Below are 54,689 nucleotides of genomic sequence, written 5' to 3'. Positions count from 1 at the left end.
AGAACGGCAGACAGGCTCAGGGTCAGCACAGGCAGAGGTCAGTAATCCAGCGTTATATAACAAGGTACAGAACGACAGGCAGGCTCAGGGTCAAGGCAGGCAGAATGGTCAAAAACCAGGAAAGATGGAAAACAGGAACTAGAGACAGACAGGAGCAAGGGTAAAACCGCCGGTAGGCTTGACGAAACAAAACGAACTGGAAACAGACAATACAAATATAAGTACACTGGGGATAACGGGGGAGATGGGCGACACATGGAGGGGGGTAGAGACAAGCCCAAAGACAGGTGAAACAGATCAGGATGTGACAGTACCCCCCCCCACCCCCCTCTCTAGGGGCGTCACCTGGCGTCCTACCTAGGCACATACCTGGTTGACCGGGGTGCCAGCATTGGAATTCAGCGATGAGGCCTGGGTCTAGGATGTCCCTGGCGGGGACCCAGCACCTCTCCTCTGGGCTATAACCCTCCCAGTCAACCAGGTACTGGAATCCCCTGCCCGGAGGTTGAACCTTCAGGAGGCACCTCACTGTGTATGCCCGTTGGCCGTCGATGAGATGGGGAAGAGGGTTGGGCCTAGAAACAGGAGACAATGGGCTGTGAGACATAGGTTTAATCCTAGACACATGAAAAGTGGGATGTATACGGAGGGTACAGGGCAACAGAAGATAAACAGCAGAGGGGCTAATAATATTGGAGATAGGGAAAGGGCCGATAAAGCAGGGGGAAAGTTTGCAGGATTCCAACCGGAGGGGCAGGTCTCGAGGGACGATGCCAGTCCGGTGGCGGTCTGCTTGTCGACGATACCTGGTGGTGGTCTTGAGAAGAGCCGACTGGGCTCTCTTCCAGGTACGGCGACAGTGGCGGACAAACATCTGGGGGTATGAGGGTATGTCGACCTCTTCCTCTTGTTTCGGGAAGATCTGGGGCTGATAACCCAGGGAACACTCAAAAGGTGAGAGCCCGGTGGCAGAGCAGGGGAGGGTATTGCGGGTGTATTCAACCCACACGAGTTGCTGGCTCATGGTGGTGGGGTTGGCGGAGATAAGGCAGCAAAGAGTCGCCTCCAGGTCTTGGTTGGCTTGCTCCGACTGGCCGTTGGACTCCAGGTGGAACCCGGATGACAGGCTGGCCAAAGACCTAATGAGTGTGCAGAACGCCTTCCAGAACCAGGACGAGAACTGAGGACTGAGATATGAAACCCAACATTCATTTACATTGTGATGCAGTCACAACCACAAGTCTCACAAAACTCAGTTTTGGACGAGTGACTTTATGACCAAAATTATCCTATTTACACTTTGTAGTCAATTTTGACACTAGAATAAATGTTTCTGACTTATATCGATGCCACATAGGCTTCTTTCTAGATGACACGTTTTCTAGGGGCAGATGCTCTTTAAAGTTACTGTATACGTACTTGACCAGGGCAACTCAACTGTAAAGAAAAATTCAAGTGTTCACATAACAGTGCAACACAACTCCAAACAGGACAGATACGACTATGTAGCTTCTTATCTGTCCTGTTTGGAATGTGTTAGAGACATGAGAGAAAAAAATACCTGTAGAATGGAGTTATAAGACTGCTATGATTAATTTCACAACATGAGTTCTACCAGCTGATGTCTATTAGCTAATTCGGTGTTGTTTTGGTAGTGGTATCATGGAAGATTCCCATTCTTTTGACCCGGGTTCGATTCCCGGGCGGCGCACTCCTTTTGGGCTCCTGAGTGGCGCAGCAGTATAGGGCAATGCGTCTCAATGCCAAAGGTATCACTACAAACCCCGGTTCGATTCCAGGCTGTATCACAACCAGCCGTGATTGGGTGTCCCATAGGGCGGCACACAATTGGCCCAGCTTCGTCCGGGTTAGGCTTTGGCCTGGGTAGGCTGTCAAACCCATCATTGTAAATAAAAAATATGATTATGTTTCTGGCTTCACTCACCCAAGTTTATTATATTCACATGATATACATGGCGTACACAGTGCAATGAAATGCTAACATGCAGGTTAACCACTCGAGAATGCAACAATACAAAGTAAGTAGCCAAGTGAATAAAAAGTAATACAAATAAAAGCACAATTAAATATGTTCAGTTTTTACAAATACTTACAAAGCCTATATGGAAAAAACAAGCATGTTTACCAGTAGAATCAAATAAAATCGAATTGTATTTGTCACATGCACCGAATACAACAGGTGTAGACCCTACAGTGAAATGCTTACTTACAAACCCCTAACCAACAATGCCGTTTAAAAAAAAGTATTAAGTAAAAAATGTATTAGTAAAAAATGTAAAAAACGGAATATTAAAGAGCAGAAGTAAAATAACAGTAGCGAGGCTATATACAGGGTGTACCGGTACAGAGTCAATGTGCGGGGGCACAGATTAGTTGAGGTATTTGAGGTAATATGTACATGTAGGTAGAGTTAAAGTGACTATACATAGATAATAACAGAGAGTAGCAGCAGCGTAAAAAGAGGAGGGACAATGCAAATAGTCTGGGTAGCCATTTGATTAGCTATTCAGGACTCTTATGGCTTGGGGGTAGAAGCCTTTTGTACCTAGATTTGGCGCTCTGGTACCGCTTTCCGTGCGGTACGGAATAGGTTAAGACCTCTATGATTCATTTAATTTGGTCAGTTCTATCACATCCACATTGCTAATTTTAAAAAGGGTTAAATATAATGTTGTAGTAAAGTTCAGCTTCAATCCACAGGGGGGCACTGCGTTACTGTCAGAAGATATGTGCTCCAGTCAGAAAAACGTTCTATCATCTCTTCGGTTTCAGCTACCTAGCCAGCCAGTAGCTACCGAAGTGGCTAGCCAGCCAAGCTAGCTACAGAAACGAAATCCATCAAATACACTCGCTGGAAATAAACACTTTTCCTAATATCATGACTTATATAAACATCCTTAGCTTTCCCATTCACTAAATATACTGTTAAATAACTCTGACTGACACAATAGCTGCTTAAGGATGCTGAGCGCTAACGCTAGTTTATTAGCATTAGCCAACCCTTATAGTGGGGGAGACTCACCAAACCCTGCACAAACCAATCATTTATATTTACACACTAGATGACAATTTGGGGTCGCAGTGTTGAAGCCACCATGTCTCCATCTTGGCACGCCACCACCGTAAAAAACATTTTGGAAGCTATAGAAATGCATTTATTAAATGTCTAACCGCCTTAATGCATACTTTGAAATTATATTATGTGAGCTAAACATACAAATATATATTTTTTTACAATATAAAAACTTCCCTTAAAGTATAATTTGTTGAGTTTACAAATTTTACTGTCCCCACTACAACAAATAAATACATGTAATTTGTCCTTAAAACATTTAATTGAAATACTGCAGAATTCCATTCAGCCGCTACTGGGGAGTGCCAATGTGGCCGACCGGTGGCTTCAAAGCCTTTCAATGGCCAATACATAGCATCAACAATCCAGAGCTTATATACACTGAACAAAACTATAAATGCAGCATGCAACAATTTCTAAGATTTTACTGAGTTACACATAAGGAATTCAGTCTATTGAAAAATTAATTGGGACCTAATATATGGATTTCGCATGACTGGGAATTTAGATATGCATCTGATCTATATGCATAGATTTGATCAGCCTGTTGATTGTGACATGTGGAATGTTGTCCTTCTCCGAACTGGGACAAGCTGTCGTACACGTCAATCCAGAACATCCCAAATATGCAATGAGTGACATGTCTGGTGAGTATGCAGGCCATGGAAGAACTGGGAAATTTTCAGCTTCCAGGAATTGTGTACAGATCCCTGCGACATGACGCCGTGCATTATCGCACTGAAAGTGCTGAAACATCCGGTGATGGCAGCAGATGAATGGCACCACAAAGGGCCTCAAGATCTCATTAAAATTGTTGTCCGTAGCTTATGCCTGCCCATCCATAACCCCACCGCCACCATGGGGCACTCTATACACAACGTTGACATCAGCAAACCGCTCGCCCACATGCTGTCTGACATCTGCCCGGTACAGTTGAAACTGCGATTCATCCGTGAAGAGCACACTTTTCCCGAGTTCCAATGGCCATGGAAGGTGAGCATTGTAACCCACTGAAGTCAGTTACAACGCCAAACTGAAGTCAGGTCAAGACCCTGGTGAGGACGACGAGCATGCAGATGAGCTTCCCTGAGACGGTTACTGACAGTTTGTACAGAGATTCTTCGGTTCTGCAAACCCACAGTTTCATCAGCTGTCCATGTGGCTGGTCTCAGATGATCCCGCAGGTGAAGAAGCTGGAGGTAGAGGTCCTGGGCTGGCGTGGTTACACATGGTCTGCGGTTGTAAGGCCGGTTGGACGTTCTGTGGCATTGTGTTGCGTGACAAAACTGCACATTTTAGAATGGCCTTTTATTGTCCCCCAGCACAAGGTGCACCTGTGTAATGATCACACTGTTTAATCAGTTTCTTGATATGCCACATCTGTCAGGTGGATGGATTCTCTTGGCAAAGAAGACATGCTCACAAACAGGGATGTAAACAAATTCATGCACAAAATTAGTGTGAAATAAGCTTTTTGTGCATCTGGAAATTTTCTGGGATCTTTTATTTCAGCTCATAATCGGGCCAGCTCACGATTGCAACATGAAGCCGTGCATTATCATGCTGAAACATGCGGTGGTGGCGGCGGATGAATGGCCCAACAATGGGTCTCAGGATCTCATTAAAATTCCCATCGATAAAATGCATGGGACCAACACTTTACATGCTGAGTTTATTATTTTTGTTCAGTATACATCATTGGGACAAACCTGTGGCTTACTCTGCTGCTGCTGCACTTTGACTTTCTGGCTGTTCTGTCCTCTCCACCTCATTCAATGGCTCTTTTTTTGCCACTCTTCGGAAGAAGTTCCAAATATCCATACTGACTCACAGGCGTTTTGCTGAGTGATGACATTGACGTCTAACCAGTGTTGTAGGGGTGGGGGAGTGGTCAATGGATGTGATCAGTCCACTGCATTGTGAAATCTCAACCAATCCCAGCATCCCTCCAGGGGCTTCTTGCAGTGCCTGCTATTCATTAACAAATGTCAGTAAAACATAAATAAATACTGCATAGCGCAAGTGATGTGCAGTGGCAATTTTAGCATGTAAATCTTGGTGGGGCAAAACATTTTTAAAGTGGGATGCATGCCAGCAAAGCCACTACATAACACAACACTAAACAATACATTCATTTCACTATAATGGTAACAAACAGTGCCCACAAACTGTTAGGGCTTACATAAAGCTGTCCCACCAGCAGTCCCAACATCTTACCACTGCTAAACCTGGCTATCAGCGGAGCCTTGTCTGGCAGCGAAACAGTTAATTCAGCCTCATTTACTGCCTTTAAAAAAACATAGTTGATATGGCTGACTTGCTTAAACATTTGTGGTTTCTAATGAATATTGAGATGTACAAACTATGGCATTAGGGGACTACAAGCGGATAAAAGGCAATCCGTAATTTCGATTAAGACATTAATGAGCGAGCTAGGACGGATGTAGTCAATATAACTATTTGTTTAGCACTTTTGAAATGTACAGCCACAGAATTCAGAACATGGGCCGTTCTTACAGTGTTCTCCTTATTTATCCTACTGTGTCAGCACGGTAGGATAAATAAGGGGGGCATATAAGCAGACAATGAAAGCTCTTACAATATTCAATGATTACATTTCTCTAAAACAGGCTATAGGCTACATGTGGACCACCAAGTTAAAACAGCAGGTGAAATGAAGAGGGGTAAATAGACCATCTTATTCCGGTGATGCACATGAGCTACTAACAACACTAGTATTACCTTCTTAGCTACAGTATACATCTCTCCCTGGCATATTACATAATTTATGTAGCAGCATACAATACATTTTTGGACTCACATTGTTGTGCTGTGCTCACTTGAACAGGAAGGTGGCGTGGCGGTTTTTTGTGGGCAATTTTTTTTTATCAAAGTCTGGCATTCTCTGGATTTATGGTGCTTTAAAAACAACTGGGAACTCAGAAAAAAACAAGGTTGAATCATGATGACATCATTGATCTTCATGTCGTAGCCCTAGAAAGAGGCCGGATTTACAATTCCGAGTTGGATGACCGTTCAAAGGATTTCCCAGTGGGAGCTCATTTATTCCAGACTTCCCCGTTTTCTTGAATTTACTGAAGTCAAGTTTTCGCAGTTCTGAGTTAACAGTTGTTTTGAGCGCAGCACATTGACAGCATGGCCATGGTGAATGATTATCATTTTAAACTTGGAAAAACTCATTGTGGAATTTGCGATTTCCTACTTGTTGTGTAATGAGCACCGATGCGTTTTATCTATAATTTCTCTTCATTATTTCTCTTCATGTGACAAGGATTAAAAGGGATTTGACAGTAGATTGTCGACTTGATTCATGATGATGACTGCTAGCTAAGATTTTGAAAGTATGATGTTGACATGATCAGTCAACTAAAAGCTACTGTACATATAACGTGATTTGACGTCATTTTGTCTGCGGCCAATGACCTTGAGCCCTCTTGGATGTGCACTTCTAATGTAACTCTATGGCAGCACCCAAGGGGCTAAACATTTTTAGGGTCTTCCCTTAGACTTGGCAGTGATGTAATGTCCCCATGAGTGACAGAACACTGAGCCAATCACGGCGCAATGCTCCGTATTTTCTGCTGGCTTGCCCCACCACCACAGAAAGCACTGAGCTAGGTTGAAACACCTGGATTTTGGAGCTGCCTTACTCAAGAAAACAAAAAAGAGACCATGTATGTATGTGGCTTTATTAACTCAATGATATATATATATATGTTTTACATTGTTTGCAAATTGATATGTGACAGTATGAATGCCAAAATAACATGCAAAACAGGCAAGCCCCCCAATATATATATATATATATATATATATATGTACAATATATATATATGTGCTAAAAATGTGGGGCTCAAAACAGGTGGCTCTGCCCCACCTGCCCTGAATGACGGGTCGCCACTGGTGATGTGTGGTTATGGAACATCAAAAGGTTCCTGCTCGATCAAAAAACATCTGGGGCTGAAGCTCTCGAAGCCCAGCCCTAGTGATGCCAGTGGACAATGGCCCATCACGTCATTGGGAGCTGCTCCGTCATTTTGTCAACAAGGCAGCATGGTGATCATTCAGAAACACATCTCTCTTCCATAAAATACATTTTTGCATTTTCAAACTTGTTTTCATTGGGAAGGCAGATAAAGCGTTTATCAAAAGCAATCACCTTTGCATGGAAAACACAGAATCCTACTGATTAATACACGTGCGTAAATTAGGCTACATCACTTTTGTTTTGAGCCGACAAAGCCTTTGAATACCAGGTTCACGCCTGGGAGGCAGTGCGGTTCCAAATTTAATGCAGTCAACTTTCGTCTACACGGGCGCCGAGTTTCATCGAAACCCTTCTTCCTCTTGGAATGTTCTGGTTCTGAGACAGAGGCGGAGTTGAGGACAAAGGTTTTATGGGAAAAACGGAGGACATCAACAACTTTTCAACGGGAATATAAACTATTAAAGCACTAGGTCTACATTAAGGTAAATAACCACCTTCAACAAATAAAGTATTTATCATGTCACACTGCAATAGGATTTGGTGTTGCTCAGATGGTCTTCTATTAGTGAACTGGCTATTTCTTCGGTGGATATGAACATATTTTAGGGGGCTACTCTAAAGTAAATAGTTCAAGGTTGACACGAATTATAAACGATGTATTATGCCAGTTAATTCAGTTGATTTGCACATAGTGTAAAGTGCAGAGCGGGCGTTGTTTTTTAAACCAGCAGGAAATCACGAGTTGTCCTCAAGATGCCTGGGTTTGAGCTGTAGATCAGACGTGCCCCGCAAGTGTCGCTCAGTATTCCGAAACATTGTTGCCAACACATTATATGGTTCTACAATAGTGAGTGGCAATTCCAGTCCACGGTGGACTGAGTGGTGTCATTTCTCGTGTGGCCTCAAATTGATAGCCTGGTCCCAGATCTGTTTGTGTTATGTCAAAGCCTTGTCACTCCGGAGTGGTATACTACGAAGTAAGCTAGATCTACTCAGTATTTTATAATACTAGCCAGGTTCACTTAGCTTAACATTCCAGGTCAGTCTTCATCCATACGACGACGGTAGATATTGCTTTTCTGCCGATTCAAGGCCTGTTTACCCCACCCCGCTACCAACTTGAAGGCGGAGACAGTACAGGTGCGTCAAAGCTGGGACTTGGAGACAGACAAACAGCTTCTTATTTTTGGATTGTGTGTATTGCTAGGTATTACTGCACTGTTGGACCTCCACTGAACACAAATATTACCGTAAAATGTGGGTCCCATGTTTCATGAGTTGAAAAAAAGAGCCCATCCAGACATTTTCCATACGCACAAAAAACGTGTTTCTCTTAAACTTTGTGCACACATTTGTTTATATCCCTGTTGGAGCATTTCTCTTTGCCAATTTAATCCATCCACCTGACAGGTGTGGTATATCAAGAAGCTGATTAAACAGCATGATTATTACAAAGGTCAAATAAATGAAATTGTAATTGTCGCATACACATATTTAGTAGATGTTATTACTGGTGTAGCGAAATCCTTGTGTACCTGCACCTTGTGCTGGGGACAATAAAAGGCCACATTAAAATGTGCAGTTTTGTCACACAATGCAGCAGATGTATCAAGTTTTTGAGGGAGCATGCAATTGGCATGCGGCCTGCAGGAATTTGCACCAGAGCTGTTGCCAGAGAATTCAATGTTCATTTATCTACCATAAGATCTTGCTTTTAGAGAATTAGGCAGTACGTCCAACCGGCCTCACAACCACAAGCCGCGTGTATGGCGTGTGGGTTAGCGGTTTGCTGATGTCAATGTTGTGAACAGAGTGCCCCATGGTGGGGTTATGGTATGGGCAGGCAAAAGCTACGGACAACAATTGCATTTTATTGATGGCAATTTGAATTCACAAAGATGCCATGATGAGATCCTGAGGCCCATTGTCGTGCCATTAATCCGCTGCCATCACCTCGTGTTTCAGCATGATAATGCACTGCCCCATGTTGTAAGGACCTGTACACAATTCCTGGAAGCTGAAAATGTCCCATTTCTTCCATAGTCTGCATACCAGACGTCACCCATTAAGCATGTTTGGTGTGCTCTGGATCGACGTGTGTTCCAGTTCCCAACAATATCCCGCAACTTCGCACAGCCATTGAAGAGGAGTGGGACAACATTCCACACAATCAACAGCCTGATCAACTCTATGCGAAGGAGATGTATCGCGCTGCACACCAGATACGGACTGGTTTTCTGATCCACACCCCTACCTTTTTTTTTAAAGTATCTGCGACCAACAGATTCATATCTGTATTCCCAGTCATGTGAAATTGAAAGATTAGGGCCTAAATCGAATGATTTCCTGATGAACTTTTACTCTGTACATTTTTTGAAATTGTTGCATGTTGCGTTTTTATATTTTTTATTCAGTATAGAAACACAAACATTTCGCTGCACCTGGGTTATCTGCATACCTCAGTATGCGACCAATAAACTTTGATTTGAACCTGCTACGTTTATTCTCCTAACCTGCTATGTTTGTTTCTAACCTTCCACCTTAATGATCCTACTCTGCCTAACTGGCTTAGCTAAAATACTGTCAGGTTTCGACACACACCCACTGGTTTTGATGATCCCACTTGTTTCGCAATGTTCACCTTCAGACACACCCCAAGTAGGCCTACGCAGGTCCCCATACTTGCGTCCGCCTACCACAAGCAGGCTTTTTACTCTGCGTGCATGTTGCAAATGGCTAACAGCATTTCCCAAACTCTGTGCACATTTTGCCTTTTGCCCTAACACTACACAGCTGATTCAAATTATCAAAGCTTGATGATTAGTTGGTTATTTGAATCAGTTGTGTGGTGCTAGGGCAAAAACCAAACATACACCCCTTGTGGTCCCGAGGACCGAGTTTGGGAAACCCTGGAGCTAGTGGAATGCCGGAACATCAATCCATGGGACAAGTCAGTGCCACATTTTAATTTGTGTCAAAATGAAATAAAAGTTATCTTGCAAATTCATCAGGAAGTAGGCTTTATTTTAATACTTATTGTTAATGCCATCTTGTTGTGTGATTATCAATGCACAAGCACCCTTTTCCCACTGCTATCGCTCCTTCTTCTATCTGTGGAACAGCTTGTTGCATTGTGGCCATAGACATATAATCCATAGAAGGGTTTTGGAATCTCAATTTGACTTTAAGACGAATACGCTAGCAGTCTTAACTTGAATGGAAACTGCCATCAATGGATTATAGAGTATGTCTATGGTTGGTTGCAGCTGTGTTTGCCTTTCGCAAATTTCAAAATACAATCTCGTGAAAAACGTACAGTTTAGAAAGCAAATGCTGTCATTACTAAATGTGTAATGTGATAGGTATTAACAATTTGTGACCCACCACCTGGATTCGGTCCTATGTAGCAAAATTAGACATTTTGTTTTTTACATTGGATAAAAGTAGACTCTGAGCCAGAAAATGGTATATCATACACTGCGGTTGAGGAACAATTACAAAGGAAACTTGTAACCCTACTGTTGAGAAAATGGCCTGTGAATATTTTGGTACACCTACTGGAGAGCTCTTCTTTGTCTACACCCATTCAGTATCGTTCACACCCTCTTAAGCATTAGCCCCACACATCTCTTTAAGGGTTCAAAGTGTAGTAAACAACCGAATATTTCAAGACTAAAAGTGGAGAAATTAGTTGCAAAAGGTAGTAGTAAAAATCTACTTGATCTGGGCCTGTCGAGTGGCACAGTGGTTTAAGGCACTGCATCGCAGTTGCTAGCTGTGCCACTAGAGATCCTGGTTCGAGTACAGGCTCTGTCGCAGCAGACCGCGACCGGGAGACCCATGGGACGGCGCACAATTTGCCCAGTGTCGTCCGGGTTAGGGGAGGGTTTGGCTGGCAGGGATGTCCTTGTCCCATCGCGCTCTAGCGACTCCTGCGGCGGGCCGGGCGCAAGCATGCTGACACAGTCGCCAGGTGTACAGTGTTTCCTCCGACACATTGGTGTGGCTGGCTTCCAGGTTAAGCGGGCATTGTGTCAAGAAGCAGCGCTGCTTGGTTGGGTCGTGTTTCAGAGGACGGATGGCTCTCGACCTTCGCCTCTCCCGAGTCCGTACGGGAGTGGCAGAGATGAGACAAGACTAACTACCAATTTGATACCACGAAATTGGGGAGAAAAAGGGGTAAAAGTTACAAATAAAATTAAACTTGATCTAGTCCTTGGCCTATATCCTAATTTGACTATGGTGCAGGTCATGTGGTTCTTCACATTACCGTCTCTGGAAAACACACACTATCAAATCTAAGTTTATTTGTCACATGCACAGGATACAGAAGGTGTAAAAGGAACAGTGAAATGGTTACTTTCATAGTGGCGTCTTATTTTGACATGTAGCTAACTAGCTAGCTAAACAATGAACAATAATCCCAACTCTAGTGCCCAGCTCAAAACAACTGAGAAAAATCAATTTGAACAGTCATCCAACTCGGGAAATCTGGCCACTTTCTAGAGCTCCTACCCAGATCATACACGTAACGTTAGCTAGCGAGGCAGCCAGCTAATGTTAGCTAACTAGATAACAGTACGCTTTAACTTGCAATGAAAACCTAGCTAGACTCTTACCCATATATATGGATGACCGCTTCTCCCTCTATCATGGATGACATGGTTGACCTTAGTTTGAAGATGTAATCCACAGACAGTTGTTTTATACAACAGCTTTCTTTCTGTGTTCTCTTTTTGGACTCTTTCCGCATTTGTGTTATGTAACCAAATATAACATCATACTGATTTGAGTGTCCCGAAAAAAACAAATAAAGCAGTACATCACACCACCCCACCGCTACATATCCACAGCACAAAATGTACAATACCACCATAAAACAATATTAATATTTACGTGTGTAGAGTGCCTGTATGTGTCTGTCTGTCTGTCTCTTCACAGTCCACGTTGTTCCGTAAGATGTAGTTTTCCTCTGTTTAAAAAAAAAAATGGTTTTACTGCTTGCATGAGTTACTTGATGTTGAATGGAGTTCCATGTAGTCATGGCGCTGTATAGTACTGTGTTTCCCGGAGTCTGTTCTGGACTTGGGGGCTGTGAAGAAACCCCTTGTGGGGTACATCACTGGGGCCGAGCTCGCTGCCATCCAGGACCTCTATATCAGGCAGTGTCAGTGGAAGGCTTGAAAAAGACTCCAGCCACCCAAGCCATAGACTGTTCACTCTGCTACTGTCCGGCAAACAGTACCGGGGCATCGGCTTTCGGGACTAACAGGCTCCAAGACAGCTTCTACCCCTAAGCCATTAGACTGCTAAATAGTCAGGGTAACCATTAATTAACTATCTGCACTGACCCTATCTTGCAATGACCCTACGCACACTCACTAAACTATACACTGTGTACAAGAACACTTCCTAAGAAAATACAAAATAAAACCTGAACCAGCACTTGCACTCCCAACTACGCTGAACAAAAATATGAACGCAACATGTAAAGTGTTGGTCCCATGTTTCTTGAGCTGAAATAAAATATCCCAGAAATGTTCCATATGCTCAAAACAACTTATCTCTAAAATGTTGTGCACAAATTTGTTTACATCCTTGTTAGTGAGAATTTATCCTTTGCCAAGATAATCCATCCACCTGACAGGTGTGGCATATCAAGAAGCTGATTAAACAGCATGATCATTACACAGGCCTGGCTCCCCAGTGGGTGGGCCTATGCCCTCCCAGGTCCAACCATGGCTGTGCCCCTGCCCAATCATGTGAAATCCATAGATTAGGGCCTAATGAATTTATTTGTTGCATGTTGCATTTATATCTTTGTTCAGTATAGCTCTGACTCTACTGAAGTGTATTTCTATGCCTATGATATGTGGTTGTCCCACCTAGCTATCGTAAGATGGTTGCACTAACTGTAAGTCGCTCTGCTAAATGGCAAAATTGTAAATTGAGTTGCACACCCCTCAGAACAGCCTCAATTCATCAGGGCAAGGACTCTACAAGGTGTCTAAAGCGTTCCACATGGATGCTGACCCATGTTGACTCCAATGACACCCACGGTTGTGTCAAGTTGGTTGGTGGACCATTCTTGATACACATGGGAAACTGAGCGTAAAAAACCCAGCAGCATTGCAGTTCTTGACACAAACCGGTGCGCATCGCCCCTACTACCATAAGCCGTTCAAAAGCACGTCAATCTTTTGTCTTGCCCATTCACCCTCTGAATGGCACACATACACAATCCATGTCTCAATTTTCTCAAGGCTTAAAAGTCTTTTAACCTGTCTCTTGCCCTTCATCTACATTGATTTGAAGTGACATCAGTGAGGGATCAAAGCTTTCACCTGGTCAGTCTGTCAAGGAAAGACCAGGTGTACTTAATGTTTTGTACACTTGGTGTGTATACACACACACACACTCACACACACTACATTGACACTTTCACACAAACCCCACACACATTCAAATATACTATACACGCATACCGACACAACACAAAAATTTTACACAAATTTGCTGCTGCTACTCTGTTTATTTTACTCATCTATCACGATGCCTAGTCACTTTACCCTGCCTTCATGTACAGTCGTGGCCAAAAGTTTTGAGAATGACACAAATATTAATTTTCACAAAGTTTGCTGCTTCAGTGTCTTTAGATATTTTTGTCAAATGTTACTATGGAATACTGAAGTATAATTACAAGCATTTCATAAGTGTCAAAGGCTTTTATTGACAATTACATGAAGTTGATGCAGAGTCAATATTTGCAGTATTGACCCTTCTTTTTCAAGACCTCTGCAATCCGCCCTGGCACGTGTTGATAAAACGTTTACTGGAGACAGGAGAACAAGAGGAGTCATAGGACGAGGTGGATAATTGTATAATAAGGCAGATTTATTCAAGTGTAAAAATATTAGGCAAAGCGTGCGGCACGGCTCTTTCTGTCTGATTCGTATGGAATCGTCCGGAAAAGAGGCAGTTTAAACAGTTGTACAGTTTTATATGGGCAACAAGCAAAGTAGGTTGATCTGGTAGTCTGGCCTTCCGATTGGTCGATCTGGGTCTTGGGTAGTCCTGATCAGGCCTGGTGTCAACGTTCCATTGGTTCCTGAGATAGTTCTTTGTTTTGTGCTCCAACCTTGAGTTGTGTGTGTCTGTGGTTGTCATGGGGGAGGGGAGTTGTATGTGTCTGTGGTTGTCATCTTAATAAGTCCAGCATATGTCCAAGAGAAATGAGGAGTATGTGTATTTTGTATAAAAGATGGCTTATGTTGAAATGTTGTTATTACTAGTTTCCAGTCTCTATTACAATTTCTTACACATGCTGTCAATTAACTTCTGGGCCACATCCTGACTGATGGCAGCCCATTCTTGCATAATCAATGCTTGGAGTTTGTCAGAATTTGTGGGCTTTTGTTTGTCCACCTGCCTCTTGAGGATTGACCACAAGTTCTCAATGGGATTAAGGTCTGGGGAGTTTCCTGGCCATGGACCCAAAATATCGATGTTTTGTTCCCCGAGCCACTTAGTTATCACTTTTGCCTTATGGCAAGGTGCTCCATCATGCTGGAAAAGTCATTGTTCGTCACCAAACTGTTCCTGGATGGTTGGGAGAAGTTGCTCTCGGAGGATGTGTTGGTACCATACTTTATTCATGACTGTGTTCTTAGCGAAAATTGTGAGTGAGCCCACTCCCTTGGCTGAGAAGCAACCCCACACATGAATGGTCTCAGGTTGCTTTACTGTTGGCATGACACAGGATTGATGGTAGTGCTCAACTTGTCTTCTCCGGACAAGCTTTTTTCTGTATGCCCCAAATAATCGGAAAGGGGATTCATCAGAGAAAATTACTTTACCCCAGTCCTCAGCAGTGCAATACCTGTACCTTTTGCAGAATATCAGTCTGTCCCTGATGTTTTTCCTGGAGAGAAGTGGCTTCTTTGCTGCCCTTCTTGACACCAGGCCATCCTCCAAAAGTCTTCGCCTCACTGTGCGTGCAGATCCACTCACACCTGCCTGCTGTCATTCCTGAGCAAGCTCTGTACTGGTGGTACCCCGATCACGCAGCTGAATCAACTTTAGGAGACGGTCCTGGCGCTTGCTGGACTTTCTTGGGTGCCCTGAAGCCTTCTTCACAACAATTGAACCGCTCTCCTTGAAGTTCTTGATGATCCGATAAATGGTTTATTTAGGTGCGATCTTACTGGCAGCAATATCCTTGCCTGTGAAGTGCTTTTTGTGGAAAACAATGATGAAGGCACATGTTTCCTTGCAGGTACCATGATTGACAGAGGAAGGACAATGATTCCAAGCACCACCCTCCTTTTGAAGCTTCCAGTCTGTTATTCGAACTCAATCAGCATGACAGAGTGATCTCCAGCCTTGTCCTCGTCAACACTCACACCTGTGTTAATGAGAGAATCACTGACATGACGTCAGCTGGTCCTTTTGTGGCAGGGCTGAAATTCAGTGGAAATGTTTTTTGGGATTCAGTTCATTTGCATGGCAAAGAGGGACTTTGCAATTCATCTGATCACTCTTCATAACATTCTGGAGTATATGCAAATTGCCATCATACAAACTGAGGCAGCAGACTTTGTGAAAATGTATATTTGTGTCATTCTCAACTTTTGGCCTCGACTGTACATATCTACCTGCCTTCATATACATATCTACCTAAAATAACTCGTACCTCTGCACCTTGACCTGGTACTGGTACTCCCTGTATATAGCTCCATTCTTGTGTATTTTATTCCTCTTGTGTTACAATTTGTTGTTATTTTTAAACTGCATCGTTGGGAAAGGCTCGTAAGCAAGCATTTCACGGTAAAGTCTACACCAGTTGTATTCAGCGCATATGACAAATAAAATTTGATTTGATTCGTAGTATAGGGCTCTGGCATGACAAGGAGTTGACATGACACAAACAGATCTTGGAAAAATAAAGGAGAGCCACACACTCTTGTAGCTCAGATGCAAAAATGTTTATGTCCAACAGACAAGCTGTCTTCATCAGGGTACAATGACAAACACTGCGGGGTGACTCATTTATATAGTGTCAAAAGACACACACAGGTGTCTGTAATAATGGCCGGGTGTGGCCTGATATCATTGGTTAATTCTCAGATTTTAAAATTGCATACAAAAAACATAAATGAATAGCGTACGATCATAGATACAATTTGGCTACATAAGTCTACAAACATTTACAATAGCAAACTCACAATAATCACAAGAATGGCTTCAGATCAAAGTCTACGTTGAGACCGAAGGGAGCAAGGGTCTTTAAATTAAAGATCCAGTTAGCCTCTTGTTTTAACAATAAATTGTCGAGGTCACCCCCTCCTAGATCTTGGACCAGGCTATAGAATTGTTGACATAAAACAATTATTTATTGTAATGATAAAATCTATTGGTCTAGATTTTCTTAGGAAACTCAACATAGGTTGGCCACACAGTTCACTTGCATCTTGAGTCAAAGGGTTTGGTTTGTTGACATCTTGCATGCTTTTGCAATGTTTAAAAGGAGAAGTATACTCATATTGTACAGTACAATGAATTACTGTTTGAGCAGTCTAAGTTGCAATAGGCGACATGTCTATTCTTTGTGTATATGAAAATACGAGGGTTACAATATGTATTCCAACGCCTAATCAACATGCTGGGGATGATATGAACTTTGTTAAGGCTAGTAAATTGGTTAAACTAACAATGTCAATGTTAGGAAATGAAAACCTTAGATAAACACTAGGGCTATTGAGTTATTGTACTTCAGACAAACTTGTGACATTTGATCATGTTAAATGCCAAAGCTAACTTCTAACCAGGAAAACCACAGTCTCTTTGTGGTGGGCCACCCCACCCCCCTGCAGCACCATGTCCAAGTACCTGAGGCATTTCACCACGGTGGGTGATGACCACACAGCCCATTGGCACAACGAGGGGCTGCATGAGGCTAGAGAGGAGCCGGGACCAGCCACAGGACAGCTGCCCCACGGGGAACTCACCTTCAGAGGCTCTCTGAAGAGACTCTACAGCTCAGACAGATTCCAGGTATGGAATATGAGTGGAGTAGGCAATGCTCATACTATCTATCCAACACAGTTAGTCAATGTTACCTTTGCTCAAATCAAATGTCAACTGTCAACTGTGGATGTGTGTTTCTCAGTCTAGGCCGCAAATGTGACAGTAAATTCACTCCCATTCTCTTGTTGTACATTGTTGTCCGAAGGTTGGTCTTTACTGATGTTGGGTGTTTCACTGTGGTTTGGATCGCTATGGTGTTGGTCTTTGATGTTGAGTGTTTTCCTTTGTTTTAGATAGCTGTGGTATGCCTGGTGATCCTGGATGCATTCTTTGTGCTGGGCGAGCTACTGATCGACCTGTCAATCATCAAGTTGGAGCATGGGCACGTTGCCCCTCGGGTGAGATATGTCCACCGAGTGGTGTAGCGATCTAAGGCAATGCATCTCGGGGGGTAGAGGCGTCCCTACATACCCTGGTTCGATTCCGGGCTGTATGACAACTGGCCGTGATTGGGAGTCCCATAGGGCGGCGCACAATCGGCCCAGCATCGTCCGGGTTAGGGGAGAGTTTGCCCGGGGTAGGCTGTCGTAAAATAAGAATGTGTTCTTAACTGACTTGCCTAGTTAAATATAGGGAATAGGTTGCCATTTGGCACACGGATCAAGAAATGTGTGACCCAAACCTTCTTACAACTCCTCCTCTGTCCTTTCCCTCTTCACCAGGTCTTCCACTACCTGAGTTTGGCTCTTCTCACCTTCTTCATGATGGAGCTAGCTGGAAAGCTCTTTGCCTACCGGCTGGAGTTCTTCCATCACAAGTTTGAGGTGTTTGACGGGCTGGTGGTGATTGTGTCCTTCATCCTGGACATTGTGTATATCACCAGGAAAGATGCCTTTGACGGCATGGGCCTCTTGATCCTCCTCAGGCTCTGGAGGGTGGCCAGGATAGTCAACGGTGAGAGATCCCACACTGGTCGTGTTCATTAGGCACTCCCTGGACATGTCCAATAACAAGCACAAATGTTAAGGTTTCCATTGTGAAACATGTTAAAGCTTGCCCTAAAGAACACAACCTTTTATGTCACATACAGTAGCTAGCTAGGTCACCAATGTCACAAAATGTGTTTGTGTCCAACATGACGTGTTTTCTTCCACCACCCAGGAATCCTGGTGTCTGTGAAGTCACGGGCCGATCGCGAAGTTCAAAAGCTGAAGGAGAGCAATGATCACCTGGTCCAGCAAGTTAACGACCTACAAGAGCACAATGGCAAGATGGTGAGTTGGGCAGCCCCTGGGAACCCAAAACTCCACCTGCCGAGACCTGTTAAGGCATTTAGATTCTACATCTTATGAAGAGCATCAGTCAACAAACCCGGTTTTAACCCACCCTTCAATCTCTTCCCCCCTTTTTAGGAACAAGAGAACAGTAAACTACGAGCTATCCTCCGACAGCATGCCATTGAGTTCTGATGCAGGAAGAGGAACATGATGCCGTTTTCATTATCCACTTATAGTGTCATTGGAATTGTTCAATAAACAAGGCTATATTCTAAATAGTGTTCACCATCCATACACCATTTCAGTAAGTAATTCCGCAACGACAGGAGCTTACACTGAGTTACGAGCCTGGTCCTAGAGCCGTTTGTACTCTTGCCAACTCAATTGTTGTCATTGTCAAGCCAAACCTTTGGCATGACAATGAGTGAAAATAAGTTGGTATGAAAACATACTGGCACTCAGGCTAGATACAGTTGAAGTCGAAAGTTTACATACCTTAGCCAAATACATTTAAACTCAGTTTTTCACAATTCCTGACATTTAATCCTCATAAATATTCTCTGTCTTATGTCAGTTAGGATCACCACTTTATTTTAAGAATGTGAAATGTCAGAATAATAGTAGAGAATGATTTATTTAAGCTTTTATTTCTTTCATCACATTCCCAGTGGGTCAGAAGTTTACATGCATTCAATTAGTATTTGGTAGCATTGCCTTTAAATTGTTTAACTTGGGTCAAACGTTTCAGGTAGCCTTCCACAAGCTTCCCACAATAAGTTGGGTGAATTTTGGCCCATTCCTCTTCCTCTTCCTTTCAGTTCTGCCCACCAATTTTCAATAGGATTGAGGTCAGGGCTTTGTGATGGCCACTCCAATACCTTGACTTTGTTGTCCTTAAGCCATTTTGACACAACTTTGGAAGTATGCTTGGGGTAATTGTCCATTTGGAAGACCCATTTGCAACCAAGCTTTAACTTCCTGACTGATGTCTTGAGATGTTGCTTCAATATATCCACATCATTTTTCCTGCCTCATGATGCCATCTATTTTGTGAAGTGCACCAGTCCCTCCTGCAGCAAAGCACACAGACAACATGATCCTGCCACCCCCGTGCTTCACGGTTGGGATGGTGTTCTTTGACTTGCAAGCCTCCCCCTTTTTCCTCCAAACATAACTATGGTCATTATGGCCAAACAGTTCTAATTTTGTTTCATCAGACCATCAGACATTTCTCCAAAAAGTACGACCTTTGTCCCCATGTGCAGTTGCAAACCGTAGTCTGGCTTTTTTATGGTGGTTTTGGAGAAGTGGCTGCTTCCTTGCTGAGCAGCCTTTAAGGTTATGTTGATTATAGGATTCGTTTTACTGTAGATATAGATACTTTTGTACCTGTTTCCTCTAGCATCTTCACAGGGTCCTTGACTGTTGTTCTGGGATTGATTTGCACTTTTCGCAGCAAAGTACGTTCATCTCTAGGAGACAGAACGCGTCTCCTTCCTGAGCGTTATGACGGCTGCGTGGTCCCATGGTGTTTATACTTGCGTACTATTGTTTGTACAGATGAACGTGGTACCTACAGGCATTTGGAAATTGCTCCCAAGACTTGTGGAGGTAAAAAAATAAATTAAATATGAGGTCTTGGCTGATTTCTTTAGATTTTCCCATGATGTCAAGCAAAGAGGCACTGAGTTTGAAGGTAGGCCTTGAAATACATCCACAAGTACACTTCCAATTGACTCAAATGATGTCAATTAGCCTATCAGAAGCTTCTAAAGCCATGACATCATTTTCTGGAATTTTCCAAGCTGTTTAAAGGCACAGTCAACTTAGTGTATGTAAACTTCTGACCCACTGGAATTGTGATACAGTGAAATAATCTGTAAACAATTGTTGGAAAAATGACTTGTGTCATGCACAAAGTAGATGTCCTAACTGACTTGCCAAAACTATAGTTTGTTAAAAATAAATGTGTGGACTGGTTGAAAAACAAGTTGAATGACTCCAACCAAAGTGTATGCAAACTTCCGACTTAAACTGTAGATTCCACATCATGAGCCAATGTTAGGTCAACCTTCCAGCCATTATCTGCATATTCAAGCTGATTTTAAAAGCTGATTACATTTAATTGATTAGTAGGATTCATATCATATGCCAGTATCCTGCTTTGCAATACAAAGTTACATTTTATATTTGTATCGAAATGTATGGATTTGTATGTGCTATGCCTGTATTCAAATAAGCAATGAATTGTCATCTAATTTGTTGTAAATAAGACCATGTAATGAATGTTGCATCTGGCTGTTTTTCTGAATACCACTGTTGCCTGCTATGTAAAGACAATATGAGTATGATTCACTGAAAATATGACATTTTATTAGAAAAACATTTAATTATGTACAAATGAATAAAAATGAAGGTATTTGCTAACAATATTTGAGTACAACGAGAGAACCAACCGTCTGTGCAATATCAGTTTTGTTTTGACATTCAATTTGATCAGTACACTGAGTGACTGTATAGATATCCACACTAGCATACCACTCAGAATGAAGCAATGTATTGGCTATGCATTTTAAGTGGTATGCTGGTGAGGATATTAGAGCATACAGTGCATTCAGAATTTTTCCCCACATTTTGTTACATTACAACCTTATTCTTAAATGGATCAAATACAATTCTCAATCTACACACAATAACCCATAATGACAAAGCAAAAACAAGACATTTTTGCAAAATAATAAAAAGATCTGATCACATTTACATAAGTATTCATACCCTTTACTCAGTACTTTGTTGAAGCACCTCTGGCAGGGATTACCACCTTGAGTCTTATTGGGTATGACGCTGCAAGCTTGGCACACCTGTATTTGGGGAGTTTCTCCCATTCCTCTCTGCAGATCCTCTCAAGCTCTGTCAGGTTGGATGGGGAGCGTCGCTGCACAGTTATTTTTAGGTCTTGAGATGTTCGTTCGGATTAAAGTTTGGGCTCTGGCTGGGCCACTCAAGGACATTCAGAGACTTGTCCAGAAGCCACTCCTGCGTTGTCTTGGGCTGTGTGCTTAGGGTCCTTGTCCTGTCGGAAGGTGAACCGTTGCCCCAGTCTGAGGTCCTGAGTGCTTTGGAGCAGGTTTTCATCAAGGATCTCTCTGTACTTTGCTCCTTTCATCTTTCCCTCGATCCGGACTAGTCTCCCAGGCCCTGCCACTAAAAAACATCCTCACAGCATGATGCTGCCACCACCATGCTTCATCATAGGGATGGTGCCAGGCTTCCTCTAGACGTGATGCTTGGTATTCAGGCCAAAGAGTTCAATCTTGGTTTATCAGACCAGAGAATCTTGTTTCTCATGGTCTGAGAGTCCTTTAAGTGCCTTTTAGCAAACTCCAAGCGGGCTGTCATGTGCCTTTTACTGAGAAGTGGCTTCCATCTGGCCACTCTACCATAAAGGCATGATTGGTGAAGTGCTGCAGAGATGGCTGACCTGGAAGATTCTCCCATCTCCACAGAGGAACTCGGGAACTATTGAGTTCTTGGTCACCTCCCTGACCAAGGCCTTTCTCCATCAATTGCTCAGTTTGGCTGGGCGGTCAGCTCTAGGAAGGGTCTTGGTGCTTCCAAACTTCTTCCATTTAAGAATGATGGAGGTCACTGTTCTTGGGGACCTTCAATGCTGCAGACATTTTTTGGTACTCTTCCCCAGATCTGTGCCTCAACACAATCCTGTCTTGGAGCTCTACGGACAATTCCTTTGACCTCATGGCTTGATTTTCGCTTTCACATCCACTGTCAACTGTGGTACCTTTTATATAGACAGGTGAGTGCCTTTCCAAATAATTTCCAATCAATTGAATTTACCACAGGTGGACTCCAATCAAGTTGTATAAACATCAAGGATAATCAATAGAAACAGGATGCACCTGAGCTAAATTTCGAGTCTCATAGCAAAGAGTCTAAATAATTATGTAAATCAGGTATTTCTGTTTTTTATTTTTAAACGTTTTTATAAACCTGTTTTCACTTAATCATTATTGGGTATTGTGTGTAGATTGAGGATTAAAAAAACTAACATTTCGAATAAGCCTGTAACCTGGGAAAGGGTCTGAATACTTTCCGAAAACACCGTACCTGCCCTCTCTTCCGTCTATTGGTCGTTTACACAAAAGGGAAGAAGTCGTAAAGCAGCTTGGCGTTGATAGTGGGCCAGGCCTTGTAGCCCTGCCGGGCGGCTGCAGACAGGTAAAGAGGTCATGGAGCTGACTGACATGACATGGCTGCCTCCAGAGAGTGACGCCTGAGGAAAAGGAAAACTGTCAATAAGACATACGTAGGGTGTTACATAAAGGTGTCATGACACTGACCAGAGGTCTGGAAGATGGACTCTATTGTGCCATCACTTGGCAATATGTTTAAGACAATGCAGTTACTGTTGATTGGAGGGAATCTATCAAGGCTTTAACAGTAGCTTACAATCTCTATGGAATGTCTATTGTTCCATGACAGGGTAAATAATGACTTTGGACTACATTTACATTACATTTGTCATTTAGCAAACACTCTTTTCCATAGCGACCTACAGTCAGTTAATCAGACACTTAGCAGTGATGTGTGCTGTGGTTGCTTTTAAGCACTAGTAAAAAGTGTTATACAAATAAAAGCTGATAAAGTTAGATTGATGTGTTTGCTAAGGGTTGTTTTTAAGCACTTAGTGACAAATGTTTCTATAAAATGCACTATACAAACAATGTTGTACAATCAATATTACATTGGGCATGTCAAATCCAAGCAATAAAACTCATGGATGCAACTGTTTATCTAAAATTGTTGTGTGTTGGTTGTCCTGAAAAAAAATGGTAAAACACTTCATTGTGAGGCTAAATATAAGGGCTGGACATGCAGATAAATACATTTCTGCTGGGTTCTCGGGACTGATAGGGTTAATCTACTACTTTGTGTTATCATTGGTGTATGTTTAATGTAATGGTCGTTGTCTCAGTATCTCATTGAAAACAAGCTTTTTTTCAAGTTACCATTGTGCTTTATAAACAAAGAAAGTACAACTTAACCAGTGTATATGGGATAACAGCAACATCTACAGTGCCTTCAGAAAGTATTCACATCCATTCAAATGTTCAACATTTTGCTGTGTTACAGAATTTAAAATGGATTAAAATTCAATTTTTTGGTGACTGGCCTACACACAATACCCCATAATGTCAAAGGGAAATGATACAGTTGAAGTCGGAAGTTTACGTACACCTTAGTACATTTAAAATCAGTTTTTCACAATTCCTGACATTTAATCCTAGTTAAAATGGTCTGTCTTAGGTCAGTTAGGATCACCACTTTATTTTAAGAATGTGAAATGTCAGAATAATAGTAGAGAGAATTATTTATTTCAGCTTTTATTTATTTCATCACATTCCCAGTGGGTCAGAAGTTTACATACACTCAATTAGTATTTGGTAGCATTATCCAAAGCGTTTGACACAGTTGCTCATGAAATATTACTTTCTAAATTGCATTATTACATTTTCATGATTATACATATAATTGGTTATATAGTTTGTTTATGCAAACGGCTGTGCATCTACCAGGGCCAAGATATCCTGTGTCGTGCCACAGGGTTTGATAATTGGACCTTTGTTATTCCTAATCTATATCTTCCACCGTACTTCCCATTCTCTTTGCTGATGATACCATTTTGATTTTATCCCACAATAATATTTATTCACTAATTAATGAAGCCAACTCAGGCATGGACACATTTTGTGACTGGTTCCAGATAATCTTTAAAATGTAAAAAATTCAACTTCATTGTATTCACTAGTAAGAATAAGAAATATTGTAAAAAAAAAAGTTTTTAAAAGTTTTTAAAAAAGAGCCAGAATCTCAATTGGTAGAAACGAAATGGAACAAGTCACATCCACTAGATTCCTCAGAGTTCAAATTAATGAAAAGTTATCCTGGAAAGATCATATTCAATTTATCTGCAGCAAAGTGATGAAATCTGTTGGTATCATCAGAAAGATTAGTGGTTTGCTTCGTCAGTCTTGCTTCCTAACTCTATAGTATAGCTTAATTTACTCATATCTCATTTACAGTAAATATTGTCTGAGCCAGAACACATGCCTCCAACCTACACAAATTATTCATCATACAAAATACATTTGCAAGACTAGCCACCTCCTCTAATTACCTGGCTCCATCTGCACCTTTGTTTAAGAAACTCAATATCTTGTCTATTTATGACATTAATGTACGCCAACTCTGCACTTTCATCTACAAATACTCATACCTCCCAGACAGTTTACCTAAACCCTTCAATGGATTCTTCCAGGTCCATTCTGAAATCTTATCAGAAACCAGAAACTTATCAGACCCATGTTGGGTCATTAGCTTTCTATTTCCTTACAACCGGTTAAACAAATGTAATTTGGAAAAGATGTACCAAGCTCAGCGAAAGAAGCAGAGACGACAGAGAAATGTTTAACTAGATTGAAGCATTCATTCTATAATTTATGACATTCTGGTGAGCGAGAGTTTATTTGGTCCTTTGGGCAACGTACTGTAATGACAGAAGAGAAGTTGCATGTATCTAATTATACACAAGTTGACTAACAAGCCTATGTCAGAATAATACTAACAAGCCTACCAAAATAGCCTTCCAAAATGTCTGAAATTATAAGCAGAAACCAGTCTAAATTAGGCACAAAAAAAATCAGGCACCCCCTGTAAAAAAAATATTTGTGCCATATCTGACTGTATAGCCTACAGCGCGGGTTAGGGTTGGGTGCAGCCCTCAGGTTTTCACTTTATCATATAGTTGGGCAGTTACGGATGGGTTATTAGCAATTTCGGGAGGGTGAACAAACAGTTGACCAGCGCACTACTAATGACCACATAACCAACCTGTAAACATCGTAGCCGATGTGAGTAAGACCTTTAAACAGGTTAACAATCACAAGGCCGCAGGGCCACACGGATTACCAGGAAGTGTACTCAACTGGCAAGTGTCTTCACTGACATTTTCAACCTCACCCTGTCTGAGTCTGTAATACCAACATGTTTCAAGCAGACCACCATAGTCCCTGTGCCCAAGAATACTATTGTAACCTACCTAAATTACTACCGACCTGTAGCACTACGTCTGTACTCCACACTGCCCTTTCACACCTGGACAAAAATAACACCTATGTGAGAATTCTATTCATTGACTACAGCTCAGCGTTCAACACCATAGTGCCCTCAAAGCTCATTACTAAGCTAAGGACCCTGGGACTAAACACCTCCCTCTGCAACTGTATCCCGGACTTCCTGATGGGCTGACCCCAGGTGGTAAGCGTAGGTAGCAACACATCCGCCACGATGATCCTCAACACGGGGGCCCCTCAGGGGTGCGTGCTCAGTCTCCTCCTGTACTCCCTGTTCACTCATGACTGCACGGTCAGGCACGACTCCAACACCATCATTAAGTTTGCTGATGTACACCGGCAACGATGAGACAGCCTATAGGGAGGAGGTCAGAGACGTGACCGTGTGGTAGAAGGACAACAACCTCAAAATAACTAATCTATGTAAAAAATATATATATTAAAACAGCATGCATAATCAGAAGGATAGCTAAATATTTACCAGGAAAAATTCTTCAGCAAATAACACAAGCATTAATTGAGAGTCAGGTGAACTACTGTTCTGTGGTCTGGGGAAATGCATCATCAAGTTAAGTTAGGAGGCTGCAGAATGCACAGAACAAAGCAGCAAAGATTGTTTTAAGGTGGAGATATGGTTCTTCTGTTGCAGTCATGCGCAGTGTTCTTGGTTGGTCATCAATCAACAAGATAATTGAAAAAAACATGCTTATTTTATTTCATAATATACATAATTTAAAACGGCCAAGTTCTATTCACAACGGTATTCAGTTGGTAAGAGACAGACATTCCGTAAATACTAGAAATAGATTGTCCACCATCTGTGCGTTATCCAGACAGAAAAGAGAAATAGGCAAAATAACATTTTGATTTAGAGCAATAAAGACATTTAATAAATTAACTGAGCAAACTAGAAACCTTTCAATATATAAATTTAAACATTATTTTAAAACGATTTAAATATAATACATAGAAATGTTGTGGAACTATAGTAGATGAAGAATCAATATATTTTAGATTGAGTCATTATGTTAGTATATTATTTATGTTTGTAATAGTGTGTTATATGTGAAAATGTGTTTGTATTATAAATTGTATTTGAATGTTTAAGGACTCTTGGAAGATTAGTCAAAATGGGGACTAAAAGAGATCCAAATGAAATCAATCTCCCTCAACGTGATCAAGACAAATGAGATTATTGTGGACTACAGGAAAATGCGGGCATGCCCCCATTCTCATCGAATGGGCTGTAGTGGAGCAGGTTGAGAGCTTCAAGTTCCTTGGCATCCACATTCCCAACAAACTAACATGGTCCAAGCACACCAAGACAGTCGTGAAGAGGGTACGACAAAACCTATTCACCCCCAGGAGACTGAAAAGATTTGGCATGGGTCCTCGAGAGCACCCTGATGGGTTGCATCACAGCCGGGTATGGCAACTGCTCGGCCTCCGACTGCAAGGCTTTACAGAGGATAGTGCGCACAGCCCAGTATATCACCGGGTCCAAGCTTCCTGCCATTCAGGATCTCTATACCAGGCGGTGTCAGAGGAAGGCCCTAAAAATTGTCAAAGACTCCAGCCACCCTTGTCATAGACTGTTCTCTCTGTTACCGCACGGCAAGCGGTACCGGAGCTCCAAGTCTAGGTCCAAGAGGCTTCTAAACATTTTACTAAAGGGCCCCAGGGGACCGGTAGGCTAGACAGAGGTTGATACTTGGTTTCCTGTGTTCTTGACAAATTAGACATTGGGCACATATTTGTGCAGCGATTGTAGTAAATTTGGGTGTGTACCATTCTTTTCTACAAGAACTTTCCATTCCCCCCTTTGGACACATGCGACACACCGTGATACATGCATCCGAGGTAAACCAACAAACTGGGGGGAGCCACTAGGCGACCGCTCTGGTGCCTCCATAACCCATCATAATGTAGTTTACAATGTGAGAGGTTATTTTCCTGGCACCACACTCCCATAGTCCTCACCTCCTCCCTGTAGGCTGTCACGTCATTGTTGGTAATCAAGCCTACTACTGTTGTGTCGTCTGCAAACTTGATGATTGAGTTGGAGTCATGCTTGGCTACACAGTCATGGGGGAACAGAGAGTACAGGAGGGGCTGAGCATGCACCCTTGTTGGGCCCCAGTGTTGAGGATCAGCGAAGTGGAGGTGTTGTTTCCTACCCTCATCACCTGGGGGTGGCCCGTCAGGAAGTCCAGGACCAAGTTGCACAGGGCGAGACCCAGGGCCTCGAGCTTACTAATGAGCTTGGACAGTATTATGGTGTTGAATGCTGAGCTATAGTCAATGAACAGCATTCTTACATAGGTATTCCTATTGTCCAGATGGGATAGTGTGATGGTGATTGCATCGTCTGTGGATCTATTGGGGCGGTATGCAAATTCAAGTGGGTCCAGGTTGACAGGTAAGGTAGAGGTGATATGATCCTAGACTAGTCTCTCAAAGCACTTCTTGATGACAGAAGTGAGTGCTACGGGGCGATAGTCATTTAGTTCAGTTACCTTTGCTTTCTTGGGTAGAGGAACAATGGTGGCCATCTTGAAGCATTTGGGGACTGAAGACTGAGATAGCGAGAGATTGAATTTATCCGCAAACACACAAGCCAGCTGGTCTGCGCATGCTCTGAGGACGCAGCCAGGGATGCCGTCTGGGCCGAAAGCCTTGCGAGGGTTCACACGCTTAAATGTTTTACTCACGTTGGCCACAGAGAATGAGAGCCCACAGTTCTTGGTAGCGGGCAGTGTCAGTGGCAATGTGGTATCCTCAAAGTGGGCGAAGGTGTTTAGCTTGTCCGGAAGCAATTCGTCGGTGTCCGCGACGTGTCTGTTTTTCCTTTTGTAGTCCGTGATTGTCTGTAGACCCTGCCACATACGTCTCATGTCTGAGCCATTGAATTGCGACTCCACTTTGTCTCTATACTGACATTTTGCCTGTTTGATTGCCTTGCGGAGGGAGTACAACATCTCCTATACACTTCCTGATAAACTCAGTCACCGTATCAGTATATTCGCCAATATTACTCTGGGAAGCTACCTGGAACATATCCCAGTCCGCGTGATAAAAACAATCTTGAAGCATGGATTCTGATTGATCAGACCAGCGTTGAATAGTCCTTAGCACGGATACTTCCTGTTTGAGGTTCTGCCTATAGGAAGGGAGGAGCAAAATGGAGTCGGGGTCAGATTTGCCGAAAGGAGGGCGGGAGAGGGCCTTGCAGGCATCCCGGAAGTTGGAGTAACACTGGTCGAATGTTTTAGCAGCGCGAGTACTACAGTCGATATGTTGATAAAACTTTGGCAGTCTTTTTATCAAATTTGCTTTGTTAAAATCCCCAGCTACAATAAATGTTGCCTCAGAATATATGGTTTCCAGTTTTCATAAAGTCCAGTGAAGTTCTTTGAGGGCCGTCGTGGTATCGGCTTGAGGGGGGATATACACGGCCGTAACTATAAACAAAGAAAATTCTGTTGGGAGATAATCCGATCAGCATTTGATTGTGAGGTATTCTAGGTCGAGTGAACAAAAGGACTTGAGTTCCTGTATGTTATCACAATTACACCATGAGTCGTTAATCATGAAACATACACCCCGCCCTTCTTCTTGAACTGAGAACCCAACTGGTTGGACCGTATATCCCGAGAGAGCCATGTTTCCGTGAAACAGTATGTTACAATCCCTGATGTCTCTTTAGAAAGAAACCTTCACCCTGAGCTCGTCAACTATATTATCCAGAGACTGAACATTAGTGAGTAATGTACTCGGAAGCGGTGGGTGGTGTGCACGCCTCCTCAGTCAGACTAGAAGACCACTCTGAGTACCTCTCCTCCGCTGGCATTGTTTTGGATCTGCCTCTGGAATCAGTTCAATTTCCATGGAGGGTGTGAACAAAGGGTCCACTTTGGGAAAGTCATATTCCTGGTCGTAATGCTGGTAGTGCTGGTGATTTACTGTCGCTCTGATATCCAATAGTTCTTCCCGGCTGTATGTAATAACACAAAACATTTTCCATGCTAACAACGTAAGAAATATTCCATAAAAAAACTAAATACTTTTTGGAAAATGTGGAAAAGTAAAGGGGTGTGAATACTTTTTGAAGGCACTGTATATCAAGGCCTATTAAACTCTCAGTTGACTGTATGTAGAAGATGTCTAGGTTAACCTCCTGCTGGACATACAGTTGAAGTTGGAAGTTTGCATACACTTAGGATGGAGTCATTAAAACTCGTTTTTCAACCACTCCACAAATTTCTTGTTAACAAACTATAGTTTTGGCAAGTCAAGTGCATGACACAAGTACATTTTCCAACAATTGTTTACAGACAGATTATTTCAATTATAATACACTCTATCACAATTCCAGTGGGTCAGAAGTTTACATACACCAAGTTGACTGTGCCTTTAAACAGCTTGGAAAATTCCAGAAAATGATGTCATGGCTTTAGAAGGTTCAGATAGGCTAATTTACATCATTTGAGTCAATTGGAGGTGTACCTGTGGATATATTTCAAGGCCTACCTTCAAACTCAGTGCCTCTTTGCTTGACATCATTGGAAAATTTAAAGAAATCAGCCAAGACCTCAGAAAAACAATTGTAGACCTCCACAAGTCTGGTTCATCCTTGGGAGCAATTTCCAAATGCCTGAAGGTACCACGTTTATCTGTACAAACAATAGTACGCAAGTATAAACACCATGGGACCACGCAGCCGTCATAACGCTCAGGAAGGAGACGCGTTCTGTCTCCTAGAGATGAACATACTTTAGTGCAAAAAAGTGCAAATCAATCCCAGAACAACAACAAAGGACCTTGTGAAGATGCTGGAGGAAACGGGTACAAAAGTATCTATATCCACAGTAAAACGAGTCCTATATAGACATAACCTGAAAGGCCGCTTAGCAAGGAAGCAGCCACTGCTCCAAAACTGCTATAAAAAAGCCAGACTATGGTTTGCAACTGCACATGGGGACAAAGATCGTACTTTTTGGAGAAATGTCCGATTGGCTGATGAAACAAAAATAGAATGGTTTGGCCATAATGACTATCATTATGTTTGGAGGAAAAAGGGGGAGGCTTGCAAGCCGAAGAACACCATCCCAACCATGAAGCACGGGGGTGGCAGCATCATGTTGTGGGGGTGCTTTGCTGCAAGCAGGACTGGTGCACTTCACAAAATATATGGCATCATGAGGCAGGAAAAATTATGTGGATATATTGAAGCAACATCTCAAGACATAAGTCAGGAAGTTAAAGCTTGGTCGCAAATGGGTCTTCCAAATGGACAATGACCCCAAGCATACTTCTAAAGTTGTGGCAAAATGGCTTAAGGACAACAAAGTCAAGGTATTGGAGTGGCCATCACAAAGCCCTGACCTCAAACCTATAGAAAATGTGTGGGCAGAACTGAAAAAGCGTGTGCGAGCAAGGAGGCCTACAAACTTGACTCAGTTACACCAGCTCTGTCAAGAGGAATGGCCCAAAATTCACCCAGCTTATTGTGGGAAGCTTGTGGAAGGCTACCTGAAACATTTGACCCAAGTTAAACAATTTAAAGGCAATGCTAGCAAATACTAATTGAGTGTATGTAAACTCCTGACCCACTGGGAATGTGATGAAAGAAATAAAAGCTCTCTACTATTATTCTGACATTTAACATTCTTAAAATAAAGTGGTGATCTTAACTGACCTAGACAGGGAATTTGTACTTGGAATAAATGTCAGGAATTGTGAAAAACTGAGTTTAAATGTATTTGGCTAAGGTGTATGTAAACTTCCGACTTGAACTGTAGATATATTCACACATAAATATATGGCTGTGGATATGTATTACTACACTATATGTCAATGACCAAAAATAGGGATTTTTGAAGGAAGCATCAAGATGCTTCCTTTAAGACAGTAAAGTAGGACATAGGTTTGTTGACTGAAATGGCACTTTTAATATTGCAATTAAACGTCTTCCATTTTACAGGAGGCATGTAGGCTTCTTATCAATCAGAAAACTGAAGATTGTTCCATTTCTGACTGTAATTCACTTGAGGTAGAAAATCACAAGTTAAAACTTTCTGGAAGTCTATACTTGAGTTCCTGAGGTATTGAGTTAAATGGAACAAGCACCTTTTGCCTCATAGGCTGAAAATTACATTTAAAAACTAAACACCAAAAATAAAGAATATATAAAAACTGTTTGACAAAAGGTCTGTTTTTGAGCCCTTGGGGAAGCACACATTGAGTTGGTGGCTTTCCATAGTTGTACTAACAGGTGAGAAAAAATTACATTTGACTTCTGACTAACTTCAAATAAATTATACACATCTCCACCTAAAGGGCAATTGGACAAGTGGTTCTCCCCGAATTAAAAGCATTGCCAATTTATCAACTAAACTTTTGAGCCCCACATGTTTTAGGAAATTTACAAGCTTGGAATTGAATTGCAGAAAGGTTAATAAAATAAATGGGTTGTTTTTATAGTGACTTATTGATATTTTTCACATATTTTTCTATATATAATTTTTCTTTTATAAATGTTTTTTATATCATGGCATCATGATTTTAAAAACTATATTTTTAAGGTATTTATCTACATGGTACACATCATATCATGTTACCCCTTTAAATAAAGCAAACCCAAAATATAAAACCCATTTTGATTCACACTGCAGGTTTAGCCAATACGCAGACCTGGCGTACATAGTAACCTGGCAACGTAGTAGCAGCTAGCAGGCTAACGAAAATGTCCCAGAGGAGTGAACATTATACTCCCCTGTATGAGGGATATTCTAATAACATCAAGCTTACCATTAACAATGTGTTCGCCAACCAATAACAGGAACGTCCCATAATTTTGTCTTAATAAAACTGTAGTAAGATTGACACCCCTTAGACTAAGCTTAGAGTATAGGCCAGTGGACTGCACAAAGCAGAGGCACCTATTTCCATATCATACATTCAACAAATTTACAGGATACCATTTAGCTAGCATAAATGATGAGACTGATGATTCTATTAAACATGATATTATACAAAAGATGTGCTGCCGTTACAGTGCAATGTTTACCGTAGTTCAAACTCTGTTCCAGAGTAAAAACAATACTGATATATGACACAGATCTTACAACTGTAAACACTTGAGCAATATCCCGCCAGATGGAGTGCAGCAAATTAACAGTTCAGACGATGAAGGAAGCAATACATTTAAAGTGACCCTCTCACTTCTTCTCCATTGTCGTTTCTTGGGATTAGACTTGTCCTTTTGGATGACAAGTAGTAAGCTATGTCCGCCTCCAACTGTGTAGCTCTCTCATCCTTTCATTGGTTTACTTGACTAAAAAGTGTGCCACGATGGCTTCCCTAAACCAGAAGTGAAAGGGGGTTGGTATTGCAGCTTCCTTCAGCAGTCTATGCTGGCAACCATCTTAGCAGCCAACTCAGCACCTTTTGCCTGAAAATGGAGGATAGATAATATGAGCAAAATCGCAAAGAGCTAAGCTAAGACAAGTATGTTCTATTCAAGAACCAATAGGTTGACTAGATATTGTTAATGAAAATTATCAGTGAGAACAGCAGAAAATCTAAACTTGAAATGTGATGGTATATAACAAATCATTACTTCCAAAAAGAGTAGCTAACATATTGATGCCGCTTTGTGAAATACAACAGATAAGGGTGGACTCTAACCAAAGGGCCATTACAAAGCCCACTGAATGTCCCTTGAACTTGCCTACTTTCTGCTCCTGTATCACTTTCTTTCCAAAAGCGTTGTACACAAAACCATGGAATGAAACATCTCCCACTCAAACGTACATGTATTAACCATATTAACCATCTTCAATTCCACAATCATGGCTTTATCCAAAACTCTCCCCACCTGGAAAAAGAAGGGATTCTAAGAATAAGGAAACGTGGGGGGGTGTCAGTGTGTCTGTATGCTTGCACTTTTTGATTTGGGATTTAATTTCCTAATTTGGGAATCAGAAAACGTTACTGCCGCGCAACAAACATTGGCTAGGAAGTTCTCTTGGTGTTTTTCTTAGAGAAGAAGCATCCACATCAACAGAAACAATCAATCCCCATCAATAAAGACAGAAATGGACTGAATGGAAGGGACCCCGTTGACCGTGCAATTTAGAAGTGCGTCCAGTGTGTACCTTCCTGTCCATGATAATGGGGGCAGAGTCCACCAGGACTTCTAGTGACGCAGACATGGGCTTGTCTTTGACAGGGGCTTCTATCTCTGCGGGAGAGAGGGCGGTGACTTGCTGCAGGGAAGAACAAGAAAAGAGGGGATCAATTCAATGTTGAATTTAGCCTTCAGTTGCTCGGTCTATTGGTTAGATTAGGGCATTGGGCAGTGGATGATGCCAAAATACTGTTGCGCCTGGTAATGTAGCCATTACATAATTATAGCTCAGCCCAATAGAACACTTTGCCATTGGTCTTATTGTGGCAGGTTACTTAGCAACGGTCTACTCTGAGGCATTCTTATCTAGGAAGGTTGTTGAGAGCATTTACAGAAGAAAAAAAATCTCTAGTTTTGCCTTGTCAGCAACATGACTTGCCATTTCTCCTCAGGTGAAACATTCTCTCCAAGGAGTCACATGTTTCAGGGCACAGTGTGCCTAAAATAACCATTATAAAACCTTCCAGCACTATTTCCTCCCTTTAGTACACTAATGTCAATCCCAGTTTGTCAGACAAAAGGAGTGGTCAAGAAAACATTCACAGAAGATGCTTTCTGAAATTGAAAACTACGTTTATATTGAGGCACCTGCAACATACGAATCGTGTCAGCTTTTTTAACACATAAGACCACTTTGAATTCAAGAAAAGTTGTTGCTGCTGTCTTTAATGGATGATGCCATCACCCTTTCTTTTTTGGCCCTGACCTAAGCGGTTGTATTGATCATAACCCTTGCTTTAGTTGCCAACTTCAGCCCCTTACCTCCAGTTTGACGATGTGGAGGATGACAGGGGACTTGGGTGTGAGGTCGGTATGGTACATGGCACGGGACAGCAGCAGGAGATGGAGGAACATTCTCCTTCAGGTGAAGAGCCAACCACTGACAGAAGAGAGACAGAAGTTACTTCAATTGCTAGAGCATGGTTGTCCCTGGTTGAGGCATGCATTGCCTGTTTAATGTGGTTGTTGTCATCTATGTCATTGAAGAGGACAATGAATAACCCATCAGACCAACCCCTGCAAACTCCTTGAATGGCCAACTCCTTGAAGTTTGCAGTTGTGTAAAATAAGTAAATAAAATTACACACACACAAACACATGTTGAGTGTGTGTGTGTGTATATTATATATATATATAGCTGAAACCCTATTTGTATACCCTTTGTTACTGTATTTATACTTATGAAATTGTTTTTCAACAATATATATTTTTTTAAATAGCTGGAGGGAGTCTTTAACTGGGAATGAAACTTGAGACAGGTTGACCCAGCAACATTCCTTTCACATACTAACAGGCTAATACTAATATGTGGGTGAGGGGCAGTTTAGGTTGGAGAGTTAGAGGACGATGTACCTGTTGCAGTTGCTGCATGAGTTGCTCGGTCGTCAGCCCCGATGACCTCCTTCCCCGGCTACGACACGCCACCTGCAGCTCTGACACACTCATGGGTGCCATGCGTTCTGTGGCAATCATCTAGAGAGATATTACAGAACCATACTCTGAAAAAGAACAACGACACCTAACACCCTTGTGTGATCCGGCAGAGACACATGGCCTAGTTATACAGTTTCATAAGATCAGTTAAAAAAATACAGTTACACAAATGGCTCTGATTTGCACTGTAAAAACAAAGCCATGTACTGACAAATAGCCAGGTGTTTGTCATTAATCTTAACAGTCACTCAATTTACAAGGTTATTCAATGGAGGTTACATGGGGGCAATTCCATGCCAGCACGGCCCTAAACTATATTGGCATCTCAAAAGTACCCTTTTATATTTTGTACATGTTTTAGACAGATAATTTTAAAACAATATACTCTACAAGTACATCACATTTCCAGAGTGAGCTCACTGCTACTTTTAAAGTTATGATACATTTTATGAGCACCACCAACACAGTGTACGAGAAAATCCATTCAAAGGGAACTTCCTCTACTTGCTGAATGTGCAATCATACAGCAGGGATGTGATTGGTTAATAACCTATAATGCCAATTTCTATGTATAACATTCAGAATTTCTTAAAGTAGCAGAACCCACTCTGAAAACTTGATGTGCTGGATGAAGAGTATATTGTCCCAAATAATTACTTTATTTTTTGCTAAATTAAAAAGGGTACTTATGAGATATGAATAAATTAATGTGAATTATTCTATTTTTTCAGAATATAGACATACTACATATTTTAAAGCATACTATAAGGAGTTTCATGACACCCAGATGGTGTCTATACCATGTACGGTTCACGGATCATGGGGTCTTACAAGAGGCATGTATAGGTATAAAAAGGGCCACTTTCATCACGATACAAATGTGAAAAGAATGTTAAACACGCTTCCTCCCAATTACGTTTCTATGTGAGAATTGCCAGAACAAATCTGCGATACAAAAAAATATATTTCAGGCCATACCGGCGCAATCGCCCATAGGTGACATACCGGTAGTTGCTCAGCAGCTTTCGACTGCAAATTGGCAACAATTGCATGGCTGCAGTGATAGGGCTAATAGCACATCAGCAGGCAACAGGCTGACAGCCAGAGAATCACTCCACTCAATTCTCTAACCTTTCCTTGGGTATCAATGCAGAGGTGTGCATAGAAGGTACCTGTGGATTAAGTTGCCTTCCCCTTCTGCGCTCTCTCCTCGTGAGTTGTTGGCCGTGTAGTAACTTCCACACCATTCTCCCTGCGATGTTCGTGTCAATCCCAAGCAACCGAAATCCATGATAGTAGTGCTTTAGTTCGTCCACGACTCTCTGCCCAATTGATTTAGGCGCTACCACTCAGTCTGGGGAGTTGTTTGGAGTAGGGGCAGCCTGCGAGGATGTGGCAGTGGGGACTGGGACTCTATTCTCTGCTGGGGACGGGGGAGTTTCAGCTGTAGCTTTTAATTCCTTGAGCCTAGCGCAGGACTCATGAAGAATGCAAACTGGAACGCAGCCATGGCGCCGCCGGTAGTTTGCGGCACATCCTTGTAAAATTGGCCTGGGAGCGTGTGATTGTAGGGCAGTGTAGTTAGAGACATTTGATAGGTAGCGAATGCATGCCGTGGATGGGAGAGTGGCGCAGTTGGGCCTTTTGGACAATAAATAGGATCCCTAACAAAAACATGTCAATTGTTAGTCCAATATTGTCAGATTGGCATTGTAAATGCAAATGTATCCAAATATACTAATGAATATATTGGAATACAACATAAAAATAAATTGAACATGCATAACCGATAAGAAGTAGACAACCAAAACAGGGCTCTACCTTGACTTAAAAAAATATATATATTAAAAAAAAAAAAAAAAAACAAGGAGCATGTGTGCACCTATGATAAAAAATGTAGGCACTTGTTCTCATGAGGACCGCCACAGGAAAGGAAGACCCAGAGTTACCTCTGCTGCAGAGGATAAGTTCATTAGAGTTACCAGCCTCAGAAATCGATAATTAAGTGCAGCCCAAATAAATGCATCACAGATTTAAAGACTGTGTGAATCAGTCATTCATGGTCAAATTGCTGCAAATAAACCACTACTGAAGAACACCAATAAAAGAAGAGACTTGCTTGGGCCAAGAGACACGAGCAATGGACATTAGACCGGTGGAAATCTGTCCTTTGGTCTGATGAGTCCAAATTTGAGATTTTTTGTTCCAACAAATCGTGGAAATTCTAATCAATAATGAGGAGAGACAAGGTCAATCACCAATCAGGATATTACTTTATGCAAACCTGATTAATAAGGAAAGCAGTTCACGCCACACACACAAATTAATGATGTGAGTGCTCTGCAATAACGATGCCTGGTCGACACAACACTCTTGACTGTTGGGTTGAGAGCCCCGACACAAAGAATACAAAGATATTTTATATGGCAAAGACACCCCCCTTAGTTTCATGACAAACAGATGTGTGGAATGGGTCACAAGGTGAGACTTGATATATGAGAAAGGAGTATCCCCCAGCCAGATAGCATTTGCTATGAAGACTGTTCTTATTGTACAGAGTTTGGACCCTAAGACGAGGCTCTTATCTCGTCCATGGTACCTCACAGTACAGAAACACCAACTTATTCTATGGCATCAATCAATTGTCAGCAACAGATACCCCTATCTCAAAAGCTCCTCCTAAGTTCACACAGACACAATAGAGTTCTAAGAACCCCATTCTGTTGCATAAAACCACCATTTGATGCAATAACAGTATTTTAACATAATCTTGTAATTTCACCACCATTAACCGCAGTGTCTTTCTGAGACGCATAATAGGTGAACAGATGATCTCCGCATGTGTGGTTCCCACCATGAAGCACGGAGGTGGTGGTATGGTGTGAGGGTGCTTTGCTGGTGACAGTGTCAGTGATTTATTTACAATTCAAGGCACACTTAACCAGCATGGCTGCCAAAGCATTCTGCAGCGATATGCCATCCCATCTGGTTTGCGCTTAGTGGGACTATCATTTGTTTTTCAACAGGACAATGACCCAAAACACACCTCCAGGCTGTGTAAGGGCTATTTGACCAAAAAGGAGAGTGATGGAGTGCTGCATCAGTTGACCTGGCCTCCACAATCACCCGACCTTAACTCAATTGGTTTGGGATGAGTTGGACCGCAGAGTGGAGGAAAAACACCTTCAAGACTGTTGGAAAAGCATTCCAGGTGACTACCTTATGAAGCTGGTTGAGAGAATGCCAAGAGTGTGCAAAGCTGTCATCAAGGCAAAGGGTGGCTACTTTGATGAATCTAAAATATATTTTGTTGTGTTTAACACTTGTTTGGTTACTACATGATTCCATGTGTTATTTCATAGATTTGATGTCTTCAATATTATTCTACAATGTAGAAAATAGTAAAATACATATATGGCTGTAGTAACATACATATATATACATATATGGCTCTAGTCTGCGCATAGCCACTATCTTTTATCTCATCTCAACTTGATCTAGTCACATCAATCAGCACCTGAGATCCAAACACTGCCATGACTTGATAAGGTTGTGTAGTTACCGGAAATAGCTATATAATGGGTTTTTTAAACAACAAAGAAAACTGGCTAGATAGTAGCCTAGGTAGATGATTATGCAGAACTAGCGCCCATGCACTATGCACTATTGATGCGCATTCTCGGTAATACACTCGTGTACACCATGGACCGGCTAGTACATAAAGCATCCTCCATTCAGGCTGCAAATGCATCATTTTCCACATTAACTAGCTCGTAAGGCGAGAAGCCCTAGAGGATCTTGCGCCCATGCACTATCAGCTGCCTAGGCTAGTTAGATAGGCATACCTACCCTGCCGACGCTCGTCGGATGTGGCAGGGCTTGTAAACTATTACAGACTACAAAGGGAAGCACAGCCGCGAGCTGCCCAGTGACACGAGCGTACCAGACGAGCTAAATCACTTCTATGCTCGCTTCGAGGCAAGCAACACTGAGGCATGCATGAGAGCATCAGCTGTTCCGGACGACTGTGTGATCATGCTCTCCGTACTCGACGTGAGTAAGACGTTTAAACAGGTCAACATACACAAGGCTGCGGGGCCAGACGGATTACCAGGACGTGTGCTTCGGGCATGTGCTGACCAACTGGCAGGTGTCTTCACTGACATTTTCAACATGTCCCTGATTGAGTCTGTAATACCAACATGCTTCAAGCAGACCACCATAGTCCCTGTGCCCAAGAACACAAAGGCAACCTGCCTAAATGACTATAGACCCGTAGCACTCACGTCTATAGCCATGAAGTGCTTTGAAAGGCTGGTAATGGCTCACATCAACACCATTATCTCAGAAACCCTAGACCCACTCCAATTTGCATACCGCCCAAACAGATCCACAGATGGTGCAATCTCTATTGCACTCCACACTGCCCTTTCCCACCTGGACAAAAGGAACACTTATGTGAGAATGCTATTCATTGACTACAACTCAGCGTTCAACACCATAGTACCCTCAAAGCTCCTCACTAAGCTAAGGAACCTGGGACTAAACACCTCCCTCTGCAACTGGATCCTGGACTTCCTGACGGGTCGCCCCCAGGTGGTGAGGGTAGGTAGCAACACATCTGCCACACTGATCCTCAACACTGGAGCTCCCCAGGGGTGCGTGCTCAGTCCCCTCCTGTACTCCCTGTTCAGTGCACCTCCTTGCACTAAGGCGGAGGTACCGGTCCTGCTGCTGGGTTGTTGCCCTCCTACGGCCTCCTCCACGTCTCCTGATGTACTGGCCTGTCTCCTGGTAGCGTCTGCATGCTCTGGACACTACGCTGACAAACACAGCAAACCTTTTTGCCACAGTTCGCATTGATGTGCCATCCTGGATGAACTGCACTACCTGAGCCACTTGTGTGGGTTGTAGACTCTGTCTCATGCTACCACTAGAGTGAGAGCACCGCCAGCATTCAAAAGTGATCAAAACATCAGCCAGGAAGCATAGGAACTGAGAAGTGGTCTGTGGTCACCACCTGCAGAATCACTCCTGTTTTGGGGGGGGTGTCTTGTTAATTGCCTATAATTTCCACCTTTTGTCTATTCCATTTGCACAACAGCATGTGAAATTTATTGTCAATCAGTGTTGCTTCCTAAGTGGACAGTTTGATTTCACAGAAGTGTGATTGACTTGGAGTTACATTGTGTTGTTTAAGTGTTCCCTTTATTTTTTTGAGCAGTGTATATGGCTCTAGTCTGCGCATAGCCACTATCTTTTATCTCATCTCACCTTGATCTAGTCACATCAATCAGCACCTGAGATCCAAACACTACCATGACTTGATAAGGTCGTGTAGTTACCGGAAATAGCTATATAATGGGTTTTTTAAACAACAAAGAAAACTGGTTAGATAGTAGCCCTCCCCAGGGGTGCGTGCTCAGTCCCCTCCTGTACTCCCTGTTCACCCACGACTGCATGGCCAGGCACGAGTCCAACACCATCATTAAGTTTGCAGATGACACAACAGTGGTAGGCCTGATCACCGACAACGACGAGACAGCCTATAGGGAGGAGGTCAGAGACCTGGCCGGGTGGTGCCAGAATAACAACCTTACCCTCAACATAACCAAAACTAAGGAGATGATTGTGGACTACAGGAAAAGGAGCACCGAGCACGTCCCCATTCTCATCGACGGGGCTGTAGTGGAGCAGGTTGAGAGCTTCAAATTCATTGGGGTCCACATCAACAACAAACTAGAATGGTCCAAACACACCAAGACAGTCGTGAAGACGGCACGACAAAGCCTATTCCCCCTCAGGAAAGTAAAAAGATTTGGCATGGGTCCTGAGAACCTCAAAAGGTTCTACAGCTGCAACATCGAGAGCATCCTGACCGGTTGCATCACTGCCTGGTACGGCAATTTCTCGGCCTCTACCGCAAGGCACTTCAGAGGGTAGTGCGTTCGGCCCAGTACATCACTGGGGCAAAGCTGCCTGCCATCCAGGACCTCTACACCAGGCGGTGTCAGAGGAAGGCCCTAAAAATGGTCAAAGACCCCATGTTACAGCGTTTGTTTACAGAAGACGAGGCGACCACCTGTGCAAATTAACTACCTAATTAGCACAGGTGGTCACCTCGTCTTCTGTAAACAAGCGCTGTAACATGATGATATGGCTGTGTGGGAACACTAGGTGTGTATCCATTTATTTCTGGCTGATATGAAAGAAAAGGTCCTTATGCTTCCAAAACCGTACAGCAAGCGACGCGTGTTAATGTTCAGACTGAGTATCAGGGTTCTTAACAAAACTCCCCTGTACAGAATACGTTACGTCTTCTTCCAATTGCTCTTATGTGTAATGTTATGGAACTGAGAGTCATGATCAAGGGTACACTTCACATAGTAAATTTGGGACACTAATTAGTATGATATTACGTTTCGTATGTATTAATTAGGAATTACAATCCGTACAATATGTTACGAATAGCAATTCGTACAATCTTATTGATGCAGCGTTGGTTGAAGAGACCAGACAACTCCGGTGTCGGCTTTTCAGGATGTTAAAAGAAAAGCACAAACATAAACATTCCCTTACACATGTCCATGGGGCTATCAGTAAGTAGATATGAGCTTTTCATGTAAAAGCAAACTTATCTTAGTTCTTCAAAATGTCAATAATTTGTGAAATTGTTTATTGCCTTAAGTTGTCTATAGGAGGGGAGAGACTGTAAGTCACAAAGACTTTATGGTCTCACCCCTAACCCTCAACCACAAGTAGCCCACTCTCCTTACTCAATCTGTGCTGTCTATTGCAAGAGGTAAAGACAGGGTTGCATTTCTAGGCTGTCATGCTAAATAATATCAATGTTTCTGATCTGGTGATTCTATGTCTATGCACAGTATGTTACACAGGTGGAACATTGTCCTATGTAAGACATGATTAATGGAATACAGAATCCACTGACACCTTGTCTTAAATAATCAGGACCATTCAGTTGGCAAGCAACTTTTACACTTTACTCCATACATACAACATGCGTGTTGTACATCTGATTTAGCTTTTACTACCGTGTAGATGTGGACTGACCGAAGTTAAAGTGTCAAAGACTGACATTATTGCTTATCTTTATGTGTTAAAGCAATAGTCATGTAAAACTTTGCATGTGTTTCCATTCTCCACTCTAAGCTTGGAACCAAATTAGCAAATTATTATTAATGAGTTAAAACACAATTGTTAGAGAGATTTGGGTACTTTCTCTCTTCTGTGATTATAGCCTACAGGCCTACTGTTGTGTTGCTATTTCCCCACACCTCTTCGTCGTGATTGGAATTGACCTTTGATCCCACTCCGAGTCACTAAACCAGTGAAGTCATTCAGAACATATGAGTGTTGAGACAAGCTTGCAAAGTGTAAAGTCAATCATAGGAAAGTCCCCCCCTGTTGGAAACCTTAACAAACCTTGCTGTTTTTGTTGTTGCCTTCAACAGTATCTAAATGTTTTTGGATGTGGATATATTCCAAGGACGACGATTTGCAACTTTCAACAGAGAGGTCCACTCAGCAGGAACCGCCATATTTGATGGAGTCCCATACTATAACATTAGCTGTACATTGAAGGTATGTAGCTATTTCTGATGCCTGCTCTCTACTTTTAAAGAATGTGAGTTTAAATAGTATGAGAGGAATTTACAATATTCACTCCTAGCAAACATTCCCAGTATGTTATGAGATGGTATGTTTTTACTCAGCACCGTCTATCCACGGATAGGACAGAAACATGTGCTTGCTGTGTTTCTTGTATTTCAAGGATACAAAATATCCAATTGTCAGCTCTTAGCTAGCATCTAAAACAATGATATCTTCCCTGAAACTTAGCATCAGACGAATGTGTAAATATTAGAATGCTGTTTGTGCCTCCCAGGTGGTCTGTTAAAGCGGCCTGGGTGATCAACCTGAGCCTCTCAAACTACCCCTCCATCCTCATACAGTAGCCAGACAGTAGGTGAGCTTTTCTCTTTATTTCTTTCTGTATTCTTTAAATGTAAAAGCAGACTACACATTTAAATGTTCCCTATAGAGAAAATCTAAGAATTCTGTTCTGTTCTATTCACTTCCACTCTTTCCTAGCTTCTCTGATCTAGCTGCCATGAACGGTGTGATAGAAGGTGTATATGAGCCAGTGCAGCACCATTGGTTCCACTGCGAGCAGCAGGTGGACTGTAAAGACTCCTGGTTCCCTTTCAGCAGAGAGGACTCATCAAGGCTGGAAGAGGCACACACACATGGCATGAGACAATTCATCATACTTTTACAAATAATACAAATTGTTCTTGTATTGTTGCCCCTTTGTACTATAGCACCATATTGTGTGCTATGTATTACCCTGAAACAAGAATATAGTTACACTGAAATGAAGGACTATCTAGGCAAGTAATGTTTTCATTGTGATTAACTATAACTTGTAACCATACTATGTAATTACAACTTTTGCTGTAATGTGGAGTGTTATGGTTTTGACATGGGATGTAATGACGTGATCCCTGATGATAATAACAATGATACAGATGGCTATAACCATATCATCATAATTGTGGGTTTGCTCCTAACAGGGGAGACCCGCGGGGAGGAGGAGATGGTGGTAGCCACAGAGGGTAGGCGGTTCGATGTGAGGCTGAAGGAGAGGCGGCGCTACGCGGTGTACTGGGAGCAGCCCCCCTCGGAGGTGAGGCGCTGCTCCTGGTTCCACAAAGGAGACAAGGATATCTCCTACACCCCTTACCCAGAGCACACCAGCCTCGTCCTGGAGGTAGGACACAGTCTGAAACGACAACGTGTTCCCTATACAGTATACAGGGCCCTGGTCAATAGAAGTGCACTATATAGGTGCCATATCAGATGCACACAAAATGCAAATCATTACAAAGTGATACAGTATCTACCTTGATAACTTGGTGTTTATCTTCGTACCATAGTTTTGCGGGGCCAGTATTTACTTCTTTCTACTGTCTGAAAGGGGTATACTGCGGATTGGTAATGACCTTTTTAATCTGTCAATCAAACCTTGGTAATATTGTCAGTAACATATACAGTATGACTGACCGGGTTTGAACCTTGGTCAACCACATAACCCAAGACTTGTGTTACCTCCCGGAGCTAATGCCTGGAGTGCAGGAGACCAGGGTCCGTTACATTTGCATCACTTTATTCACAGGAGGCTTACATGATATCAGTGACGCTGAATGACTGGACGAGGAAGTTAGAATTCCCCACTGGAGAAACGGTGGTGTTGCACAGCCGTATGGTATGACCCCCTCTCCCATCCATAACTGACATGGACAGAAGCACAGTATATCTTAGTGACACTATCTTACTGTTACTAGTACCTGCATGGTTTGTCTGTAGAGATGCAAATATTGGACTGTAAAATAAAATGCAACAAAGTTTCTATTCCTTGCTCTGTCTCCGTTAGCTTATGACACAGCAACAGACAATCCCCTCTAGGTACTGGATAAGCTTCCCCTCTGACTCTGAGCAAAGTCGACCCAGGACCGTAAAAAGGGGGCTGGAGGGTATTTCAATAGAGATACCTGAAGGTAAGCCCGCAAATGTATAGGCCTCTATCTTCACAATGGGCTTTGATTTCTACACCTCTGTGTGAGGTTCTCACACCTGTACTGTACTTCTATTTGTGTCTCCTGCAAACATTACTGGGAATTGGCCTGAACAATGGATATTGCATTGTTTACAGAGAACTCAAGTTGTGGAGCATCCAATGCATTGGACCATGTGCACGTTGGTATTTACATGATACCAAATTACAATTCCTTACACAGTGGACCCAATTTGTGTTGTTGGTCATTCAGGAGAGCCTTACCAAGTGGACCACCTTGTCTTCATGGTACATGGCATTGGACCGGCCTGTGACATCCAGCTGCGTGGGGTCGTTCAATGTGGTGTGTCTATAACCTTTGACCCCTACCTCTAAAACTTTACCTGCACTCTGCTTTTTCCCTTTTTCACAATTCCTTTTTTGCTCACAAACATTCCCATACATTGATTAATGCAGACTTGATAGGTTAAGATGACCATATTACTTGAAACAAAAGGCCTACCAGTTAACTGTACCAACATGCAAAAGCATATCACAAACATACTAAAGCACTCTCTACCGACTGTAGTGAATGATTTCCGCGATGCTTCACTCAGCCTGCTGAGCAGTCACTTCAAGCAGAGCCAAGATGGTGCCCACATGGGCCGTGTGGAGTTCCTGCCAGTCAACTGGCACCGGGTGCTGCATGGGGACGCCACTGGGGTGGACGAGTAAGACCTTGGACTGTTCCATCATTTGGCTTTGAGTGCTGTTTTTGTGTTGGTTGTTGTTTAAATCGTCTGTTTACTGGGTTTTGTGGTTTTTCACACAAAAGAATGGCACGCACACAAACACAAACTTTCTTACCTTCCTCCTACCAACAGGGATATCCAGAGGATCACCCTGCCCAGCATCAGTCGTCTGCGTCAGTTCAGCAACGGCACGGTGCTGGACCTGTTCTTCTACAACAGCCCCACCTACTGCCAGACCATCATAGACACCGTGGCCTCAGAGATCAACCGCCTACACCACGTATTCCTTCAGCGCCACCCACAATTCACTGGTGCAGTGTCACTGACTGGACACAGTCTGGGTCAGTACCTCATAGACCTCTCCTAACTTTTTCTTCTGACTTTATTAGGAAGAACTGCACTCTTAGAAAAAAAGTTTCCAAAAGGGTTCTTCAGCTGTCCCCATAGGGGAACCCTTTTTGGTTACCAGGTAGAACTCTTATGGGATATGTGTAGAACCCTCTGTGTAAAAGGTTCTACCTGGAACCAAAAAGAGTTATTCAAAAGGTTCTCCTATGGGGAGAGCTGAAGAACCCTTTTTGGTTCCAGATAGTACCATTTTGTCTAGGAGTGTAGTATTAATAACCATTATAGTAATTCATATTCTTTATTAATATGACTTTTCTAGGTTCTCTGATCCTCTTTGACCTTCTGACAAATCAAGAAATACATAACACAGATGAAAAGATAGTAAGTAGTAGGCAACTGATAAAATGTACAGCTACATTTTGGCCATGGCCACAACCACCAGCATATTTATTCTGATTAGCTCAATGTTGATCCTATATTTCTTCTGCTTCAGAGTAGCGTCAGCAGCCCAAGTGAAGCAACCTCCATTAACTTTGAGAGCTTTGAGGAAACACTTAGGAATTTCGGATTGGGCAAGTTTTTCCAAATGCTTACAAAGGAGCAGATGGACTTAGAATCACTGGTAAGCCTGCGTGTGTGTGTGTGTGTGTGTGTGTGTGTGTGTGTAACGTTCCTGACCTGTTTTATGTTGTTTTTGTATGTGTTTATGGTCAGGGCGTGTGTTTTGGGTGGGCAGTCTATGTTTTCTGTTTCTATGTTGGTTTTGGTTGCCTGGTATGGCTCTTAATTAGAGGCAGGTGTTTTGCGTTTTCCTCTAATTAAGAGTCATATTTAGGTAGGGTGTTCTCACTGTTTGTTTGTGGGTGATTGTCTTCCGTATCTGTGTTATGGTTTGCACCATACGGGACTGTTCGGTTGTTCGTTCGTTTATTTTGATGTAGTCTGTTTCCTGTCCGTAAGTGTTACGTTTAGTTATGTAAGTTTATGTTCAGGTTTCGTCTACTTCGTTTTCTTGTTTTGTATTTTTGAAAGTGTTTTGTTTTTCGTGTTGCCATCATCGTTTTCAAATAAAGAGATGGCTTATTTCCCTAATGCTGCATTTTGGTCTGATGATCCTTCTCTCCTCTCCTCGTCCGAGGATGAGGAGAACGACAGCCCTTACAGAATCACCCACCATAACAGGACCAAGCGGATTGAGGAGAGAGAAAAGGAACTAAAGCACTGGACACAGGAGGAATGGTCTTGGGAGATCATGGACGGAAAGGGACCCTGGGGAAGGGTTGGAGAGAATCGCCGCTCTCGGGAGGAGAGGAAGGCAGCCACAGCCCAGGAGCGCTGGTATGAGGAGGCAGCACATAGGAGAGGCTGGAAGCCCGAGAGGCTCACCCAAAAATTTCTTGGGGGGGGGGGGGGCTAAAGGGGAGTGTGGCGAAGCCGGGTTGGATACCTGAGCCAACTCCCCGGGCTTGCCGTGGAGTAAGAGGGCGTCGTACTGGTCAGACACCGTGTTATGCGGTAAAGCGCACGGTGTCCCCAGTACGCGTGCTTAGCCCAGTGCGGGCTATTCCACCTTGCCGCACTGGGAGGGCTAGGTTGGGCATCGAGCCGAGTGCCATGAAGCCGGCCCAACGTATCTGGTCTCCAGTACGTCTCCTCGGGCCGGCGTACATGGCACCAGCCTTACAGGTGGTGTCCCCGGTTCGCCTGCATAGCCCAGTGCGGGCTATTCCACCTCGCCGCACTGGCAGGGCTACGGGGATCATTCAACCTGGTAAGGTTGGGGAGGCTCGGTGCTCAAGAGCACGTGTCCTCCTTCACGGTCCGGTATATCCGGCGCCACCTTCCCACCCCAGCTCAGTACCACCAGTGCCTACACCACGCACCAGGCTTCCAGTGCATCTCCAGAGCCCTGTTCCTCTTCCACGCACTCTCCCTATGGTGCGTGTCTCCAGCCCGGTACCTCCAGTTCCGGTACCACGCACCAGGCCTAGAGTGCGTCTCAGTCAGCCAGAGCCGTCCTGCCATGACCAGCCAGAGCCGTCCTGCCATGACCAGCCAGAGCCGTCCTGCCATGACCAGCCAGAGCCGTCCTGCCATGACCAGCCAGAGCCGTCCTGCCATGAGCGTCGAGAGCCGTCAGCCTGCCATGAGCGTCGAGAGCCGTCAGCCTGCCATGAGCGTCAAGAGCCGTCAGCCTGCCATGAGCTTCGAGAGCCGTCAGCCTGCCATGAGCGTCGAGAGCCGTCAGCCTGCCATGAGCGTCGAGAGCCGTCAGCCAGCCATGAGCGTCGAGAGCCGTCAGCCAGCCATGAGCGTCGAGAGCCGTCAGCCAGCCATGAGCGTCGAGAGCCGTCAGCCAGCCATGAGCGTCGAGAGCCGTCAGCCAGCCATGAGCGTCGAGAGCCGTTCAGTCAGGATCTGCCTGAGTATATCAGCCGGGACCTGCCCCTTGTCCCGGTGCTGCCCCTTGTCCCGGTGCTGCCCCTTGTCCCGGTGCTGCCCCTTGTACCGGTGCTGCCCCTTGTCCCGGTGCTGCCCCTTGTCCCGGTGCTGCCCCTTGTCCCGGTGCTGCCCCTTGTCCCGGTGCTGCCCCTTGTCCCGGTGCTGCCCCTTGTCCCGGTGCTGCCCCTTGTCCCGGTGCTGCCCCTTGTCCCGGTGCTACCCCTTGTCCCGGTGCTGGCCGTTCATTTAGGGGATGTTAGTTTTAGGGTGGTCATTGGGAGGGGAAGACAGAAGCGGGGAGTGACTATGGTGGTGTGGGGACAGCGTCCAGAGCCTGAGCCACCACCGTGGTCAACTGCCCACCCAGACCCTCCCCTGGACTTTGTGCTGGTGCGCCCGGCGTTCGCACCTTGAGGGGGGGGTTCTGTAACGTTCCTGACCTGTTTTATGTTGTTTTTGTATGTGTTTATGGTCAGGGCGTGTGTTTTGGGTGGGCAGTCTATGTTTTCTGTTTCTATGTTGGTTTTGGTTGCCTGGTATGGCTCTTAATTAGAGGCAGGTGTTTTGCGTTTTCCTCTAATTAAGAGTCATATTTAGGTAGGGTGTTCTCACTGTTTGTTTGTGGGTGATTGTCTTCCGTATCTGTGTTATGTTTTGCACCATACGGGACTGTTCGGTTGTTCGTTCGTTTATTTTGATGTAGTCTGTTTCCTGTCCGTAAGTGTTACGTTTAGTTATGTAAGTTTATGTTCAGGTTTCGTCTACTTCGTTTTCTTGTTTTGTATTTTTGAAAGTGTTTTGTTTTTCGTGTTGCCATCATCGTTTTCAAATAAAGAGATGGCTTATTTCCCTAATGCTGCATTTTGGTCTGATGATCCTTCTCTCCTCTCCTCGTCCGAGGATGAGGAGAACGACAGCCCTTACAGAATCACCCACCATAACAGGACCAAGCGGATTGAGGAGAGAGAAAAGGAACTAAAGCACTGGACACAGGAGGAATGGTCTTGGGAGATCATGGACGGAAAGGGACCCTGGGGAAGGGTTGGAGAGAATCGCCGCTCTCGGGAGGAGAGGAAGGCAGCCACAGCCCAGGAGCGCTGGTATGAGGAGGCAGCACATAGGAGAGGCTGGAAGCCCGAGAGGCTCACCCAAAAATTTCTTGGGGGGGGGGGGGGGCTAAAGGGGAGTGTGGCGAAGCCGGGTTGGATACCTGAGCCAACTCCCCGGGCTTGCCGTGGAGTAAGAGGGCGTCGTACTGGTCAGACACCGTGTTATGCGGTAAAGCGCACGGTGTCCCCAGTACGCGTGCTTAGCCCAGTGCGGGCTATTCCACCTTGCCGCACTGGGAGGGCTAGGTTGGGCATCGAGCCGAGTGCCATGAAGCCGGCCCAACGTATCTGGTCTCCAGTACGTCTCCTCGGGCCGGCGTACATGGCACCAGCCTTACAGGTGGTGTCCCCGGTTCGCCTGCATAGCCCAGTGCGGGCTATTCCACCTCGCCGCACTGGCAGGGCTACGGGGATCATTCAACCTGGTAAGGTTGGGGAGGCTCGGTGCTCAAGAGCACGTGTCCTCCTTCACGGTCCGGTATATCCGGCGCCACCTTCCCACCCCAGCTCAGTACCACCAGTGCCTACACCACGCACCAGGCTTCCAGTGCATCTCCAGAGCCCTGTTCCTCTTCCACGCACTCTCCCTATGGTGCGTGTCTCCAGCCCGGTACCTCCAGTTCCGGTACCACGCACCAGGCCTAGAGTGCGTCTCAGTCAGCCAGAGCCGTCCTGCCATGACCAGCCAGAGCCGTCCTGCCATGACCAGCCAGAGCCGTCCTGCCATGACCAGCCAGAGCCGTCCTGCCATGACCAGCCAGAGCCGTCCTGCCATGAGCGTCGAGAGCCGTCAGCCTGCCATGAGCGTCGAGAGCCGTCAGCCTGCCATGAGCGTCGAGAGCCGTCAGCCTGCCATGAGCTTCGAGAGCCGTCAGCCTGCCATGAGCGTCGAGAGCCGTCAGCCTGCCATGAGCGTCGAGAGCCGTCAGCCAGCCATGAGCGTCGAGAGCCGTCAGCCAGCCATGAGCGTCGAGAGCCGTCAGCCAGCCATGAGCGTCGAGAGCCGTCAGCCAGCCATGAGCGTCGAGAGCCGTCAGCCAGCCATGAGCGTCGAGAGCCGTTCAGTCAGGATCTGCCTGAGTATATCAGCCGGGACCTGCCCCTTGCCCCGGTGCTGCCCCTTGTCCCGGTGCTGCCCCTTGTCCCGGTGCTGCCCCTTGTCCCGGTGCTGCCCCTTGTCCCGGTGCTGCCCCTTGTCCCGGTGCTGCCCCTTGTCCCGGTGCTGCCCCTTGTCCCGGTGCTGCCCCTTGTCCCGGTGCTGCCCCTTGTCCCGGTGCTACCCCTTGTCCCGGTGCTGGCCGTTCATTTAGGGGATGTTAGTTTTAGGGTGGTCATTGGGAGGGGAAGACAGAAGCGGGGAGTGACTATGGTGGTGTGGGGACAGCGTCCAGAGCCTGAGCCACCACCGTGGTCAACTGCCCACCCAGACCCTCCCCTGGACTTTGTGCTGGTGCGCCCGGCGTTCGCACCTTGAGGGGGGGGTTCTGTAACGTTCCTGACCTGTTTTATGTTGTTTTTGTATGTGTTTATGGTCAGGGCGTGTGTTTTGGGTGGGCAGTCTATGTTTTCTGTTTCTATGTTGGTTTTGGTTGCCTGGTATGGCTCTTAATTAGAGGCAGGTGTTTTGCGTTTTCCTCTAATTAAGAGTCATATTTAGGTAGGGTGTTCTCACTGTTTGTTTGTGGGTGATTGTCTTCCGTATCTGTGTTATGTTTTGCACCATACGGGACTGTTCGGTTGTTCGTTCGTTTATTTTGATGTAGTCTGTTTCCTGTCCGTAAGTGTTACGTTTAGTTATGTAAGTTTATGTTCAGGTTTCGTCTACTTCGTTTTCTTGTTTTGTATTTTTGAAAGTGTTTTGTTTTTCGTGTTGCCATCATCGTTTTCAAATAAAGAGATGGCTTATTTCCCTAATGCTGCATTTTGGTCTGATGATCCTTCTCTCCTCTCCTCGTCCGAGGATGAGGAGAACGACAGCCCTTACAGTGTGTGTGTGTGTGTCTTTGACTTTCTAACTGTGTGTGTGTCCTCTGTCTATTGACTAGGCTCTCTGTTCGGAGACGGACTTGAAGGACTTGGGAATACCCTTGGGGCCTCGCAAGAAGATCATGTGCTTGTTGAAGAGATGGAGAGAAGTATGAAATCCTATCCACTTCCAAATGGATCCATTCATTGTCAAACATAGCCATCATGTGAAATGTTCACCTAGTTTTAAAAATCAAGCTTCTTTGATCTGACATTCCAGTCTATTGGATCCATTGTGCGTAGCTTCCTGTCCGTCTTAACCCTGACAATATTCCATCCTAACTGTTTGTAAATTGGCTGAATGCTGGAACCAGCAGTCTGATGAAGTTATATTGTTTAGATTGTTATTGGAGCTATCTAATCTATCCATCTATCCTTCGGCCCAGAAGCAGGAATCCAGGACAGGAACGTCCCAGCCAGTTCCAGGTGTGTATTCCCAGGTCCAAGAACAACCAACGCTCCTTTCAGACGTCCCCTCAACCAGCCCAGTGGATTACAAGTACTTTGACATTGGCATTGGCCAGGTAAACAAACAACAACAGTGACTGCATACTGTAACATGTACACATGCACATACAGTAGAGCGAGAGAGAGCAATGCCATGGTGCACATATCTGCACATATGTGAAGTAGTACACAATTTTCGGGGACCGCTTATGGCTTGTGAGCACAACTTTCAGAACTATTGGCTAAAAAGTATACATTGTTTTGTGTACCAAATTCAGTGAACAGATGATTTAAACAACAAACAACACAAAAACAACACTCAAAGCCAAATTATGGATTAAAGACAATATATTTAATAGAATGTCTGGATGCAGTTAACATGAGGCCCAACTATTACAACTGAAAATCTAAATTAATTAAATTACATTTAAAATGTTGGTGAGTTTTGATATCCATGCTTAGTTACAGAAAGTGAAGAAATGTATCAGAATTTATACATGGAGCATACTGAATTAGTATTACCTTCCTGCCCAGGTGTCCATTGTGTACCCTCAGCTGGCCTTCCAGCCGCAGGCCTTCTTTGCCTTGGGTTCTCCTATAGGGATGTTCCTAACGGTGCGCGGCCTGAAGAGGATCGACCCCAAATACAGCCTCCCCACCTGCAAGAGCTTCTACAACATCTTCCATCCAGTATGTTTATCGATCATATGTTAATAAAAATGCTTAGCGGAGCTAAAGTCAATCAAAGTCATGAATATTCATAAGGACCTGACAATGTTTTTTTCCTCCTTGCAGTTTGACCCGGTGGCCTTCAGGATTGAGCCCATGGTGTTGTCTCCAGGGGTGGACCTTCCCCCAATGCTAATCCCACATCACAAGGGCAGGAAGAGGATGCATCTCGGTGAGACCTGAGGCGTGAAGCTTTGATCTGAATATTACAAAGATATGGTAGCCCCATATGTCATGAGCTTTTTGTTAAGACCCTAAGCAAGCATTACTAAAGCTCTGACCTGCATGATCATTTAAAACACTGACCTACATCGTTGCTATGCAATGAGCGTGTGGAAGCTTTCATCCACCTTGTGCTCCCATGCAGTGACCCTGTGTTGACATTGTGTCCCCCAGAGCTGAAAGACAGCTTGATGCGAGTCAGCTCAGATCTGCTGCTCTCCATCAGTACTCTCCGTGGTGTGTGGCAGACCCTCACCACACTACCTGTCAACACACTTCACCCAGTGGCCAGTGTAGGAACCACATCTGCACTGCCACCTCAGGAGTCAGAAGGTGAGAGATTGGTCTCATTTATGTATTACTTTTGTTCGCTCATTAATTTATTCACTCATTTATTAGGAACCATGTGCAATGGTTTTCCATACATGCATTACTTTATTCTTCATATTCCCTAAAATAAATTCCACTGTTGTTACTCTAGTAATTACAGCATTACTAAACAGGTAGGCCTTTAAAAGCAACTTAATGTAATATAATGATTTTTCGGTGTAATTTGTCCCTTGTGTGACTTTTTGTATGTACTATACAACCAAATGTCCCTTTATTTTTATATTTTTTTATTTACCTTTTATCAATACAGTTTTTTCTCATTGAGATAATATCTCTTTTCCAAGAGAGACCTGGTACAATAGCAGCAGGAAGAACAATGTTTCAGACAAAACAACTTACATACACTAACACAACATTAAACAAAACTATAAACACACATACAGCACAACAATTACATATTACGTTAAAAACACGATGGTCTTGACTAAAAACAGCTGTCCTAAAGACAACAGCTGTCCTAAAGACAAAAAGGAGACAATAACATTTGAACTGTGTTAGCGGAATGTTCCATCAATACTCTTTTCCAGGTAGTAGGGCCCAAAACGATACCGTCTCACCTACAGAGATGAAGAATAGCAGTTTTGGAATGTTGAATGGTGGACGTCGGTTTGATTACGTCCTTCAAGAGAAACCCCTAGAGAGCTTCAATGAGTATCTGTTTGCCATTCAGAGCCATCTCTGCTACTGGTAATAACAACTGAGCTAGTGTTGACTCTGACTCATGCTGTATTGAACTAGCTTACATGTTTTCTTTAGCTTTCTGCATTATCTTATGTTTTCTTGTGTGTTTCAGGGATTCTGAGGATACCGTGTTGCTGCTTTTGAGAGAAATCTATGAGGGGAAGGGAATCCTTCTCTAGCATCTCCAAATGTCCATGTAAAGCAGGGGTGGGCAATTCCAGTCCTCGAGGGCCTGATCAGTGTCACAGTTTTGCCCTGGCTAACACACCTGACTCCAATAAACACCTAATCATGATCTTCAGTTTAGAATGCAATTTGATTAGTCAGCTGTGTTTGCTAGGGATGGAGAAAAAGTGTGACACCAATCAGGCCCAGGAGGACTGGAGTTGCCCACCCCTGATGTAAAGGATGGATCTTTTGAGTTGTGTATCTACTAGAGGAGACTGGATGCATTACATTTTTATGGCTTAATTTGTATTTATTTTTCTGTAAAGTGTATTGAGGCTTCCTGTAAATGCACTTTGAATAAATGGTGATTTTAATCTGAATTGTGAATTGATCTGGAGATGACTAATTTACATAAACTGTTATTTTTGGTCGATACCTAATGCACTGTTTGCATAAGAATGCATTTAAAATGTACTGTAGGATTATGGGCTTGTTCTAATTTGTTTACAAATATGGAAACTGTGAACAACTTTTAATTAAAGCTGCTTTTCTGCTTATTCACACTTTTTGCTGGACCATGTCCTAGTTGCAATTTAGCACGTGTATGTGTTTACTTTCAT

The 54,689-nt window shown here is 43.6% G+C and overlaps 2 protein-coding genes and 1 pseudogene across 4 annotated transcripts; 2 read left to right on the top strand and 1 right to left on the bottom strand.

Moving 5' to 3' along the window:
- Nucleotides 1-7,176: 7,176 nt before the first annotated feature.
- Nucleotides 7,177-20,838, top strand: LOC129844968 (voltage-gated hydrogen channel 1-like). Of its 3 annotated transcripts, none has more exons than XM_055913108.1 (6): nucleotides 7,177-7,585; nucleotides 16,976-17,156; nucleotides 17,423-17,527; nucleotides 17,852-18,083; nucleotides 18,291-18,403; nucleotides 18,542-20,838. In XM_055913108.1, exons 2-6 carry the CDS (start codon nucleotides 16,980-16,982, stop codon nucleotides 18,596-18,598), a joined length of 684 nt encoding a protein of 227 aa, XP_055769083.1. In that variant the 5' UTR covers nucleotides 7,177-7,585; nucleotides 16,976-16,979; the 3' UTR covers nucleotides 18,599-20,838. The 3 variants fall into 3 exon arrangements, with proteins under 3 accessions (XP_055769083.1, XP_055769082.1, XP_055769081.1); XM_055913107.1 differs by having other exon boundaries at nucleotides 16,931-17,156; XM_055913106.1 differs by having other exon boundaries at nucleotides 16,916-17,156.
- A 12,121-nt stretch (nucleotides 20,839-32,959) lies between these two features.
- Nucleotides 32,960-35,221, bottom strand: LOC129851535 (LETM1 domain-containing protein LETM2, mitochondrial-like; annotated as a pseudogene).
- Nucleotides 35,222-42,547: 7,326 nt separating this feature from the next.
- Nucleotides 42,548-54,449, top strand: LOC129844952 (phospholipase DDHD2-like). The gene is made up of 18 exons (XM_055913105.1): nucleotides 42,548-42,784; nucleotides 43,089-43,169; nucleotides 43,295-43,452; nucleotides 43,777-43,973; nucleotides 44,379-44,468; nucleotides 44,637-44,760; nucleotides 45,031-45,120; nucleotides 45,346-45,487; nucleotides 45,641-45,849; nucleotides 46,176-46,237; nucleotides 46,350-46,478; nucleotides 51,453-51,542; nucleotides 51,819-51,956; nucleotides 52,414-52,569; nucleotides 52,675-52,780; nucleotides 53,005-53,163; nucleotides 53,748-53,907; nucleotides 54,014-54,449. Exons 3-18 carry the CDS (start codon nucleotides 43,314-43,316, stop codon nucleotides 54,078-54,080), a joined length of 2,058 nt encoding a protein of 685 aa, XP_055769080.1. The 5' UTR covers nucleotides 42,548-42,784; nucleotides 43,089-43,169; nucleotides 43,295-43,313; the 3' UTR covers nucleotides 54,081-54,449.
- The last annotated feature ends 240 nt before the right edge of the window (nucleotides 54,450-54,689 follow it).

The sequence above is a fragment of the Salvelinus fontinalis genome, chromosome 3 (assembly GCF_029448725.1).
Source record: "Salvelinus fontinalis isolate EN_2023a chromosome 3, ASM2944872v1, whole genome shotgun sequence".
NCBI lineage: Eukaryota > Metazoa > Chordata > Actinopteri > Salmoniformes > Salmonidae > Salvelinus > Salvelinus fontinalis.
The sequence above is the reverse complement of the archived record's forward strand: the minus strand, read 5'-3'. Positions and strand labels throughout refer to the sequence as shown.

Coding starts and splice junctions, on each gene's coding strand:
- LOC129844968 (XM_055913108.1), top strand. CDS start 16,980: ATGTCCAAGTACCTGAGGCATTTCACCACGGTGGGTGATGACCACACA. Junction 17,157..17,422: donor ACAGCTCAGACAGATTCCAG/GTATGGAATATG, acceptor CCTTTGTTTTAG/ATAGCTGTGGTATGCCTGGT. Junction 18,084..18,290: donor GGTGGCCAGGATAGTCAACG/GTGAGAGATCCC, acceptor TCCACCACCCAG/GAATCCTGGTGTCTGTGAAG.
- LOC129844952 (XM_055913105.1), top strand. CDS start 43,314: ATGAACGGTGTGATAGAAGGTGTATATGAGCCAGTGCAGCACCATTGG. Junction 43,453..43,776: donor GGAAGAGGCACACACACATG/GCATGAGACAAT, acceptor TGCTCCTAACAG/GGGAGACCCGCGGGGAGGAG. Junction 52,570..52,674: donor TCTACAACATCTTCCATCCA/GTATGTTTATCG, acceptor TCCTCCTTGCAG/TTTGACCCGGTGGCCTTCAG.